Source organism: Quercus lobata, chromosome 3 (genome assembly GCF_001633185.2).
Source record: "Quercus lobata isolate SW786 chromosome 3, ValleyOak3.0 Primary Assembly, whole genome shotgun sequence".
Classification (NCBI taxonomy): Eukaryota; Viridiplantae; Streptophyta; class Magnoliopsida; order Fagales; family Fagaceae; genus Quercus; species Quercus lobata.
The window spans coordinates 63,430,235-63,502,323 of NC_044906.1; the positions used below are offsets into that span (position 1 = coordinate 63,430,235).

Consider the following 72,089-nt stretch of genomic DNA (forward strand, 5'->3'; position numbering starts at 1 on the left):
ATTTGGTCCGTCTCTCTCTCCCCCTCTCCCTCTCCAAACCCTAATTCCTTTCAATCTAAAAAAGCTTTGTTTTTTTCTTATTCGGACTATAGCTACGGTTTCAGTTTCTCTATTATTTTTATTTTTTATTTTTTTGAATTAAACTAAAATTGAAAAATAAAAATTATTTTTATTTTTTTAATTTAGAAAATGCTGACATGACATTTAGAAAATGCCAAATAAAATATTTTATTAGCCACATCAATATTTACTGTGCACACAGTGTATTCTGTCTGCCACCTCAGATTTTTCTGTTACTGGGTGGACGGTAAGAACCAAAATAAAAACGATTTTATGAAATTAGGGACTGATCTAGGAGTGAAATCAATTTAGAGACCAAAGTGTAAAACGACCAAAAATGTAAGGACTGCATTTTCTTTCGCCTTAAATAAAAGAACCAAACAGGTTAGGTAAGATATTTTCCCAACTCAAGCTCACTCTGTCTGCCTCTGTTACCTTGTTCGGCAGCCTTCAATCCTCAGGTTTCCGGTGAATAACACTAGAGTCCTCTCTCTTTCTTCGGTTTGTCCCATTGGAGAAGTCAACAACAGTTCGTCAGTTCCATAAAGATTGGATCTTTGGAGTCACTTTGCTCAGGTACAAAAAGCCAAACCCAGTTCTTGGTTTCTTGAAGTCTTGATCTTTTCTTGGTGAAACTTAGTTTCGATGGATTTTTTTTTTTTTTTTTGGGTATAACTAGGATAATGTTGGAATCTTTATAATGGGGTTTTGATACTCTGTTCCTTTTCTCTTTGCTTTATCATTTTTTTTCCGGGATAGAAAATCAATGATTAGTTAATGGACTAATCCAATTATACTTCTCTCTTTTATTGAAACAGGGTCACCAGCATTGCCCTCCAGAGCACAACAACTGGCTTCAGATTCAATTTGGTTTTCGGGTGACATCCTAGAGGTTTTTTTTTTTTTTTCCTTCTCGGTCTCGCCCTCGCCCTCTGATCTCTGATCTCTGCTCTCTGCTTCATCAGGTAATAATCTTTTCTTTTGATTTTGATTACTTGATTTTGATTTCTGATTTTGATCATTTTTTTTTTTCTCTCTCGGCTTCATCTCAGATTCTCCGTTCATGTTCTTGTCTTCATCTCAGGTTCTCCATTCCGTGACTTCACTGGTAAGTGGTAACTTCTATCGTTAATTCTCCTTTCAATTATTAGTTTACAGAGTATGTTCGTATGTTGTGGATTTTGGGTATGTTGTGGATTTGATATGCAGCATTATTGTTTGTGAAATATAGTTTACAGAGTGTTATACTATTGTTTATTGTTTGTGTATGCTGTGTTGATGAATTTGGATGTAAGTGTAATGACTAATGAACTTATTTATTTAGTTTTGTTGAAAGTTTATTATGTTAAGGATGATTGTTTTGTAATGTTATTATGTTAAATTCTTTTAAAAGATGTTATATACTTATTTATTACTATTGGTTTGTTAGTTTTGGTATTGGAATTAGGGGACTAGGAAAAAAAGGTAAAATAGAATATGTATGATTTTGTTATTCTGTATTTCATCTTGGATTATTTTGTTAAACTGGTTTGCTTTATCTATATCTTGATTCTTAGGTCTATTATCTATTTAGATGTTATTGTTTCCAAGATTTGATTTGATTTTTTTTTTAAATTTTTATATTTTATATTCCAAATGAAAAGCTTTCCAACTTGTCTATAAATGACAGAAGGTCTTACTCTTGTACTTGTATATATGGGATAATACTTTGTGCCTCTGTTTGACTTTAGCTTATAAGTCCAGCTTTTAGCTTTGTTATCAAAGAGAGAAAAATTGATAGGTTCAGAGAAATCTTTAGCTTATATATCATATGGAATTACTTATGTTTTAAAAAAAAATGATTTTCTTTTCTTAAATTGCTGATTCATCAAGTAGGTACACTAAATTAAGACCTACCACTAAAACATGAACTAACAAAGTTGTGTGTGAGAGAGTCCAAATTGAAGCTTTTCCTTTATAACAGTGCATACTACGAAGACACCTGATAAAAATGAAATGGTACACAATTTTGAAATTGTCCAAAGGAGTAGAATTGTAGAAACACAAAATGAGCTTTTAGAATTTGTAATCAAACTTCTGTTTTGATCTTATTATCTTGGTTGGGTTTGGAACACACTTATGTACGGCTTTTGTCATTTAGTTTATAATATTTCTTTCTATTTTTAACTTGTGGATCGTTGCTTGCATCATTGTCATGTTTACATTGATTGTTTTCATGCATCATTCTCTACATATCTTCATGTCATCATTGCATGCTTATGTTTTGATCTCTCATACTTGTGATCATGCATATTTCCTTTTGGTCCAGTTATATTTAAAGATTTCTCTAATCCTATCACCCCTTTGGTCAGGGAGTTCTACGCAAACTTCCATAACCAATAAGAGCTCTCTGTCGAGACCATTGTTAAAGGTGTCTCGATTCCTCTTGCTCCTGCATTTCTTGGTAAGATCATTTGTCTTCCACTTCTCAACGATGTCTCTAGTAGAAAGTTGTATTAGACTAGAGATGAAAAGGAATAGGAAAAGACTAAAAAGGACTCCTGAGATGGTGAAGTCCATCTGTCCATGACATGCGTGAAGTAGTACTTCTTCTTTTTTGCTGAATGTGTGAAGTAGTACTTTACTAGAACTAATGGCTTTTTATAGCATCATTCTGTAAGTCTTTTATTTATGTTGTAGTATTTTAGTAAAAATATTACAACTTATTTAGCATTTAGCATGCTTAATTTTCTTATATATATCTTGTTGCGGGCCAAACAATATTTCTTTTAGATTTGTTCATGGTTCATTGAATCTAGTGGCTTACCACTTGTCACAAATTGGATGTTTCTATCAATTTCTTGACAAGAGAGGTGATTAGAATATAAAAGTTTGGGTGTTTAGAAAAGGTTTGAAGAGTGTAGCTATCTGCAAAATCAAAGTTCTGAAGGACCTCACAAGTTATGTGGAAGTCTCTTAGAATTTTGATCTTGCAGGGAGCTATACTCTTCAAATCTTTCCTAAACACCCAGACTTTTACATTTTGATCACCTCTCTTGTCAAGAAATTGGTAGAAACATCCAATTTGTGACAAGTGATGAGCCACCAGATTCAATGAACCATGGACAGATTGAGAAGAAATCTTGTTTGGTCTTACAACTGTTGCTTTAACGTCACTCAAAAAGCTCCAACTTAGATTTGCAGATACATCTTTTTATGAGATTGTGTCTCGAATCTGTGAGTTTGTGTTTATGTGATTCTGTGTTTGAAAGGGAAAGTCTTTTTTTTTTTTTTTAAAGATTGTATGGCCATGGATTAGGGCCCTGAAGTGGCTGGCGGAGCCCGCGGGGCGGGTTTGGATTTTAAAAAAAAACTCGTTTATTAAACTGGGTGGGTTCGGGTTTTGGGGTTGGACCTGCGGGTCGGGTCCGGATATAAAGAAACCCGACCCGAACCCGACCTGTTGCCATTCCTAGTTAGGGGAGGACATATCCTACAGTTAAGGATGGTTAAAGTAGCCCAAACGCAGTTGTTGAGAAAGGGAAAACGAGTCTTTAATTTTTAGCTCCAAGCTAATATAGAGCCAACTCCTTTTAGAAATGGAGTCACTAGGCTCCAAATTATAATAAAACCAGGGTCCTCCTCCAAGACCCTTCTAATGATATGGGCCCCCATAACGAGTCAAGTGGCCCACATTATTTTGTTTGGGAAATGGTGGCTGTGGGTGTTTTATGATTATCAATAGGGGTGTTCAAACTGTATAAACCGCAAAATCAACACCAAAATCATCTGTAAAATAGCATAACTGCACGGTAAATAATAGTGCACCGTATTGTATGACATCGCATGGTGCAATGCGGTTTGCGGTTTTATAATAAGAAAACCGTACTGCATCGCACCTTCTCTATATATTTAATTATTTTTAATATTAAATATACTATTAATAGTTTAATAACCTTAGTTTTCCCCAAAAAAAAAAAAAAAGTTTGATAATCTTAGCAAGTGTTTATTAAGAAAGCCAGTCCAAAATAAAGAAAAATTAACTCAATAATTTAAAACTCGGATCAAAATAAAGAGAAAAATTAGATTTGAGCTAGGTAGAAAAAGCCTAAAATTTGAAATATATACCAATTTCAAATCATTCAAACCGTATTTTATATATCGTACTGTATATGTGACCGTAAAAATGAAGTACGATGCGGTTATGGTTTTGACTAAATTTTAAACAACACAACATATGTGACCGCAAAAATAAAGTGTGGTGCAGTTATGGCTTTAGTTAAATCGCACTTCAAAGTACGATGCTAAAAATGATCCAAAATCATCTCGCATCGCACCGCACCGCGAACAACTCTAATTATCACAATTCACAAGTGAAAAGTGCATCAACAATTGTGGGTGGATCAACATCAAAACCAAAAGCATTTACGCTCTCTTGCATGCAAATATGTAATATTTTAGAGAACAATAAGATAAGAATCATTGAATAGAATATAACAAAATCTTATTTTTATGATTTTGGTTTGTTATGTCTTTTCCTTTATTTATTTGTTTGTTTATTTATTTTATATGTTAAACTTATGGATTCAAACCTTTGTTTTTCCTTGGGAATTGCTTGTGACTTAAACATAAGTCTTTTATTTGATGAGTAGAAACTTCATCATTTTAGTAAATTAAAACTTACAATTCCTCTTATTTATTTGATCATAATAAAGTGTTTTATCAAGAGCTATTAACTCAACTTCCATTTTTTGGTGTTTCTTACAAAAATGTCTAGAGTTCAAATTTCCTACCCATTGTAACTATTGAATTATAAAAATAATTAAAAAAAAAAAATAATGACAACAACAACGAATTGTCTTAAATCTTATTGCTGAGGCACATAATTCAGGACTTGTTCTTTAGAGAAGGAAATATATACCTTAAAGTCGTTATCCAAATCATGTCACTAATAGACCTGGACAAAAATCAAATTTTACCATTTAATTTTTTTTTTTTTATGAGAAGAAATTTTACTGTTTAATGTGGGGAGCAAATTTAGAGATGAAATTAGAAGAAAGATAGGCATTCAGGCAAAATCTTATTATTCCCATAGCTATAGCTCAAATTGCCACGTAGGCAACAGGATTTGAAAATTTTGATTGATCTGTCTTGTTGTATGGCATATATAGAAGAGCAATGCTACGGTTACAAACTATATTACAATATTTTTACAAACTATTGTTATAGTCAATTTTTTATTGGTTTTTATCTAGGCACACTACTAACATTACTTTTCATTAACCGATAATCACTCATCATATTAGTAGATTGTAAATTCTTTTATAAAAAAATTTGTATCTCTAACATTATTCTATCCAAAATGCACAAATAGGATTGCTAGACAAAAGGCACAAACATTGAATCTCCATCTTAATTTATTAAATAAAAATTTTAAATCACATGTTCAAAAATTTCTCACAGAAATAGAAGGGTATATTAAAGCAATTTGGTAGGCCTTGAAGCATTTCACTATCAACTTCCTTATTGAATGCTACAAAATACCCTCTTGACCCATTCCAATAGACCTTTCTCCAAAGCCTTATAAATACAATTTCTAGTACTAGCTTTGGCATTAATGAGCACCTTCTAACAGGTTTCAGAGCTTATGCCCACTTACCATTGTTTAACTCAGCTGTTTTGTAATCACCAGCTGCATGATGCATCTAAAAATGAACCAAATATTTGCTTTGTAGCAACTGAAAGCAGTTGAGAATCACAAAAATTAGTATCTAATGAACATTTAAGACTATATAAAAGGAAATGGCAGGATACTGATGGGTCACCAACTTTCTGTCAAGGTCAGGATCCAGTTTATCGTGACTTGCTAGTGGCTTTAGAACTCGCCACGTGGTCTTGATGATAAATCCATAAGTTCTTCAGCAAATTTACATCATAATTTTCATAACTTTTTCCGTACGTTATTGATTTGGATGTGCAGGACCATGAAGGAAATGACGAAGAAGCAGCTATAGCCTATGTTCTTTAAATAAAAGAACCGACTAGGTTAAGTAGATATAAATGAATGTCATCTCATCCAGTTATTCACCACCAAAAAAAAAGTCATCTCATCTAGCCAATGGGGTTCATGCGCTATCCTACACCACCAATGAATGAGTACCATCTCACCTTCTCACCTTATTTACATGCATATCTCTTTTTGGAGTTATTTCTGATCGGTAATTAATTTTTTTTTAATGATTTTAGAATTTTTCTAATATCTAATTATTATCTCAAGTGTATGCCGTCTTTCTTTTCAAGAGGTTATCTTAGAATTCATTTGGAAACAACTTAATTAGCTGAAACCATTGTTTTAAAAACCAAATCAGATTGGCCGATTCAATCGATTCAATTGGGAACCGAACCTAGAATCGGTCTAGTTAAAACCAAAAAAACCGATCAAAATTGAGAAAAACTAGTCAAGAACCGAGTTAAATCGGGAACCGGTCCCTTTTTTAGTTATTTGATCCATTTGGTTTTTAAAACCATAGTTGAAACTAAAAACATTTTACTGATAGCGTTAAAAAAAAAAATGTTAAAAGCTAGCTGAATAATACAATAGGACGCATGAATAATACCAAAAAGAGCTAATAACTCAAATAAGCTAAAACTTGCATCACATCCCAAACGGGCTCTTAGTTGTTCCTACGACATCATGATATTCATAAGATATTGGGTTCAAAACATGGTTTTAAAAACCGGATAGGAGGCAGGTTCTTGATTTTTGGCCAGTTTTTATCGGTTATTCTCGGTTTTTACCAGCCTGACTAGCATCTGGTTCCCAGTTGAATTGGTTGAAACGGTTGGTTCGGTCCGATTTTTAAAACCTTGGTTTGAAACCTCTTGCCAATAATAATTCTAGTAACACATAAAATATCTTATAAAAAAAAGTAATGCATAAAATGTTACAATTTTTATTATAACTAGTATTCTACGTGACAGATAATTAGTATTTTACATAACATATTATAATTGAATTTCTGTCAATTTTACATAAGTTTGCCCATTTTTCTCACCTTTCACATTTTATCAGGTAAGTGTTGAGGCAAAAGTTGTATTATTAAAATTTTTGATTTCTTCTTCTTCTATATAACAAGATGTCATTCTCTCCCATTGTCCAAAGAGACCTTTCAAGCTCTCTCAACTCTCAATTATTTCACCCTCTCCTTTCTCTCTTGTTCTCATTAGCCGAAACAAAGCCCCCACCTCCTACTCACTCCCCATCAGCCAGCAGCCTTCTTCCTCTCCTCTCCTCTTAGCGTCAGCTAAATCTACACCACCCTCTTTCTTGCTCTGAGTCATCCATTCATTTTTTTTTCTTTGTTATTTTTGGTTCACATATCACGTTGATGGTAGATATTTGTGTAGCTAATAAATTTGAGAGATATATATTTATTTTCTCTATTATTTGGTTAGATCAGTGAGCCATCTCATTCTAAGAAAATGAGGCCTAAAAGTACTATCAATCCGAGGCGGAGAAAGAAAATGGGTCCTAACAAGTTCTTAGCTGCCAATCTACGCACAACCGAATTAGATAATGGAATTGGGGGACTATGAAAAAAAAGGTAAAATAGAATATGGATGATTTCGTTATTCTGTATTTCATCTTGGATTATTTGTTAAACTGGTTTTTTTTATTTATTTATATCTTGATTATTATGTCTATTCAAAATGTAAAGAATCTGAACGCACGGTAACTATCTGTTTTTTTTTTTTCCCTTAATACTGCATGTGTATATTATAGTAAAAAAATGTCTCTTTAATTTTTATTTTTTCAGTATTTTGATGTTAACTATTTTGTATTTTTGGTTTGGGTGTGTGTGTGTGTTTATTTTGCATTTTTTGTTTTTTTTGTGGGATGTTATCACCATTCACTAGTGAATCGTTTTCCTTTATTTAAGGTTACCTTGACTATTTGTTGGAATAATATTTCTACCTCTACGCATGATTAAGAATGATAAAAGTTGAAGTTAAATAAAGTTGGTATGAGTAAAATACATGAAGCTAAAGTTAAATAATGGTTGCAATTGTATAGAGTTTGAAGGTGTTTGATGAAATGCTTTATAGAGTCTTAGTTTATTTTTTTTGTGTTGAGGGTTCTTTTTACGTTTTTTGTACCTAGACATGCGTCTTGATGTTATTAGGCAACGCTTAGTTTAGACTTTTTCTAAGAAGGAAGTTGGGTCTGGCACTTTGTAGAATGAGCTCCAAAGTACCATTTTGCCGTTGTCAGTTTGTGCACAAACGTTGAGTCCAAGTCCAAGGGAAGACGCTGCAAAGTGGACTTATCCTTTATTTCTGCCGCAGAAGAAACTTTTCTCCAGTTTTTACCACAAGACTGACTTTTCTACTGTGTGGTAAAACTTTCTGCTGTGCAATAAAATCTTCTATTGCGTAGTAAAACTTTTTGCTATGCAGTAAAACCTTTTGCTGTGCAATAACACCTTTTGTTGTGCAGTAAAGTTTTTTGCTGTGCAGTAACACCTTTGGTTGTACAGTAAAGCTTTCTGCACTTTTCTGCAATGTGAATGACTACTATTTTTTTTTTTTTTAATTACTGTAGAAATACTTTTCTACTTCCTGCACATAAACAAATCTAAAACCTAAAGAAAATAGTCAAAATACCCATCAAATAAATGTTAGTTTAAATGGGTTAGCATATTCTCAAATATATATACATACATATATGCGTATATATACTTATACATATTCATATATATTATATACATATATAAAATATATGGCAAAACATAAGCTACAATGTATATGTATATATACTTATGGCAGGATAATGATTAGTTCGCGTCAAAAGTAAAACACGTAATAACAAAGAAATAGGAAAGCTTCAGTAGAAAAGGTTTAGCTAGTATAATAGATAACACGGTAAATATAATAAAAAATGTGCTATAGCAGAATAACTAGTACAGCAAATAAAGATACCACAGCATGACAACTGATGCAGCAAACGTGATAAAAACGTGCTACAATAGAATGACTAAATACAGCAGATATAAGTTCTAACAAGTGAAATCAAATATATATGCAATCAAAATCAAGTATTGAATCTTCCCATAAGATAAGTAAACAAAGAAATAACCCAAACCCCAACTTAAACAACCTTGTCATAGGCTTTTGCCATCAAAGTTGTGCATTTTGGAGAATAGGCATAAATGGCTACTAGCTATTACTTTTGGGGACTTTAAAGAGTGAGTTTGCTAAGAGGGAGGGAAAAGATGATCTATTGATGCATGTCCCTATTCGTGCCGTGTTTTCTCTCTTCTTTTTACCACTCTCTTTCTTTCTTTCTCTCTGTTCTTTTTACTCTTAGTTGCTTACTACTCTCTTGCCGTGGATTGTTTTTCTCCCTTGGGTATTTTCCCTTTTGAATCCCCCTCTCCCTAGATGCCTCTCTCTCTAAGTGCCTCCCTTAGGTTCTTACTACTCTTTTACCATGGGTTCCTCCACTTAAGTGCCCCCCCCTTTTTTTCATCTGTGGCTACCTCTTCCTTTTATAGCAAACTAATTCAATAGGATTTCTCCCTTTTACCCCTAGGGTTTCACCAACTAATTTTGGCTTGTTGTGGGCATTCCTTTAGTACTGCCTACCAACCCATTGGTTGCCCAATCACTACCTTTGCTTAGAATACATTTGCTGCACCATTACTCATTTCGTGACAAAATTCTCTTTTGTTTGTTCTTGCTGTATACCTCTATGTCTAGGTTCAAATGGATGAGGATTGGGCTACCTCACTATCTAGCTTTATGGCATGCATCAGATGGTCCCAACCATCTATTACTTCTTTTGGGTAAGATACCATCCCAGTAAGGTATATTCCTAAAAGAAGTCACGACTGGAAACCAAATATAGACCCCTTTTCCTCTCACCACCAAACCACACCCTTTGAATCCCCTTGACTGTGGGCCTACCTCCCTTGTATTGACTGGGTACAGGTTAATGGTGCTCTGGCCCTTGTGTGCTTGCTCCACTTATTTTGTGGCAGATCTGTATTCTGCTGCAAATTTGTAATTTGCTGCAGATTTGCGTTTTGCTATAGATCGCTTTCCCTTGCACTTCTTTCTTTGGACCTTTCTTGCTTTTCGGTCTTCTTGGTGGGCCTTTGAGCTTTGCTTTTCATTGGGATTTCCTCCGTATGGGCTTTTGGGTACAGATTCAAAAAATGGGCATCAACACTTTGTATTTTGTCTTTTTTTTTTCCTTTTTCTTTTTTGTGGATTTTCATGTTAGTTTGGTGCTAAGATTGTGATTATAAATTGAATTTATGTTAGTGTCATATTTTTGAAAACTTGAACTTCTTTTCTGATTATTCTCTATGGATTTTTTTTCTTTCTTTCTTTGATTTCTTTGCCAAAGCTTATCCCTTCGTTTCATTTATAGCACTAACAATAATCCCTTTCTTAGTTTCTTTCATTGAAAAATACTATGCTTTCTTAGCTTAATAATAATTTCTTAGTTTGAAGTTTGTCACAATGTATTAGTTCTCTCTTATTCCATTTGTTTGTCATTATTGTGGTTTGAGTTTGGTAGTAGTTGATTATTCTATTTTCTTTTAATGTTGATTTTGGAAATGCATAGAAGTGTTTGTGAAAATATCTATTAGAGAAACTCTAAAGTTTTCTCCCTCTTTTCTTGATTTCTTTGTCAAAGATTTCCCCATTCTTTTTGGGTCCTTGCTAAAAAATAATTTCTTGTGTAATGGTTTGATTTTTTTTTTCTTTCCTTGATTTCTTGTTTTTGTCCAGTTGGTGCTCCCTGTTGTTTTTGTCCATCACAGAAGCTTTAAACAGTTTGAGCATGTTGTGAATTTAATTAGCTTGTCTTGAAATAAAATTTTTTGCCAAAATATTTTCACCTGCATTTGCCACTAAATACCTTAGATCTCCTTTTAGATTCTTTCAATGACAACCTTTATTGGAGCCTAATTTTGCTTCAATGCCTTTTTTCAGTTGGTGAATATCCCATCTTTGCTTCTCCTTAATGCAAAATGCATCTGTTATTGTCTGATCGCCACATTAAAATTGGGCTATGCACCTATTATATTACGACATTGATTACAACAAAATTAAATGCATCTCATGAACATTCGAACTATATGATCTGCTTTGTATTTCACTTTTAATTTTGGTCCCTTAGTTGAGTTCTTAAGATGGAAGCTCCTAAGCTAAACCCTCAACAAACTTACATAATTAGTAATGATAATGATCTTATGGCTTTACTTGTGCTTGCTGTTAATTGGAAATTTTGATATATGTTTATCTTTGAAATCACTCTTTGTTCTTTTGTCAGGTTGAATGGCATGATTATAGGTATGCTATTTTTCTTTTGATTACTGAGATCGAGAAAAGGCAAGTGCTGAAGTTTAGATTGTTTTATGTTAGTGAAGATCACATGTTCTCACACTTGCATAAGTTCTACTATTACGAAGAAGTATTGTAGAAATATATTTTTCTTGGATACATGTAGAAACTTCAACATTTACCTTTAGCAGCCCCTTTGATGATTCAAAAAATTATTTTGAATGGAAGTATTTTGCATGGGTATTATCTTATTCATTACACTTTGGCTTCAACTTGCATCCTAACAGAATTTGTGAATGCAAATTTTAGGTTCTTTTTTGAGTGAAATAAATCATTGCCCATGAATATATATATATATATATATATATATATATATATATATATATAGATACATACATACATATAGGGCTCTTGCTCTAATAGCCATGTAATCAAAGTGCACATTTCAATAAAGTTTTGTTTATTCTTGAATCAAACTATTGCATCAATTCATGACCGTATAGGCAACATCAAAATTGTTTAATTTGAAACATTACAAGAAATTAGAAATAAAAGGTACACAATCAATTACATTTATTAAACTCTCAAACCAAGATAAAGAAAAGAATAACTATATTTTATTACATTCTTCTTCATTTGTACTCTAATTCCTTGTAAAAGTATTCGTAAATGAACGATGAAACTACTTTAACTTAAGTGTCAAAATTAAAGAATACATTCAATGTTTCATTGATACTGAAAATTAGCTTTTTGATAGCAAAATATGGCTTCAATAAATAAGGGAATGCTCGTAACAAGTTCTACTTTGAAAACATTCAATTACAACCAAAGGCCATACACCATTAACACACTATAGCTTTCGAAATTTGATTCAGCCAGAAACTCTCGCAACAACATTCCATCTGTCATATATTTCAGAATAGTCTTTTCTGAAGTGCAATCTTCAAAACGAATAAAATAACCTATACCATGGCCAAGTTTGAAACCCATTTCTTGAGAAACTTCGCAACAACACTCATTGTAGAAACTCGTCTTGGCTGCGTGCATCCAAAGCTGATTTTTCCTTAGACTTCTCGAGCAACTTAGACACCTCCTCATTATCAATATTGCAACCATCCTATTAGGGCATATGTGAATCACGTTAGAAACATATGCCAATATAGAATTGGCTAATCCTTTGACAAAACGCACTTTACTTGTAATTGGGTAGATCTAGGATGTGTTTAATACTTCAAGGAACAAGGTTTCAAGATCAAGTATTAAAACTATGCAAGTTTGTCCAAGAAACAAGTGAAGAAGTGCTGGATTTCAAAACTCGACAGCTAGTATCTATTACGGTTTAAAAGGCTGTTTAAGCCCGATGCTCGATAGTTGCTCGATAGATAGGTGATCTGTCGAGGTTTATGAAAATCAGTTTTTCAGAGCTGATTTCACTTCAATCCGTGAATACATGTTTGAGTTTTCTTTTCTCACAACCCTAAACATATATAAAGATTGTTTAAGAGTTGTCACAGTTGATGCAACTTAATGCAAAAAATTTCACGAGCATATTGTGGACTGAAGACATATGCCCTAGTTCATCTTTCTATTCAAAAAGTTGTTGTGCTTATACACTGTAGGGTTTTGTAACCAAGGAGTTTCGTGATCTTTATCGTGTTGATGAACTGAAGAACTTTGCAGTCAACATCTTTCTCAAGTTGGTGAGTAAGCTGCGTACTGGGATCCACGCATCGAATTGGTTAGTCACGTACTGGGAGTCATGCATTAAAAGGAGAAATTGTCACTACAGAACAAGTCCAATTGGGTATTGGGGTAAGGGTTCAACTGTAGGTTGGTATAAGGTACTGGGATTCTTTTACTTGTAATCGCTTGTTGTGATTAGGAATGGCAACGGGTCGGGTTCGGGCCAGGTTTTTCTATATCCGGACCCGACCCGCGGGTCTGTTTCAGAAATCCGAACCAGGCCCGTTTATTAAACGGGCTTTTTTCTTTACCCCAAACCCGCTCCGTCGGGCCTCCACGGGCCTCGCGGGCCCCGTCCCTCATGCCCAGCCAAGCCCAAAATCAGAAACACAAACTTCGATCTATGATTTTCCGGCCCAAAATCACAAACACAAACACAAATCCAAACACGATCACAAACATAAACACAGAAATCCTAAACACAAATTTTGGATCTATAATTTGCCCTTTCAAAATCACAATCACAAACACAAACTCACATTGAGAATTTGACACAAATTGAACCCAGAAAAAAAAAAGAAAAAGATGGAGATCGAGGTGGAGCAAGGCCGTGAGGCCATGGGCGAGGAAGATGAGAGGGGAAGAGGGCTGTGCGAAAGTGAGATCGGCGATAGTGAGGCCGAACGGAGTTGAGACTTGAGAGAGTAGAGAGCTGTAGGCTTGTGACAGTGTGGCGACAGTGTGAGATCGGCGACTGACTGCCTGTGCTTGACTGCTTGTGGGCTTGTGGCCGTGTGAGACAGTGAGTGAGAGAGCTGAGACAGAGTGATTGAGCGAATGAGATTGTGAGCTGGAGATGTGAGGCTGAGGGCGTGAAATGAAAATTAGATCAGATTATGAGAGGCGACTGGGTTAGGGAAAATGGGAGATAGGGTTTTCATTACAGCTATATATATATATATATATATATAAGGGGGGTGTTTTTTGTAATTTTAAGGTAACCGGGTCATAAACGGGTCAGGTTTCGGATTTTTTTTATAAAAATCCGAACCCGACCCGGACCCGCTCCTGGTTTTTTTTAAAAAAAACCCATACCCGACCCTATTCTTTATCGGACCGGGTAAAATCCGGCCCATTAGGGTCGGACCGGGTCGGGTATCCGCGGATCGGATTTAAATTGCCATCCCTAGTTGTGATAACAGTGAATTCTCGAGAATGGTAACCTTAAAATCACCCGATGGGGTTTTTGTCGTGTAGGTTTTTCCTATTCGTAAACAAATCACCATGTCAATTTATTTTCCTTCTTCCTAGCAAGACTCATGTTAACAAAGATCTCTCTATCATCATGATCTTGCTTGAACTTCTCAACAGCCTTCATAAATATTTCATCATTGACTTCTTTCATAGCCTCATTTACCTAAGGAGAAGTCATTTGTAGGTGTAGTAGCCTTAGTAGCCTTAGCCATTAACTGTAAAGCATCATTCATTTGGGAGCTTATTAACTCTCGCTTACTCTTACACTCGTTAAAACTATCACTTGGACGCTTGCTCAATCGGGTTGTAATGCCAGTATCAAGGATTGCCATGATAGGGTCTTGGGTAGGATTGTCTAAATTAACATGAACTCCCCCATGAATGAGTCGTTCTTCCAATGCATTCTCTTCATCTGAAGTAGAAGGATCTTGGGTGGATGCACGATGTAGGATTCCAGTAGTTGTAGACTTATTAAATATAAGTCCTAGTAGATTATAATTTGAAAATCCTTTACTTTGAAATATCTTTGCCTTGGGATGTGCCTAAAAATATAAAGACATCTCGTAAGAAAAAAAATGTTGGGGGATAATGTGTCAAAATAAAATACTAAATTGTATTCAAGGATATTAATCCGACAATAATTTTGCCATTACTCCTCAAGGGCATGAACAGTGTTGGTTTCAACATCCCAACCAAAACCAGTTTGATTTATGAGTGTAGAAACTCACGGTGTAGTAAACGCATCCTATTAAACTTCCCCTTGAATTGAGTCATTATAAAACTTAGCTTACCCAATTCATTCAATAGGCCATCTACCATATTTCCCTTATTGATCTCTTTCAGCATGATGTCAATAAAAAGTTTCTCAAGCTGTGATGTCCAAAGATTATCATCATCAATTGAACCATTTCCTTTCATCTATTATAATACAATAAAACATGGAAACAACCTTAGAACAAATGCCATATCACCAGATCAACAAATACAAAAATAAAAGGAGATATTGACATTAAATTTTAGATACAATTTGTATAAACTGTTGAAAGAGAGAACAAACTTAAACCATTGCATAGTTGTTGCACAAAGATAGCTTATTATATGAAATCACTTTGTTAAGAACTTCATTACAATGTAGAAAGATATCACAGAATTCAACAAAAAAGAAGAAGAAGAAGCAAATACTTCACAATAACAACTATCACACAAAAACAAAGAGATCAAAACAATACAAAATTCAATAAAAATAAATAGCAAATAATTCATAATAACAACTTGTTTCTTTTAGTTGAAGTGACGATTAAAGCAACAATATTTTGTGTTTCACGACTCCTATTGAATCTCACATATTTTGTGTTTCATACGACTTGTTAAATCCTGCACTGCAATTACGCTATTATGTACCTACAAAACTAAAATCCTATAAATTAGGAAAGTATTATTTAAATATAAAATAAATCAAACATGCTAACACTATTACATACCTATGAAATAAACCAAATGTGCTATTCTATCACATCAATCCCTAAGTTGGATTCTGTAAAACTATTTGTCCTTGTAACATTAGTTTATTCAAAGTTAAAGCAGATCTTGTTTATATAGATGGTAAAATATTATCTTAGATGTGTACCTTCGACTAATAGATCACTAAAAGCTATAAAAGATTGTGTAAATCTGCCAATAGAAAAATAGAAAAATGAAATTAGGACGAGAGAGAGAGAGAGAGAGAGAGAGAGAGAGAGAGAGGCGCAGAGAATAAACTATAGGGGAGAAAGAGAAAGGGAGTGTGTTTTACTATATGTGATACCCCTGTCTTTGGTTTCATTCTCTAGCCTCTTTTTGATGAATTGAAGATGCAACAAAGAATAAGAAATATATGGTAGGATTTGTGCTGAAAATTTTAGCAAAAAGTAGTGGCAAAAAGAGAAAAAAATATGTGGAGTAGTGGCAAAGAGTAAAAAAAAAAAAATTAGAGTAAGTTTAGTTGCACAATTCGAACTAAAGAGCTGGTTCATTAAAGTTGCAAAATGACATGTTTTTCTTGTGTTTTCATAAGCCTAAAAAAACACAAAACTGAAGAGAGCCCTTTGGCTTTTTCATTTTTCTTTGTAAATTAGAAACAAAAATTGTTTTATCTTTTCTATTGTTTTGAGTTTACCAAACAAGTTTTTTGTGATTGGAAACAAAAAATGGTCCTTGTCTCTGGTTTCGTTCTCTAGCCTCTTTGTGATGAATTGAAGATGCAACAAAGAATAAGAAATATATAGTAAGATTTGTGCTGAAAATTTTAGCAAAAGGTAGTGGCAAAAAGAGAAAAAATTATGTGAAGTAGTGGCAAAGAGAAAAAAAAAGAGAGTAAGTTTTGTTGCACAATTCAAACCAGAGAGCTGGTTCATTAAAGTTGCAAAATGACATGTTTTTCCTGTGTTTTCACAAGCCTAAAAAACACAAAACTAAAAAGAGCCCTTTGGCTTTTTCATTTTTCTTTGTAAATTAGAAACAAAAATTGTTTTCTCTTTTCTATTGTTTTGAGTTTACCAAACAAGTTTTTTGTGATTGGAAACAAAAAATGGTCTTTGTCTCTGGTTTTGTTCTCTAGCCTCTTTGTGATGAACTAAAGATGCAACAAAGAATAAGAAATATATAGTAGGATTTGTGCAGAAAATTTTAGCAAAAAGTAGCAGAAAAAAGAGAAAAAATTACGTGGAGTAGTGGCAAAGAGAAAAAATAAAATCAGAGTATGTTTAGTTGCACAATTCGAACCAGACAGTTGGTCCATTAAAGTTGCAAAATGATATGTTTTCCCATGTTTTCACAAGCCTAAAAAAACACAAAACTAAAAAGAGCCTTTTGGCTTTTTCATTTTTCTTTGTAAATTAGAAACAAAAATTGTTTTCTCTTTTCTGTTGTTTTGAGCTTACCAAACAAGTTTTTTGTGATTGGAAACAAAAAATGGTCCCTGAAAACAGAAAAGTGATAAAAAAAAAATAGTAACCAAACATAGCCTACAACTGATTTTAAATAGAAATCTGATTTCAGAAACTGTTTTTTTCAAAGAAATATAAAACTGTTTTTACAAAACTGTTTTCAAATAAAAATCTGATTTCAGAAACTGTTTTCAAAATAATATAAAAACTTTTTTATAAATCTGTTTTCTTCATAAAAAACTGTTTTCAAATAAAAAAAATCTGTTTTTCAAAAATTGTTTTTTTTAAGAAATATAAAACTGTTTTAAAAATAAAAATTTATTTTCAGAAACTGTTTTCGTAAAACTGTTTTTCAAAGAAATATAAAACTTTTTGTTATAAAACTGTTTTAAAATAAAAAAACGGATTTCAGAAACTGTTTTCCAGAACTGTTTTATAAAGCTGTTTTCAATGCAAAACCGTTTTCATAAACTTATTATTATTATTTTTTAATATAAAACTGTTTTCAAAAACTGTTTTTCAAAATAAAAATCTGTTATTTCAAAGAGGGGAAATACAAAAAATAAAAAATAAAAAAAAATAAATGTTTCAATGCTTTCAATAATAAAACGTTTTCCAAAATGCTTTTCTGCATACAAAAGATGTTTTCAAAAAATGCCTTCTTCAAAAATACATGTGTTTTATCACCTTTTTTTTTTTTTCTCTTCCTTTAAAAAATAAAGATTTCAAAGTGTTTTTACCACGTAAAAAAATGTTTTTTTTTCCTCAAAATCTCACAATAAAATCTTTTCTAAGGAAAAATATGTTTTTCCAAAATAATAAAAGTTAATGTTGTAACCTTTTATTTCCAAGCCTTTTCTTAGAATAGTTGTACTTTGTAGATTTGTGTTTAAGGCTCTTTCTCTTGAGTCTTTGAACACCCTATAAACTTACATTGTCCCTAACATTTATTGGTATTAATGAGTTTCTTTTTGTCATCTTTTTGCATGAATAAAAATGAGAAAATGGTGGATGACACAAGGTGTTACTCTTCCAACCCTCTTTTTTCTTTGTGTTGTGTTTGTTTTTGTATAGCATTTAGTACTCATATGCTAGTTATATAGGAATTAAATATTCACATGTTGTAGTAAAGTATACTTGTATGCTCTCTCACATGCTACTTATCTATATATTTCACATGTTTTGATTGTATATATTTTGTCAGAGTTAATATCTACATGCTAGCTGTATGTAAATATTTACTCACATGTGTATATGTATGTATGTATGTATATTGTTTGCAAAAACTTTTTTAAAAAAAAATCAAAATGCCAAGTATTCTATTTTTTCATACAAAGTTAACATTTGGAATAAATTAAAATGAGGTATTATTTTCAGATGAGCATTGTGGGGTGCCTAACACTATCCCCACACGTAACCAAATTTCCGAGTCCAAGATCTTTGGTTCAAAGACTTCTAATTTACTAAGATTAATGAACCTTTAAAATTTGGTTTAGTTAATTAGGTAACTTAAAATAAAATTAGATTAGATATCTAGGTGACCAATCACACCTAATACAAAACCAATGGTGGGTTGCGACTTCTAAAATAAAAATAAGAAAAAGGGATTCACATGTGCACCCCACCCTAGAAACACAATTACACAAGAGTCACGTTGTTAAGAACTCAACGTGTGACAAACCCAAAAAATTTCAATATTTTGGGAGCATCCACGCGGATAACCAAAAATCCGAATTCAATTCAATTCAATTTCAATATTAGATATCTAGGTGACCAATCACACCTAATACAAAACCAATGGTGGGTTGCGACTTCTAAAATAAAAATAAGAAAAAGGGATTCACATGTGCACCCCACCCTAGAAACACAATTACACAAGAGTCACGTTGTTAAGAACTCAACGTGTGACAAACCCAAAAAATTTCAATATTTTGGGAGCATCCACGCGGATAACCAGAAATCCGAATTCAATTCAATGTAAGCAATCGGTATTTCTTTGCTCTGCCTGACTGCCTTGAGACTCCAATTAATGATTCATCTCTAATATTAGAACCTTATGGATTTCGAGCCCATGCAAGTGTGCTTGATTTGGATTTTGGCACATAACAATAATCAATCATTGGGTTTTTGATCAATGGGAGAATGATAACTTGTAAAGTAGCACTTCAATTTTCACTCAAAATTAAAATTTAGTTTTATAAGGGACATCTCAATTCTCAACCATAAAACTCCAATTACACAACATAACACCAATAATATCATATTATATATGTAAGGGCAAGGGCCCAAGATCGTATATTGGGCCTTGGGTTTTATTTGAGGATATAAATGGGTCCAAGGAGAAGCAAATAATTATTAAATATTCCCAGACCAGGTTCCGTAAGTAGAGAGCAAATGAAAGGTTGTCCGAGGAGTTCAATCTCCGCCTTTACTAAAAATGAATTGGTATCTTGGTTTGATAATAAATAGTTATTATAAGGAGCGGATACCATAAGTTGAAACTCTCTATATAAAAATATATATATATATATATATATTGTTTTTTATTTCTTATCTATACTATTAATAACAGGATTCCTTATTTGGGTTTCAACATTTTGCGCACTAAAATACCCCACAAAAATTTTTAAACTCTCTAAAATATCCATATCTTTTAGTTAAATTATTTAAATTAAAAAAATTAATTGGTTAAAAGAGTAATTTATTGTTCATAAGTTTTAGGTTTTTCCCTTTATTTTTTCCATTCGGTTTAAAACTTAGGACACTATCTTTATCTCATTTTTAAATATTATTTCACATTATCTTACTTCTTTCTTAAAAAAAATAATAATAAAAAATTAAAAAAAAAAAATTAATTGGGTAGGGGTTGGGGGGGATTTTCAAAAGTCAGGGAGCCATGCCCCCTTCTGCCCCCGTCATTAGATTTGTGACAAGATATCTTACTTTGAAACATAAGATATATCCTCTTTAAATGAAGAGGATCCTTATCCTCATAAAAAAAAAATGAAAAGAGGATCCTTATCTGTTTGTGTGGTCCATGTGTGAGCATTTGTGTATATCGTATATACTACATAAGGCTTTGTATATGTGTTATAGGTTATATTATCATATTTGATTGGAATTACAACCTGTTGCTAATCAAGCAGTAAATATTCCACTTGATTGGCCTTTAGGACTTGGACTTTTGTGTTTTTTGTTTTTTGAGATTGAACTGATCTACTTAGAGTTGCAGTAAACCATCATAACAAAAATGAATCACCTATGCTGCATTCTATCATGCCATCTTTGTAATTGCGATGTTTCTGGCATGGTTTGTATCAAACTGAAGCCCCAGTTAAAGAAGATGACTTATGATATTTGTAAGTTATTATAGAACGTCAACTAAATTTAACATTCACAATTTAAAAAATGAAAATGCTAAGAGGAAAGATACTAAAAATAATAAATCCTTTAAATTTGTGTGACAATAAACATGGTAAGTGAATTTTAATAACGTAATAAATTAATAAAGTCTTAATTAGTTTTTTATTATTATATATAATTGGTGATACATAAATTTGTAGAGTTTTGTAATAAAATGATTAAAATCTACAATATTCGTAGCAACAATTATTTAAAAATTAGACTAAATTATTCTTTTAACCCTTTAAAATTTATGATTACTTTCATTTTGGTTTTCTTAACTTTGAGATTTTCATTTTTATTTATCAAATTTGATTTTGTTTTTTTGAACGCTTATCAAATTTGATTTTGTTTTCAAAACGGTCATTCAATCCATCTCCATGACCGATTTGACAGTTAAGCGCTAACCCTTTAAAATTTATGATTACTTTCATTTTGGTTTTCTTAACTTTGAGATTTTCATTTTTATTTATCAAATTTGATTTTGTTTTTTTGAACGCTTATCAAATTTGATTTTGTTTTCAAAATGGTCATTCAATCCATCTCCATAACCGATTTGACAGTTAAGTGCTAATAAAATATGTTTTTTTTTTTTTTTTCCTAACGGTCATATACTCATATTAATCACCAACATGGACGGAGGGACTATTTTACAACTGGAATCAAATTTGGTGGACCATAATGAACAATCACAAACTTAAAAGATTAAAAGGGTAATTTAGTCATTTAGATGTGTGTATATATATATATATATATATATATATATATATATATATATATATAAAGATGAAAAAATAATTACATTACTAGGGTCTGTTTGGATAGAACTTATTTTGCTGAAACTTAAAACTGAAAACTGAAAACACTGTAGCAAAATAATTTTTAAATGTGTGAATAGTACTGTGGGACCCATTTTTAATGAAAAAGTTGATAAAAAGTGTAATTTGTGGGTCTGTAAACAGTGCATATGTGCACTGTTCACTGCAGAAAGTAACCGCAAGTCAACAATTGCGGTTACTGTTCATTGAACAGTAACCGCAATACTCCAAATGAAAACGCGTGAAAAAAAAAAAAAAAAAAAAAAAACAGAAACGCAATACAAACGCAAAAAGCTGGATCCAAACCCAGCCTAAATATGTAGTCCTCCTAACGTGAACTCACATATTCTCACAGTTCCACTAAACCCTTAAGGTGCGTTTGGTTGGAGTGATTATGAAAAGAATGAAAAATGAGGAGAGAAACATGAATATATATATATATATATATATATATATATATATATATATATTTGAATGTTTGGTTGAGAGGGAAAAATACCTCCGGTTATGTTTGGTAATAGTTTTCGTTTTCTATTTTCAAAAACTTGTTTTGGGGAATATAAAAAAAAAAAAATTTCTTATATTTTTGAAATAAAAAACATGTTTAATTAGTTGAAATTAAAAAAAATAATTAAAAAAAAAATATATATATATATATATGATATAAAAATATGTTATTATTAAAATTTGAACTCTAATGCTAACTCAGTTTTGAGAACAGTTTTTGTTTTTTTTTTTTTTTTTCCATTTTAGATTGCTAAATAAGTTTTTTAGTCTCAAAAATAAAAAATTATTAAAAATAGAAAATAAGGGAAAAAGGCAATTACCAAACATACATTTTGGTAGGACACATGTTCTTTCAATTCCACCCACCAAAACTCAATCTCCATGATTTGGGGAGAAAAGTGAAGACCTAGACCGGAGAGATTTTGTATGCCATTTGCTTTAGCCATGCACTTGCATTATTATCCTCTATTTTTTATTTTTCTATTTTTCTCTCCGTGTGTGAGTGTGTTCACACCTCTGAAATTATTATTATTATTTTTCTTTTTTCCTTCTTTCCGTCGTTTTCTTCTTTCATTTGTTTTTTTTTTTTTTGTCCTTGTCGTCTACTTTTTTTGCTTGTTTTTTCTCAATTACATTAATTTCCAACGCTAGTTATTTCTTGTTGAGTGCTTCATTTTTATTTTTATTTTAATTTTTTTTCAACATGGAAGCAGTATTTGGATGCTTCCACCTATTTGTTGTATTAAAAATATAATAACAAAGAAAAATAATATAATATAATATGTGTGATGTGTAAATTTTTGTAATACGTTATTTTATTAATTTTAATTAATTGTACATAATATTTTTCTTATATATATATTTTGTAGGGACAAGGGCCCAAGATCGTATATTAGGCCTTGGACTTTATCCAATGGGATAAATAGGTCTAAGGAAAAGTAAATAATTATGAGATATTCTCAGACCAAGTTTCATAAGTGGAGAGTAAATGAATGACTATCCAAGGAGTATGTACTCCTTGGACTTAATGAATATGGTTCAAAATATATAACCCAGCAATTAAAGTGACCTATCGAGAAGGTTCAATGATAGGGATGTGCTTCATAGACATGTGAGAAGAAAGAGAACCTAAAAATTTCTAAGAGAAGGCTGACACCACCGCATTAAATGCACAATAGCTACTTTACTGGTCGCATTTATGTGGAGAAGACCTCTGAACAGTGCTACCTTGGCTACCGCAACTCACAGAGAGCTGGGGAAGGTGGTTGATGGGACTAGTGCTCAAGTAGGGGTTCAGATAATCAAAAAGTGGAGGGTGAAGATAACTCAAAAGAAGATATATAAAGTGGAAGACTCTTCAGGGAAAAGGGATAGAAAAAATAGAGAGAGAATATTGTAGCAATCTAAACTGTCTTAGTATCCAACTGTGATTAATATACAATAATTGTGGCTTCCTTGAATTGAAAGTCCATTGATATCAATATCTCTTATTTGTGCTTAATTGTCATTTAGTCCAATACTAGCCGTTGTCCAATTCACTAGGACCTAGTTCTTTGACCCATTTTCTACAAATTTATTGTATTGGGCTCATTGGACCAAGACTCTATACATTTTGAGCTTGGGCCCCAAATTGTGACCCTACAATTGACCTTGTCTGTGGGAAAAACTTGTGCCTCAGCGAGTGCAACAGTTAAACATGATGGGATCAGGTCCACACCAGGCAGGTCCACACCGATCAGAGCCTGCAGGTTCTCAACGGCAGGACAACTTTCTTAACCTTGAACGGGAAAGAGATTAGGACAAACATCGAGAGGGTAGTGTACGTACTACCCATACAAGCAAAAGCCATTCTAAGGTGAGAAGTCACGTATCCCAAAAGTAGGTCGATAACAGAGCCCTACAGCAAGAGATCGACGACTTGAAAAGGGAACTGCGTCGTGCGCAACGGAAGCGTCCCCCTTCCAGCTCAGACACTAGTGATGAAGAGGACGACAATTATAAGCAAAGGTCAAGAACTCCACCAAGTGAGACATTCTCCTATGAGAAAGAACACCATCATAAATGCAGTCACAGAAGTTCGTCCCATAAAGGCCTAGTGAACGATGTCATGAGCAAGACATTGGATCGAATCTCCAAATCACCCTTCACATGCAAAATAGAAGGGGCTAAGCTTCCTCGGCAATTCCATCAACCTACTTTCACTATGTACAACGGTCGAACGAACCCCGTAGAGCATGTAAGCCAATTTAACCAAAGGATGGCCGTCCACTCCAAAGATGAGGCTTTAATGTGAAAAGTGTTTCCATCCAGCCTGGGACCGATGGCGATGAGATGGTTTGATGGCCTCAGACCAAACTTCATAGATTCCTTTAAGTAGCTAACCCAGGCCTTTGGCTTTCACTTCATCACGAGTAGCAGGGTTCCTTGGCCCTTAGATTCCCTTCTATCTTTGTCCATCCTTCTATCTTTGTCCATGTGAGAAGGGGAAACCCTAAAAGCCTACTCGGATAGGTATTGGGAGATGTACAACAAGATAGATGATAACTATGATGATGTCGCCATCAGTACTTTCAAGAGCGGGCTCCTAACTGAGCACGGTTTAAGAAAATCCCTAACAGGGAAGCCTGTGACCAGCCTACACCAACTCATGGACCGAATCAACAAGTATAAAAGGGTTGAAGAGGACCAGCAGTTGGGTAAGGGTAAAGCAAAGATTGTCCCTCAAGAGAGGAGGAACTTCAGGTCAGACCGATTTAACAATAACAACCGACCGAGGAGAGACTATGTAGAGCAATCCGGATCTGCCAACGCGCAGGCAGTTCACGCTGTGTTTCGAGATTTGATACATCAGGTTATGGAGAAAATCAAGAATGAGTCGTTCTTCAAATGACCAAATAAGATGGCAAAAGACCCCATGAAGCGCAACCAAAACCTGTATTGCCAATACCAACAAGAACCAGGGCATACAACCGAGGACTACAGAAACTTGAAGAACCATTTAGACCAACTGGTCTGAGAGGGAAAATTAAGTCACCTCCTACATCATTTCAGTGGTCGACAAGGACAGGCGAATATTGAGACATGAAGGGACACCTCCTTGAGACCGCCTATAGGCACGATAAATATCATTCTTGCCGCCTTGGGAAAGACCGGCTCTTGTCCTTCCAGAGTAATGTCTGTAGCTCGGCTTCCCACCAAACATGACGATCGGGAGTCCAAAAAGGTCAAGAAGATAGCCTCACCTGTGCTGGGATTCTCGAACGAAGATAAGATTGGAACCATCCAACCCCACGATGATGCTCTAGTTTTTCACGCTTAGGATTTGAGGATATGATGTAAGGAGAGTGCTAGTAGATTAGGGCAGTGCTGTGGAAGTAATGTATCCCAACCTATACAAGGGGCTGAATTTTAAACCCAAGGACTTAACGGCATGCGATTCCCCTCTAGTAAGCTTCGAAGGGAAGACCGTTACTCCAAGGGGCCAAATTAGACTACACATACAAACAAGTTCAGACGTGGTGGAGGTGGATTTTATCATAGTTAACGCTTATTCACCCTACATGGCCATTGTAGCTAGGCCTTGGCTTCATGTCCTTGGAGCTGTCTCTTCTACCCTACACCTAAAGGTGAAGTACCCGTCAGAGGGCCAGGTCAAAGAGATTATGGGGGACCAGACCATGGCTAGACAGTGCATGGTGGCCGCCATCTCACGCCAACATAATACTGAGCCCTCGACCTCTACTGAAATTGGCTTATAGCAGTCAACCACCTCGGCATTGCTCGGTGCTGAATCAGTCGAAGAGGCAAAATGCAAGGATCTAGAAAAGGTTCCTGTGGGCATTGATTTGGAAAAATTCTTTTAGATCGACTCGGAACTACCTTCTCAAGAGAAAGAAGATCTAATTGATTTTCTCAGAGAAAACGTGAACGTGTTTGCGTGGGATGCCTATGAGGCTCTAGGGGTTGATCTAGGTTTCATCTGCCACCACCTAAACGTTAATCCATCCGTTATCCCCAAGAAGCACCCCCCCGGCGTCCGTCGAAGGAGCATGCTAACGCTATTAGGGATGAGGTGATGAAGTTTAAGAAAGTAGGGGCTATCAAAGAAGTTTTTTACCCTGAATGGTTGACCAATACTATAGTGGTGAAAAAGAAGAGCGGAAAATGGCGAGTCTGTGTAGACTTCACAGATCTAAATAAAGCTTGCCCAAAAGATCCATTCCCTATGCTCCGGATAGATCAGTTGGTAGATGTGACCACTGGGCACCCTCGAATGAGCTTCTTAGATGCCTTTCAAGGATACCATCAGATATCCCAGGCCATAGATGACCAAGAAAAGACAGCTTTTGTCACTCCCATTGGAAACTACCATTACAAGGTGATGCCTTTTGGCTTGAAAAACGCAGGGTCCACCTACCAGAGAATGATGACCAAAATGTTTGAGCCGCAGCTGGGTAAGAACATTGAAGTCTATATAGATGACATGGTGGTAAAAAGTAAAGTAGTGTTCGAACATGTAAGAGACCTCGACGACATCTTTGAAATTCTGAGGAGACACAAGCTGCGTCTCAACGCGTCCAAATGTTCATTTAGGGTAGGATCAGGAAAATTCTTGGGCTATATGGTGAACGACAGGGGGATCGAGGTTAGTCCCGATTAAATTAGGGTTGTCCATAGCATGCAGCCACCTCAGAATCCCAAGGAGGTCCAAAAGATTACCGGCATGATTGCTGCTTTAAATCGTTTTATTTCTCAGTTGGCGAATAAGTGTGGACCTTTCTTCCTCTTCTTGAATAAATGGAAGGGATTTGAATGGACCGAAGAATGCGCTTTGGCCTTCCAACAACTTAAAGAGTATCTGTCTTGACCAATCATGTCTAGTCCCGAGGCCGATGAGGTCTTGTTCGCCTACATTGTTGTGGCCCCTCATGTAATAAGCCTAGTGCTGATACAAACGGACAACGGCGTACAACGACTAGTCTATTACGTGAGCAAATTATTGCATAAGGCTGAGACTTGCTACCTACCACTAGAAAAGGCCATCCTGGCGGTGGTTCAAACTACACAAAAGCTTCCCCATTATTTCCAAGCACGCACAGATATTGTTCTAGCCCAACTTCCACTCGGGTCCATACTTTGGAATGCTGATTATACAGGGAGATGCTAAGTGGGGCACGATTCTAGGGGCTTTTGACATTAAGTATATGCCTCGTACCTCTGTGAAGGGCTAAGTCCTTGCGGATCTGGTGGCTGAATTTGCTAAACCTTCGCTAGAAGAAGTAAGGGCGCAAGGCATGGATGAAAAATCAGTTGGCGCAATCTCTCTATAAAGGCCCACTTGCTGGAAGGTATATGTTGATGGCGCAGCAAACCAAAGGGGCTTTGGTGTGGGGTTAGTCCTGGTTTCTCCTGAAAGGATTACTATTGAAAAATTATTAAGACTGGCCATCTCGGCCTCAAATTATGAGGCTAAATATGAAGCCCTACTGGAAGGAATGCCTGTGGTTCAAAAACTGAGCAGAAAAGCTGTAAACATGTTTTCAAACTCAAGACTTGTTGTGGGCCAAGTAAATAGGGAGTTAGAAACAAGAGATGAAAGAATGCAAGAATACTTAGACCAAGCTAAATGCCTACGATCACGTTTCGATTCTTTTAGCTTACTGCACATCCCTAGAAGTGGGAACACACATGTCGACTCTTTGGCCATACTTGCCACCTCCTCGGCTCAATGTTTACCTTGGGTCATCCTTGTGGAAGATTTATACAAACCCTCGGTGACGAAAACAGAAGTGATCCATATCCACCATGTTAGAGTGTGACCTAGCTGGATGGACCTTTTAGTACTGTTTCTGAAAGAAGACATCTTACCCGAAGAGAAGAACGAAACTGACAAGATACGAAGAAAAGCTTCTCGGTTCTGCCTATCCCAGGACCAGAAGCTGTATAAACGCTCCTTTTCTGGATCATACTTGCTCTGCGTACACCCTGAGGCCTCAGAACTAATCCTGGAGGAATTACACGAAGAAATTTGTGGAAGCCATATAGGAGGCAGGTCCTTATCCCATAAGGCCATCACCTAAGGCTACTGGTGGCCAAACATGCAGAAAAAAGCACACGAATACGTGAAGAAGTGCAACCAGTGTTAGAGGTTTACGCCAAACATACATCAACCAGGAGGGATCCTCAATCCACTGTCCAGCCCTTGGCCGTTCTCTCAGGGGGCTTGGATATCGTCGGGCCATTTCCCAAGGCAGTAGGGAATAAAAGATATCTACTTGTAGGCACTGACTACTTTACTAAATGGGTCGAAACTGAACCTCTAACTAATATCAGAGATGTGGACATCAAAAAGTTTGTCTGGAAAAACATTGTCACCCGGTTCGGGGTCCATCACTCCCTCATCTCAGACAATGGTCTCTAGTTTGATAGTAACCTTTAGGAGGTACTATTACGAATTGGGGATTATGAATAGATATTCTACCCCAGCCTACCCCTAGGGGAATGGGTAAGCCGAGGCTGTTAACAAGGTCATAGTGAATGGATTTAAGAAGAGGTTAGATGACACGAAGGGAAGGTGGGTGGAAGAACTACCACATGTCTTGTGGGCGTATCGAACCACACCCCACAGGTTAACTAGAGAGACCCCCTTCTCGATGACCTACGGAGCTGAGGTTGTTATTCCTCTAGAAATGGTTTTTCCAACACTAAAAAGCAGCTTATTCTGTCCGACAACAATGATGGGCTGCTAGAAAAAAGCAATGGTCCAACTCGCGTACTACCAACACAAACTCAAGCAAGGTTATGATGCCAAAGTAAAGCTAAGACCATTAGTGCCTGGGGACTTAATGTTGAGAAAAGTTCTGGGCAATACTATAAACCCAGCATGGGGGAAGCTGGGACTAAATTGGAAAGGGCCATATCGCATCACCTCAGTGGTTGGTATTGGGGCATATTTTCTAGAAGATTTAGATGAGCATGTTATGCCACGCCCTTGGAATGTAAATAACCTGAAAATGTACTATTATTAATGAAAATTTCCTTTCTTAATAAATTCTTTTGTTGTATGAATTCCTCGTGCTTCTTGTCTCTCAATCTAGCCCAGTATTTAAACAGAACTTATGTCCTAGATGGCTCATCGGACCACAGGGTTAGGGGAAATTAATTACTTTAGACATCCTTACAAGTATTTAAACAGAACCTAAGTCTTGGATGGCTCCTCGGACCACAGGCTTAGGAGAAATTAATTACTTTAGACATCCTTTCATGTATTTAAACGGAACCTAACTCCTGGATGGCTCCTCGAACCACAGATTTAGGGAAAATTAATTACTTTGTCATCTTTTCAAGTATTTAAACAAAACCTAAGTCTTGGATGGCTCCTTGGACCACGGGCTTAGGGGAAATTAATTCCTTTGTTATCCTTACAAGTATTTAAACAAAACCTAAGTCCTGGATGGCTCCTCGGACCACAGGTTTAGGGGAAATTAATTACTTTAGATATCTAGCCATGTATTTAAACAGAACCTAAGTCCTGGATGGTTCCTCGAACCACAGGCTTAAGGGAAATTAACTACTTCGAACATCTTCTCAAGTATTAAATAGAACCTAAGTCCTGTATGGATTCTCGAACCACAAGTTTAGGGGAAATTAACTACTTTTGATACATAAGAGCACTCTTATAAATGTTAAACATAACTTAAGATACAAGGTATATTACTTATCTCCCCTAAATTAAGTACTCATTGTATAAGGATTAATCCATGGTATAAGTGGATAGCAACTCTTTATTGCTAAATACATTATTAAACTCGTTTGTGATAATAATAACAAATTCTATGAGTGCAAAACATAAAGATTCGGAGAATAAAAGGAAAGGTTCATTCATTAACTTCAAAATTATATTACAAGCTACAAAAATCTTGAGAAGAGAAAAAGAAAAGTAAAACCTTACAACTACTTTTTCTTTGAATAGGGATCCTCCTTGGTAGTGGCAGTCTTGGACCAGGCATCCCCATCTTTAGGCTTCTCAGCTACCTTAACCTAAGAGATCACGTCCCTAATGGTGAAGGTATCCTTGGACGGAGCGTCACTGGTTGGAGGAAGGCCCTCTTTACCCATTCCTACTCCAGTAGAGGTCCCAACGTCAACGGTAAGATCTTGAGCGTTGGGAACCTGCTCAAGAGAAGGTAAGGCAAAGCAGTTGAGGAAGGGTCAGTTGGAATCTCTCTGATGGGCTCTAGAAAATACACTCTCTCTGCCCTCCTTAGCTCAGAGTCTGCCGGGACCCCTGCATTGTTAAGAGCTTCATTCCAGGTCACAGTGCAGTAGTCCCTGCACACTTCAGCTACCTCTTTAGCCAACCTCTGCTCTGTCTCGAGCATCCCCCGCTCATAGGCTACTATCTCTGCGGACTGAGCAGCGTCCTTGACCGCCTGGGCCTATACCTTAGCCTTTTCCAACTCAGCCTTCAGGCTCAGAACCGTAGCCTTCTCCGTGGCTGGATTCAGCTCTATGGTGAAGAGAAGCTTACGCTGGTCCTCAACCTAAGACTCGGTAGTCTTAAGCCCAGCCAAGGCACTTTGACGTTCATGCTCTGAAGTTTTGAGCTTCTTGGCCAGCTGAGTCTTCTCCTCCTTAACAGACCCAAGCACTTTTTCCACCTCGCGTCGGAAGTTAGACTTGGCCTAAAATTTATTGTGTGCACTTCTGACGCATTCTTCAACCACAAAGACTTGTTGAGTGACCTACATAAAACAACAAGAGGATTACACATAAAGAGTATATATGAATGGAAAAGGGAAATGAGTTGAGATGCAGATGAAACTGTATTCACCATCGTGAGGTCTCTTTTTAGAGACATAAACAGGTCAGGCTGCCTCATCCGCCTAAGGGCATCCATATCTTTTGGGAGGAGGAGGGGTTGCTCTAAGGCTTGGGCCAGGTTCCTGCTGGATTCCCTTATCATGGACTCATAGGGAATAGGGGCCCTGTCCATCTCTATCACAGGAGCCCACGTGCGCTGCTGATGACGTGTCTCAACGTTGTCTCGGCTTTCCACAAACTTTGACCTCTTGTCTTAAGGGTCTTTTTTTTTTTTTTTTTTTTTTTTTTTTTTTTTTGTTTCGCGCCCTTCTGTGGAGGCCAGGTACATGAGTGCCTCCTGCTGGATTCCCTTATCGTGGACTCATAGGGAATAGGGGCCCCGTCCATCTCTATCACAGGAGCCCACGTGCGCTGCTGATGACGTGTCTCAACGTTGTCTCAGCTTTCCACAAACTTTGACCTCTTGTCTTAAGGGTCTTTTGTTTATTGTTGTTTCGCGCCCTTCTGTGGAGGTATCTCCCTCTCTTCCAACTCCTGAACAGGTCTTTTCTTCTTCGGGTTGAGATTGACATGCGAACCTTGGTCAACAGGAGGAAAAGGAGGGGAAGGAGGAAGGTTGGCAGAGGTTTGGGTCTTAGGAGCTTTAGGTGGAGTTGCTCCCTTACCCTTGTTAGCCATCAGACCCCTTAAGCTCAGCCTCTTCTTAAGGTCCATATCCTCTGCTTCCTTGGAGCTTGTTTCAACGAAAGTAGTAGTCTGGCCTAGCTGATGAGCTGTACAAAACTTGTCGGACTTTGTCTCAGAGTCCAAAATCTCCACAGGCCTCTCAGGAGTTCTCTCCTCTTCAGCAAATTGAAATTTGTCTATCTCCTCCTCAAGTGACAAGTGTGAGGAGGAGGCTATCCCTTCCGCTGCTGGTATGGCTGCAAGTGGAACTTGTTGAAGCGGCATTGTAAATTGCAGAGGGTTCAGTTGAACAGGCAATACCACGGGAGGTAGATCCCACCTTACGAGGAACTCTGGCTTGGAAACATCTATCCAAGCAAGACGGGGGTTACCTGCTCTCAATGCTTGGCCTGCGTCCTGGTAGATGCGTGACAAAGGCTCGTAACCTAAGATAAGGTGAGCGGCCCGCAACTGATTGTCCTCACTCACCAATATCTCCGGTCTCAACAAAAGTTGAGCTCGGGGACGTTGACAAAGCTGAGCTTTGGAGAGACATGCTCTTTATCTGCAAAACATCCGAGAAGGCAAACATTGTTAAACCAACAATGAACATTACTTGAGGAGGCAGACTATCAAAAATGAACAAAAAGAGCTCAAAAAACTAAGGTCTTGGCCGAAAGACCTGGTCCAAGGGTACCCCACCTGGTATTCTTGCCCTAACTGGGCAGTGAAGATCGTCGTGCCATCCTCCGAAGACAATTAGGTAATCATCCTTCATGCTTTTTTTGGACTTTAGGAGGCAAGATATAAGTCTCACCTTATCGAACCAAGATTTAAGGTAATATCCTCCTAAAAGGGAGTGACACTCGTACAGATGGGCAACATCGTGCCATGTGAGACTAAGGTTCATTTGGTCATTTAGTGCATCTACACAGTCTAAGACCCTAAACATATTGGGAGCACATTGACGTGGACATAATCTATGATTGAATAGATAGTTCCTAGTTATTCTACCCATAGGAAGTGTCATTCCTCCCTTTATAAAGGCAATCATCAGAATGACAACTTCACCCATTTTCCTATCCAAAAGTACACCTTCTAGGGGACAGTACTGTAGACCTACTCTTGGGGGGATGTGGTACCTGGCCCTAAAGCTCTCTACACTAGCCGGAGAATCTACCAAATACATGAATCTACCCATTTGAATGAACGAAAATACCTTAGAAAAAAGTTTCTAAAATGAAAGAAAAGAAGGCCGAGGAGGATGGCCAAGATTAAAAGGGAGAATATAAAAGAACAAGAACTTACGGGAATAAATATGTTTATCTCTGTTATTTTTAAAAGACTTACGAAGAGATCTTGAAGAAAAGGTTTCAAGAGCTTCACAGTTTAGAGAGTTCTATGAGTTAAAGCGCTGGAGATCACTAGGAAGCTTGAAGATTGGTAAAGTAAAAAGGGAATGCATACCCTCAAGGCTTTATATAGGAGATGGAAATGAGAGGGAGTTATCTTGCTCAAATTTTCAGGAGAGTCCCAGCCGTTGGATCTAAGCTTCGCTATTGGATCTGGGGGAAAACATGCCGCTTGGAGCAATTAATGATGCTTCGTGGGCAGCGAAACGTCAGAGATAACCATAACGCACAGAAAACTGAATTTTCACACGTGTGAAAAATCAAAACCTCACTCTTCTTCTTAGATAAAAAGAAACACGAGGTTTTGAGGGGCTATTTTAGGAGAAAGGGCCTAAGATCGTATATTGGGCCTTGGGCTTTATTCGAGGGGATAAATAGGTCTGAGAAGAAGCAAATAATTATGAGATATTCTCAAACCAAGTTCCATAAGTGGAGAGCAAATGAATGGCTATCCGAGGAGTACATACTCCTCAGACTTAATGAATATAGTTCAAAATATATAACCCAGCAATTAAAGTGACCTACCGAGAAGGTTCAATGATAGGGATGTGCTTCATGGACATGTGAGAAGGAAGAGAACCTAAAAATATTTAAGAGAAGGCTGACACCACCGCATTAAATGCACAACAGCTACTTTACTGGCTGCATTTATGTGGAGAAGACCTCTGAACAATGCTACTTTGGCTACCGCAACTCACAGAGAGCTTGGGAAGGTGGCTGATAGGACAAATATTTAAGAAGGGGTTCAAATAATCAACAAGTGGAGGGTGAAGATGACTCAAAAGAAGATATATAAGGTGGAAGATTCTTCATGGAAAAGGGATAGAAAAAATAGAGAGAGAACACTATAGCAATCTAAACTGTCTTAGTATCCAACTGTGATCAATATACAATAATTGTGGCCTCTTCAGACTGAAAGTCCATTGATATCAATATCTCTTATTTGTGCTTGATTGTCATTTAATCCAATACTAGCCGTTGTTCAATTCACTAGGACTTAGTTCTTTGGCCCATTCTCTACAAATTCATTGTATTGGGCTCATTGGACCAAGATTCTATACATTTTGGGTTTGGGTCCCAAATTGTGACCCCACATATATATATATATATATATATATATATATATATATATATATATTATTGTAATAAGGGTATAAAAGAATAAACATATATAAAATATGAACTACATTTTTTATTCCCTCACTTTTCTCTTAAACCTAACTCAGCCAAACAAATGAGTTTTCTGTTTCTCTATTTTCCCTACCAAACACATAAAAAATTTCTCCCATGTCCATCCCTCAACTTTGTCATCCTTGAAACAAACTAAGCATTAAGGCTTGGACTTGGAGAGGTACTTTTTAAATACATATTCAATCTTATATACAATGCATGCACGTACATGATGATCAAACAACAGAAAACCATTTTTGACTAGTAGGCTTGGCCCAGCATAGCAATCAATTGTCCTTGTATAGAATATTTTAGATACAAATTTCTTCCACTCTAAAACGTGCTCAATGATATAGCTTTTCCCTCTAATTAACATTATGAAATTCCAAAAGACTCTAATTATATACTCTAATGTTATGTAATGAAATGAAATTACAAACGCCTAAAGGAGCGGGAGAGTGCTTTTGGGTATACTTACTTTGATCTGTGTAATCGATGTCGGTGTGCAATATATAGTGTTTGGGTTTTTTAGTATCAGACTAATGGATAAATATATAATAATATAACTTTTCATATGATTTTTTTTAATGAATTAAATTGTCTCTTTATAAGTTTGCAAAGCATAAAAAATTACTATTAGATATTTATTAACTATTTTAAGTTTTTGTATTTTAGAATTATTAATGACAATTTTATTTAACTTTATGATATCTCAGGTAGGAGTATAGTGCTAAGGGTAAGGCTAATTTTATTGATTTATTTAACTTAAATAATAAATTGGATAAAAATACATTTATATTTTAAAAAAATAATTGTTTTAAAAGTTGTACTTGACCAATGAATTATCCCAAACAGAGGTTAGGAGTAATGAGAATTACACTTTATTTTATTTGAGTAAATTTATTGGTAAGCAATAAATTTTATTTCCTACTGTAAATAATAGATGTTACTATTGTGTTGATACTTAAATTAAGATCTCTCTCTCTCTCTCTCTCTCTCTCTCTCTCAATTATTAACCTATAATTCGCCCTACTCCTAGCCTCTCTTTCTCAATATATTATTATATTAAAAAGAAGATTAAGTATCTCTTTGGATACACATTACATATACTGTGTCTAGCGTTTCCTACCTTTTTTTTTTTTTTTTTTTTTCTTCTTCTTCTTCTTCTTCTTCTTTTGATTATATTTCTGACTTTTCAACCACTTTTCATCAGTTTGTGGGTCTCATGCACTATTCACGGGACCCACTAACTTCACTTTTCAACAACTTTTTCATTAAAAATTGGTCGCACGGTACTATTCACACATTAAAAATTATTTTGCTATAGTATTTTCAGTTTTCAATTTTCAGTTTCAGTAAAATAAGTTCTATCTAAACAGACCCTAAGTAGGCAAGTTGATCGGGCAAGCAATAAATTAATGTTTCAATGATGACATGACACTAATGTTTTAGATCTCTTGGAAATTTATAGTTTAAAAAAGGTGTTACTTTTGCAAAGTTACATGTAAAACTTAGGTATAATTATAGGATCTAATGTACCCACCTAAATTTTACGAGGATATTTGCAAACTAACATTGTGAAGGGATAGAATATAGTAAGTTAATACGGGTTTGAAAGATTATTGCAAACTAGCATCTCGAGTTTTAAAAACTCGAGTTCCATATAAAACTCAACATTTAAAGACTCGCTTCCTACTTGCTGAGTTTGCTGAGTTGGACACGTTTATGCCACATAAATCTTGAGTTTTTAAGAATTGAGTCTAAAAAAACATGAATCTCGAGTTTTTTACACTCGATTTCAAACACAAAAAAAGTACAAACCCAGAAAAAGAAGAAAGAACCCGAAGAAAGAAAGAAGTACAAACCCTAGAAAAAGAAAACCCAGAAAAAAAAAATCCACAACAAAGAAGAAGACCCACGGCACACACAAATCCAGTCTCCATCAAGCAAATCCCGATCGTCTATCTACAATACAGTTCATGGTCTCCATCATCGAGCAAACGATCTGACCAAATTACACAATACACACAACTCTTAAAGATGTGAATGATTTGAAAGAAAAAGCTATGGAAGAGAGACGAACAAGATTGAGTCTTTTTATTGATTTTTCAACCAAAACTACCTTAGCTCGTCTAATGCCTATGTGGGCCTTGCTTGCTTTTTGTTGTCTTGGTTTGTATTGAAAAGGGTCTTGTTGCTTTTTGGGTTTTGAAGGGTTGAACATTTGCTAGAGATTGGTGGGTTGGTTCTTGATTGGAGTTTCTTCTTTCTAAAGTCAGGTACGTTTGTGGTGTTGTATTCCATAGCTACGCACTGGAACTCGAGTCTTAGAGACTCGAGTTTCGCGTGGATTCCATGTGGATTTTTATTCACACCAGGTGTCTCAAAACTCTGGAACTCGAGTTTTTAAAACTCGATTTGCTATTGAACTCGAGTTTTAAAAACTCGAGACGCTAGTTTTCCACTTTCTTTCGCAACTTGTCAATTAAAAAAATTCTTCTAATAATAAGGTTAAATGGAAAAAAATTCTAAATTTTACCCATAGTGTAACTTTACAAAAGTTCCATCTCTTTTAGGTTATAGATTATTAAAAGATTTCATGGTTGATACACTGCTAACCTATCGATATCAAAATATTTTTAAAACTCGATTTGCTATTGAACTTGAGTTTTAAAAACTCGAGATGCTAGTTTTCCACTTTCTTTCGCAACTTGTCAATTAACAAAATTCTTCTAATAATAAGGTTAAATGGAAAAAAAAAAAAATTCTAAATTTTACCCATAGTGTAACTTTACAAAAGTTCCATCTCTTTTAGGTCATAGATTATTAAAAGATTTCATGGTTGATACACTGCTAACCTATCGATATCAAAATATTTATTGTTTGGCATATCATCTTGCTTCCTTTTATATATATATATATATATATAGAGGATTTTTTTTTTTTTCTGAGAAGAAATAATATTGAGGAAAGTAGTCATCGTATTACTAAAATGCAAAATTCAGTCAGTCAGATACATCAACTTGCCTCTTTAATGGTATCTTCTTAATAGCATCATTTTATTAAGAGAGGTAGAGGTTAGGAATAATGAGAATTATATTGACAATTTTTTTATTTTTTATTTTTTTTATAAAGTATCAACACAATTGTAACAAACACTTATGTATCACTGTTCTATATATATATATATATATATATATATATATGTGTGTGTGTGTGTATTTCAAAAACCTATGTACCACTGGTAAGTTGAACCGGCATGATACCTCCCTAGCATAAAGAAATGAAGTGGTCTCAGTTCGAATCGTAGGGGGAGGGATGGGGTATTTAATATTTATGTATTAATATTTATGACCAATTTTTTTTTACAAAAAACATCTACGTAGGAATGTGATGTCTATAAACTATAAAGTTTTTTTTTATTTAGTAAATAACCTTTATTTATTTTCCATGTGAAGTTACTAGCTATTAGGAGAAAAAAAATTCTCTATACAAAGTTTTGAACCTTTTTTTACATTTACATCCTAATAAATTCATATGCTATCACAAAATAAACCAATAAAATTGCTATTGCATTCTAACTTTGCTTCCCAGAATTATCACAAAAAAGAAGAAAAAAATTACATTTCTACTATCATAATAAATAAAATTAAAAAAAGTCCAAAGTTAACTTAATTTATTTAAAAAAAGCAAGAAAGAGATATAACAAAGTTCAAGCATGTTTTACCCTATTTTTATTATATTTCCCATCACCTTTCACTCTCCTCTTATCTCTTTCTATTTTAACATACATGCCCCCCTGGCTTTTGAATTTTCTCTTTAAACAATATATAAAAATCATTAGTTACGTCCAAGTCTATAGGCCCCTCTTGAAAAAATTTCCTGGCTTCGCCATAACAATGTACCTATCAAACTTTAAAAAAAAAAAAAAAAAAAAAAAAAAAAAAAAAAACTAAGCTCTCCCCATCCTAAAAGAGTGCACAATTTCTTCGACTCTAATAAAAGCAACGTATGCTTTTTAAGTAAAGCTTCTACTTAATTGCATGTAAATATCTATATAAAAAATGTGTTTCAATAGTTCAACAAGTAAAATATTTTTGTCGTTAAATAAAAAAGTATAGGTATTGATTTCTGTCTACACTATATCATAAAGAAATCCATTAATATTTTGATGATAAAGAGTAATTATCACATTCTCATTCAAATCTCATCATATTTGCATCTATAAGAATAAAAGTACAGAAAAAGTATGAGTAGTATTACAAAGAAGCACGTCTCCTCTCCTTGGAAGAGGACCTAAAGTTGAAGGAATCGCCATAGAAGGAAGGGTTTGAATTATTGTGACATGTTGAGTGCGTTTCCTTTTTTTAGAGATTTCTTTCTGTCGCCTCTCCTCTCCTTGGAAGAGGACCTAAAGTTGAAGGAATCGCCATAGAAGGAAGGGTTTGAATTATTGTGACATGTTGAGTGCGTTTCCTTTTTTTAGAGATTTCTTTCTGTCGCCAATTACGGGTTGCACCATAGTATTGCTTGCTATTGTTGAAATTGAATGCCTATCTACTCATTTTCACTCACTTTTTTTTTTTTTTTGGGTTAAGCATTTTCACTATCACCTTTCAGGAACCAATTGTGTAGTCAATTATTAAATAAAAAGGGCAAATTATCCCAAAAGCTTTATCAGTTTCTCTCTATAAATGAACCAACACTTTGTATAGTGGGCAAAAAAGGATGGAACACCTAGAAGTAGAGGGAGTGGAGAGCCAAAACCAGCTCCCACAGTTGGAGCAACCAGGCAAAGGCACCACCTTTCTCAAAACTTGCTTCAATGGGGTCAATACCTTATCAGGTCTCTCTCTCTCTCTTAGAGAGTATGCTTTTTATATCGTGTGATGCTAGGAAATCAACATTTTTCACAAATTTTTTTTAATAATTGTTGACGGAGTTTATTGTGATTAGAGTAACATCACATTTCACTTAGTTTACCACTTAAGAGTACTTTTATCATGCACCAATCACAATAAGGAATGTCAATAGTTGTGAAAAATGTTGTTTTTAAACATACCGTTTTGTGTCATAGGGCTACTTAGAAACAAACTAAACATGATTCTTCCTGTGAATAAGCTTATGATTCTTCCTGTGAATCACTGCTTGACTGCTTATGGCTGCATGGTTTATTCTAGATCATGAATTTATGTATTCAGATGTCATGTCTGACCATTGATGCACGTATTGAATCTATTTAGCATGAAATTGTGCATGCAAATGTCTGTGACCGCAAACATAGTGATATTTAGCATGAATATCTATCTATTCCAGGTGTGGGGATACTATCAATTCCATATGCACTTTCACAAGGAGGATGGCTGAGCTTGCTATTTCTATTCCTAGTACCAATTCTCTGCTGGTACACAGGATTACTCCTACGACGGTGTATGTCTGCAAACCCTACCATCAAAAATTATCCTGATATAGGTGAGGCAGCCTTTGGATACAAAGGAAGAGCCATGGTATCCATGTTCCTGTATCTTGAGCTGTACTTAGTTGCAGTGACGTTTCTGATATTAGAAGGTGACAATTTAGACAAGTTGTTTCCAGACATGGGGTTCAAAATTGCAGGCCTAAAGGTTCGAGGGAAACAAGGCTTAGTTCTGCTTACTGCCCTTATAATTCTGCCAACTACATGGTTGAGGAGTTTTAGTATCTTGTCCTATTTTTCTGCTGGAGGGGTCATGGCTTCTGTTATTGTGGTTGGTTGTGTTTTCTGGGCTGGTGCAGTTGATGGTGTGGGGTTCCATGAAGGGGGCAAGCTTTTGAATGTGGGTGGCTTGCCTACTACTATAAGCTTGTTCACCTTCTGTTATTGTGGTCATGCAGTTTTCCCAACACTCTGCAATTCCATGAAAGATAGAAGCCAGTTCTCTAAGGTAAGAAATAGTACTCCACTACCTATTTAGCAAATAGCAAGTAAGAAAGATTGAGAAATAGAACCATCTACCAACGAAGGTTGGCCTGAGTGGAAGGGGCTCTGGTCGCTTAAGCAAGTGGTCTCTAGTTCGAGCCCTTGTGGATGCAGCAAACTTTCTTGGGAGAGGTCCCTGCCTTTGGCACCCGACAGTACCTCGGAGGATTAGTCCCAGGCGAAGCCTGGGGATACCTTGGGAAACCAAAAAAAAAAAATAGAACCATCTGATTTAATTTGTTTTCTCAAAGTTACATATCAAAATTAAAAATAATTAAAATAATTGGTAGATTTATTTTATATATATATATATATAATTCGATAGTTACAACATTGGGATCGAGAGATTTAAACATAAGACGTTTCTATTGGAAATACTAAGAGGTTTCCGTTTAATAATCTTACACTACTCAATAATTTTTTTTATTAAATTTGTATTTTGAAAAATCAAAATGTTGGAGTACATTTGCCTTTTATAAACTTCATGAGCAATTGTTATCTCATATAAAATGTTTAAATTTCAAGTTTTTTCTTTTCTTTAAAAAAAAAATTATACATAAAATATGAATTCATGGATTGTATAATAAATACTAAATAGCATGATAGAATCCAATTAATATGAAATTTGGTGTGCATGTTAAGGATAATGCAAACTTAAGATCTAGTGAAATATTTGAAATTATTAATTCAATAAAAAGACATTAAGTGGCGCAAATAGAAACACACATTAATATCAAGTGTTACAATAGTTTTTAACTTTTTAAAAAATAAATAGTTTACAAATCCAAACTTTGGATTACATATTTTCATTTTTGTTGATATCCATACCAAGTTTAATGTTAATTGAATATTATTTACTATCTAATCCATAAACTCATGTTTTGTGGATAATTTTAAAATTAAAAAAGCTAACATTTTAAGATGAGATAGTTATTGATCTTCATGCAAGCATGGGAGATAAAAAGAGATAATGGATCCATCAAAATACTCTTTTAATAATGTCCTTGTATATATAAACCAAAACAACATCAAAAGAAGAGAGAGAAGGGGGGGGGGGGGGTGGGGGTGGAGAAAACAAACAAAAGTCATTGTACCTCAGCTACTGAAAGGAAATTTCATTGAATATTCAGCAAAAAAAAAGTACAATCATTGATTCCACTACAGGCTCTTTTAACGTTAAAATAAAAAGGTTGAAGATTGTACAGCATTAACAGGTTCTTTTTCACTACTTTTGTCTCTTATTGCAGGTTTTGCAGGTCTGTTTTGTCACTAGCACCATCAACTATGGCTCAATGGGCATCCTAGGCTACCTGATGTACGGAGAAAATTTGAACTCTCAAGTGACATTAAATCTTCCAATTAGAAAAATTAATACAAAAATAGCAATTTACACTACACTAGTGAATCCCCTTGCTAAGTATGCAGTTATTATATCTCCTATTGCTGATGCTATTGAATACAAATTTCCTTCTGCTGGAAGCAGTCGATTAATTAGTGTCCTCATCAGAACAGCAATTGTGATCAGCACAGTAGCGGTGGCATTGACAGTACCATTTTTTGGCTACATTATGGCATTTGTTGGTGCTTTTTTGAGTGTCACAGCCTCAATGTTGTTACCATGCCTATGTTACCTAAAGATTAACAAAACTGCCCGAAGTTTTGGGTTAGAGTTAATAATAATAGTGGCGATCTTAGTTATAGGTTCTTTTGCTGGTGTAGTGGGTACCTATACTTCTCTGAAACAAATTGTAAACCATCTCTGACGTTCAAGATGGCAACTTGAACTTGTGATTAATAAGATTAACTAATAAGTTTGATTCTTACCAGATGAAAATACAAGTTCTACCCAGTAAGCACATAAGTCGGCTCACAGAAGAATAAAAAGACATGCAACACTAATTCAATTTTCTGTTGATGAAATAAGCAGCAAAAGTAATTGACAATTTCATATTTGCATATTTAGGCCAAAAGAAATAATCAAAGCTATAATATTCTCCCCCACTAAGATACAAATTTCTTACTAACCACTGATGATGTTATCCCAAATGACTTGCACAGATGATGGTGATTCGGAGTATTTTTCACTTTGCATCATGAAAATTTAGCAATTAAATCTCTCTTCAAAGCTTAAAATGGGATAAAATTCTATAACAGGTAAAAAGAACCCTCTAAAGGTGCATGTTAAACTAATTGTCAGTACCAAATGAGCGCTCCACTGGACTCAAGAAATCACCATTAAAACTACGAAACTTGGCCTAAAGAATTGGCCAAATTCAAGCTCTTCTGGCAGTCCATACCATACAAGTCTACGTTCATGTCATATCTGCATTCAAGTTGCTGTGTAGTATAATACACAGTCATGTGTAGCTGTGGCTAGGCTTAGACAGATAAAAGTTTCTGCTGGGATCAGTACCAGGTTAAGCATAAAGTAGAAGAAATTCTGTCAAAGACTACACTAGCCATTATCAGACCTGCTACATGGTTTTGATTTAATTTTAACTGGCTGCATTCAATACCCCAGAATCAAAGCTCGAACCCAGCCAATCACCAACTCAAAATGAAATAGTAGGAAAACAATTGAAATCAGTTCTTTTTTGAGCAAACAATGTGCAAACATCCCATCAGTACAAGGGAAAAAAAGGCACAAAATATTTTATCTTTTAAAAGTATCAAAGAATATCCCTACCATATCTTTGTTAAAAACTGGTAATTAGTAAACAGCCGATGGAAGCCGTACATAGCCACTTGGCTTCCCCTATCTCAGCTTGAGTCTGGAACACAAAATAAGTAAACTGCTATTTAGTAAACTGCTATTATCAGTTACACAGCTATGCATCACAAATTGCACTGTGTTCTTCTGCATGTGAATCAGAATTTCAAACAAATTGCAAAACAAGTTCTATACATACAGATATTATAAAAAATGATCTCTGGTAGGTCAAATTATGTGGATGTCAAATGCCATTCAGGATAAAATTTGTTGTTAAGGGAAATAATAAATCAGAAAGCTTAAATTGAAATTTATGGTATTTTTCATTCACATTGTTCAGGGCAGAGATGTTTTCCTGCAAAATGGACGCTAGATAGAATAGCAAACATGTCTTTTACATATTTATGTTGGACTGTAATTTTCTCTTTGGATACAATATAGAATGAAAACTAGTGAGCATTGACTTATATAAGTGGCAAAAGGTGGACTGTTAATAGATTTGATGTACATGCCTAAAGTACACAGTTCTTTATAGCCAACAGATCCATGGCACACAGCTTATTTAACAATAATGAACATTGTATAAGTTAAATATTAGTGACAAATGACAACACATATCCTGGTTTATTGTTAAATTGTGTAAGCTGAAATTCTAAATTTCTCATTTTACTTATGGAGTATTCACCATTCATTTTGAACTGATAGATGCTCGAAAATCATTGCAAATTTCTGTTGTAGTAGCAGTATTAGTGAAGTGCAGATTGAGTGGATTACCAATATTGTGGTGGAAATGAAAATTTTGAGGGTGGTTGTGTAGTCACATATTGCATGGGGCCACCACTCCAAGGTAAAGCACTAGTTCAATGGTGACAACTGTGGATAATTTGAAATTTCTCACCTTTTGCAAAGAAGGGGGGAAAATTCTTCAAAGTTGATACCCTATACGAAAAAAATTGATGTATACCTTTATTTCTATCTGGTACTTCTTATTGCTGAGTTACTTCATGTTGGTTCCCCATATGTACTTCACGTTTTAGTTGACTTAATTGGATTCTTCTTTGCCGACACATAACTTTTCTTCTCAGTTTCCACATTCACTGCCAAAGGAACATGATGATGTCAATACACATATGGATCTAATCAAGGATGTGCATACAGGTATACAATGTAAAAGCAACCTAGAGATGAAACATGATAACTTTTATTTGTCCCTGTAAGAGCCACAATGGACAAAAGTTATTAATCATGTACTATTTATACCAATAACCAAATTTCAAAACTCCACCAATAAGAAAAGGAAATTAAATTATGGTTTTTAAGTTATTTAAAAATGAATGGACACCTGTGCTTCTTACGCTAAAAAAATGAATGGACAAGTATGAGAGACAGAGAGTATGAAGATGTTATAGATCTGTTCTTTCCTTTCATCATCACATTACCAGAACATGTGAATTTCCTTAAGTCAGATATGCAAACTTTTTAATTAATAGTTAATTCATTATTCAATGACTTCAATGTGATACATATAGGCTGACATTAAATGCATTCAAGCACTAGATGTGAGCTTGATTATGTCTCATAACACTAGAAAGATCCAATTAGTTGCAACAAACCATATATGTCCCATGACTTTGCAACATAATTTTCTTTGGTTAATTTATTAATTAATTGAGGAGTGGATGAAAAGCAATAGAAATTAATTGGATCTCCAAAATAAATGACAAACATATCTTTTACTAATACTATAGAGAAAAGTGTCCATTCGTCAACAAGTATAACCTTCGTGGCTCAAAGAATTAGCAGCTAGCTGAGATTTATGAACCATTTTCATTGGTCCACCATCCAGCTCTGCAGGACAGGCTTTATCATTTAGTACACAATTATTGAAGTCTTTATGCATATTCTTTAATGCCAATTTTTCATCAATTTGTTGTGATCTTTGTTGATATTCAGGCATACAGCAATATTCCCTCAATGGCATTGCTAAAATGGGAAAGAGTAAACTTGTTCCCCCATTGTGCATCTGGCCCCATGGTTGGTTGACCATATGTTGTCCCTGCATTTTTGTTGCACTGTGGTAGGTTTCTGTCTTTTCATTATTCCATGCAAATGTTCCTAGCAGCTCTTGCTGGCATGCAACTAGATTTTGCTCCCTTGGCATCATTGACATGTATGACAGGCAATGTGGATCTACTAGACCAGTCAGTCCAACCTGGGTTTTCTTCAAGGCATGCATTTTTTCCCGCACTAAAGAATCTATATGTTCTGTCCTCAATTGCCCCCTTCGTTTGCTAATTTTTAATGCTCTAAGATGCCGTGCAAGACGTTGTTGTTCCTTAAGGCTCTGTTTGGGAGTTTATAGGGGAAGGGAATAGAATGAATTAGAATGATCAAAAGGGAATGAAAAGAAATGGAATGAAATAGAATGTATTTAAATAAGGGAAAAGAATGGAATGAAATGAAATTAAATAACATTGATTGGATGTTTTAAAATAAAAAAATAAAAATGAATGGAATATAAGTAATCTTATTTGGGAGCAACATGGAAGGAATGGAATAGAATTATTTTATGACAATATTAATATTAGACCCCTATTCTAAAACAAAGAGTTGAATATACAGGGGTATTTTGGGAGTTTTAGTAAAAAAATCATTAAATCTAATTATATTCCCTCCCATTCCTCCCAATTTCAGGGGGAATGAAAATTTGAGATTTTAAGGGAATAGAGAGGAATGAGTGTTTCCTCCTACCCATTTCATTCCCTTCTACTTAGGCTCCATTTGGGAGTTCATAAGAGAATTGAATGAAATAGAATTAAAAGTAACCTTGATTGGATGTTTTAAAATAAATGAATGAAAATGAATGAAATGTAAGTAATCTTGTTTGGAAGCAACATGGAGAGAATAAAATGGAATCATTTTATGATAATATTACTATTAGACCTCTATTTTAAAATAAAGAGTTGAATATATAGAGATATTTTGGGAGTTTTAATAAAAAAAATCATTAAATCTAATTTCATTATCTCTCATTCCTCCCAATTTCGAGGGAAATGAAAATTTGAGGTTTTAAGGGAATAGATAATGTTAGTGTATAGCTTGTACTAGTTTAGCCCATTGGGCTTAGCCCAGTATACTGTACTTGTACTTTACTTCTTTTACTTGTACTGCACACATATCTAGCCTGTATAAGGCTCTCTATTGTACATTGTTACACACACATCAATATACAGACTATTCAGTCTTTCTCATACTTTATATTCTTAACATGGTATCAGAGCCATTGCTCTGAATTTCTGGTTCCTGTGGACATCTCCGGCGTCCTTCCGCTGCCCTCGCCTTCATCCAGTCACCACTGCCAGAAGCGAGTCACCGCCGTCACGCCCACAGTCCCAGCAACTCTCGGATCTCACCGTTCTGCTCACCTAACTGTAAAAGCAAAGGCATTGAGTGACAGAAAAGACAATTCCGAGCAAAACCCAACCAAGAACAGCCAGAAAACACATCACACGCGCCCCCACGCGCCGCCTGAATTTTCTGCCTCACGAGCACGCGCTCCACGCGCCGTCCCTCGTCCCTCTCACTCACGCGCCACACGCGCCAGTCCAGCAGGCCCCCACGTGCTCACACGCACTTTCACGCGCCCAACGCGCCAGACTTGTTTCACGGACTGCCACGTCAGCCCTAGTCTGACGTCAGCACACGTCATCCGTTGACCATACCGTTGACCGTTGACCGTTGACTTTGACCGTTGACCAAGTCAAAATTTTTCAACAGGACCTGTCTTGCTCAGTTTTTCGCGTAGATTCTGATTTTGGGCTCCATTTCTGCATTTGAGGTCTCTAAATCTCACTTTTTTGTCATTTTCTTCATTATGGCTCAACAAAGTGAACGAGATATCATACGTACTATCACCATCATGTTGGATGGTCCTACTAGCTATCATGCATGGTCTCAGAATATGACTGTCTTTCTTAAGGGTCGTAAACTGTGACGATATGTGACTGGTTCAATTCCTAAGCCAGTACCAAACCCTAAGTCCAAAGCCACAGATGCTGAAGAGTCTTCCAAGACTGCTGCTACAACCGATGATTATGAAGAACGTCTAGAGGAATGGGAGAGTATTCAGAGTAAGATCTTGTCTTGGTTTATCAATGCCTCTATTCCCTCCATTCATAATCTTCTTCCTCGTCTTGAAACTACTGAGGCTGCTTGGAAATTTTTGGCCAATCGCTATAACTGCACTAATGATTCAAGCTTGGAGTTTCACATTGAATCAAAACTTTATCAAATGCGCCAAGAGACAGGTCAGTCTATTTCTAATTTTTATTCTCAGACTTCTACTATGTGGGAACAACTCTCTGCTGCAGATCCTCCACTAGTGTGTTCTAAGGATATTGAGCTTTTTGTCAAATATCGAGATCGCCGTAGATTTATGCACTTCATGATGGGTTTACGTGAGGACTTTGAGCCTACTAGAGCTTCTCTGCTTAGCCGGTCTCCTACTCCTTCTCTTGATGCTGCAGTCAAGGAGCTCATTTCTGAGGATAATCGTCGGCCTACTTATCACATGACATCATCCGATCATGTATTGGCTACACCCTCACCACAGCCTCCCATTGCTGCATTCACTGCTCCTCCGTGAATAAACTCTAGGTGACCCACCTCTCAGTCTTCCAAAGGTGCTCACTGCAAGTTTTGCCGTGCCAAAGGCCATGACATTTCTGTTTGTCGTAAGCTACAGAAATTTGTGCAAGAACAGAATAAAGCTTCTCTTCCTCAGGCAGCTGCTGTGTGTCCTTCAGATCCATCGGTTCCTACAGGTCCATCTTTGACTTCCTTACTTACTACGGCTGATATTGAGGCAGTTGTTCAACAGGTTTTATCCCGCACTTCCACTGCCCTTTCTGTCACCTCAGGTAAACAATCTTGGCTTTTTGATACTGCATGTTGTAACCATATGACTCCAGATGAATCCCAATTTTCTGATAAGGCACCCTTAGAACATCCAATCACCATTTACACTGCTAATAGAACTCCTATGCCTGTTAGTCATAAAGGAACAATCTCTTCTTCTTGTTTATCCCTTAGTGACACTTTTCATATTCCAAAGTTATCCCTAAATTTGCTTTCTGTTGGTCAACTTTGCGAATTAGGCGTAGATCTTCTATTTACTAATCATGGTGTGGATGTCCAGGATCCCCGGACGGGTCAAGTGCTTGGGACAGGCCGTAAGGTTGGTCGCATGTTTGAGGTTCATGACTTGAAGATTCCTTCACAAGTTGTTTCTGTAGCTGCTACCACTGCCACCTCCTCACCTGATCTATGGCATGCTTGTCTTGGTCATCCATCCTTATCTTGTCTTCAGTTGTTAGCTTCTCAAGGCCATTTAGGTTCAGTTCAGTTTCAAAATTTTGATTGTACTTCCTATCATTTTGGCAAACAAACAAAATTGCCCTTTAATAAAAGTGACTCCTTTTCTTCTGCCCCTTTTGATCTTATACATTCTGATATTTGGGGTCCTGCGCCTGTTCCCACTGAGGGGGGATCCAAATATTTTGTCATATTTGTGGATGATTTTTCTCGGTATACTTGGATTTATCTGCTTCACCATAGGTCTGAACTTGTGTCTATTTATCAAACATTTCATAAAATGATTGAAACACAGTTCAATCGCACCGTTAAAGTCTTTCGATCAGATAATGCTCAAGAATATAATGATAAATCTTTCCTATCCTTTTTAGACAGACATTGTACTCTTCCTCAGCGGTCTTGTCCTTACACCTCTCAGCAAAATGGTCGTGCAGAACGAAAACATCGTCACATTCTTGATGTTGTCCGCACCCTTCTTATTTCAGCCTCTCTTCCTGAACGCTTTTGGGGTGAGGCAGCACTTACTGCTATGCACACCATTAATCGTATTCCTTCACCAACTACACACAACAAATCACCATTTGAGCTTCTCTATGGTCAAACTCCTGACTACTCCTCTCTTCGGGTTTTTGGTTGTGCTTGCTTTGTCTCTCTTCCTCCTCATGAACGAACAAAACTCCAACCTCGTACTCGTCTCTGTTGTTTCCTTGGTTATGCTGTGTCCCAAAAAGGTTTTCGCTGCTATGATCCCATTTCTCATCGCCTTCGTGTCTCCCGTCATGTTGAGTTTTGGGAACATCGTCCTTTCACGAGTCTTCAGCAGTTTCCTGTATCTTCTTCCTCAGAGTCTTCCATTTTTACTGATCTTTTCCTCCCTCTCTATCCTGAACTTGTGGAGGATTCTTCAACATCGACTGCCTTTCCAAACGACTCATCTCCAGTTCTGTCTCCGTCATATGACCCGCCTGTCTTGGATCCTGTGGCACCACCCTCTCCTGAGTCTCCTATTGGTCCTGAACTTCATCGTTCCACTCGGGTAAGCATTCCTCCCCCTTATCTCACTGATTATCATTGCTCTTTTGCTCTTACCACTCTCTATGAACCTCACACCTATTGTGAGGCTCATACTGACCCTCTTTGGCAGCAAGCTATGAATGAAGAACTAGATGCCCTTCATAAGAATCACACTTGGGATATGGTTGATTTGACTCCTGGTCAGTTTGTAGTAGGTTGTAGGTGGGTTTACAAGATCAAGACCAAGGCTGATGGATCTGTTGAAAGATACAAGGCTCGCCTAGTTGCCAAGGGCTTTACTCAAGAGTATGGTATTGACTATGAGGAAACATTTGCTCCTGTTGCTCGTCTTGCATCTATTAGATGTCTCATTGCTGTGGCTGCTGTTCGCCGTTGGCCTCTTTATCAAATGGATGTGAAGAATGCTTTCCTCAATGGAGACCTTCATGAAGAAGTGTACATGCAACCACCCCCTGGCTATCCACACTCAGGCAATCAAGTTTGCTGCCTTCGCCGTGCTCTTTATGGCCTCAAGCAGGCTCCTCGAGCTTGGTTTGAAAAGTTTAGCTCAGTTGTTGCTCAGCAGGGTTTCACTTCGAGTCCTCATGACACTGCTCTCTTTGTTCGAAGATCTTCTGCTGGTATCACTCTTATTCTTCTTTATGTTGATGATATGATTATTACTGGAGATGATTCTGCAGGTATCCGCTCTCTTCAGCACTTCCTTAGTCAGCATTTTGAGATGAAAGATCTGGGCACTCTCAGCTATTTTCTTGGGCTAGAGGTTACCTCATCCTCTGATGGATACTATTTTTCCCAGGCTAAATATGTTTCTGATCTTCTCTCCAAAGTCGGTGTCACCGATAATAAGACTGTTTCCACTCCTTTGGAATACAATGCAAAGCTCACACCCTTGGATGGTGAACCTATATCCGATGTTACTCGTTATCGTCAGTTGGTTGGCAGTTTGATCTATCTCACTGTTACTCGTCCGGATATTTCACATGCCGTGGGTATGGTTAGTAAGTTCATGGATGCACCTCGTTCTGTCCACTATGTTGCTGTTCTTCGGATTCTCTGCTATGTCAAAGGCACACTTTATCATGGTCTGCATTACTCCTCTCGATGGTCTCTCGAGCTTCATGCTTATTCAGATGCTGACTGGGCAGGTGATCCGACTGATTGATGCTCTATCACAGGTTTCTGTTTCCTATTAGGTACTTCTCTGGTCTCGTGGTGCAGCAAGAAGCAGGATGTGGTTTCCCGTTCCAGTACTGAGGCTGAGTATCGTGCCCTTGCCGACACCACTTGTGAGCTTGTTTGGCTTCGCTGGCTCTTGGCTGACATGGATGCTCCACAGCCCACTGCCACTCTTTTTTATTGTGACAATCGTAGTGCTATCTACATTGCTCATAATGATGTCTTCCATGAATGCACTAAGCATATTGAGATCGACTGCCACATCACTCGCCAGCATCTCAAGAAAGGAAATCTCAAGTTATTCTCCATCTCCTCTGCTGACCAGCCTGCTGATATCTTTACCAAGACTCACCCGCCTGGTCGTCTTCGAGATCTTATATCCAAACTCCAGTTGGCTTCCTCCTTGCCACCTCGAGTTTGAGGGGGGATGTTAGTGTATAGCTTGTACTAGTTTAGCCCATTGGGCTTAGCCCAGTATACTGTACTTGTACTTTACTTCTTTTACTTGTACTGCACACATATCTAGCCTATATAAGTGTTCCCTCTTACCCATTACATTCCATTCCCTCCTACTTAAACTCCCAAACAAGGGAAGGGAAGAATATTTTAAGATGATTTTTTTTCATTCCTTTCCATTCTATTCTATTTCCTCCTCCCAAACGAAGCCTTAAACTCCCAAACAAGGGAATGAGCTTTCCATTCCCTCTATTAAAACTCCTAAACAAAAGAATGGAAGAAAATTCTAAAATGATTCTTTTCATTCTATTCCATTCCATTCCATTCCCTCCTCCCAAACGAAGCTTTAATGATTCATCTCTAATATTAGAACCTTATGGATTTCAAGCCCATGCAAGTGTGCTTGATTTGGATTTTGGCACATTACAATAATCAATCATTGGGTTTTTGATCAATGGGAGAATGATATACTTGTAAAGTAGCACTTCAATTTTCACTCAAAATTAAAAGTTTTTTTTATAAGGGACATCTCAATTCTCAACCATAAAACTCCAATTACACGACATAACACCAATAATATCATATATATATATATATATATATATATATACACATATATATACACACAAACACACACACACACACACACACACACACACACATATATATATATATATATACACATATACACACACACACACACACACACACACACATATATATATATATATATGATCTAGAATAGTTAAGATATGTGTTCAAAGGTATGTGAAAAAATAATTTTATTCTCTGATTTATTGAGATTATGTAACTTAATTAAATGTGTGAAAAAAATTTATTATATGTCTAAAACATGTATTATAAAATTTTCTTTATTAAAAAAAAAAAAAGATATTATAGATTTTTTTTTTTTTTGAAACAGAGAAAAAAAAAGAAAAAAAGAAAAAGAAAGAGAATGAGATATTTTATTTTATTTTCATATCTTGCTTTCAAACTGAACAATATTCGTGGTCCCCACGGTAACTACTTTCACGTACAAGCCAGAACCCACACTCAGCCATGGCCAAAATGGGAAATTAACTCTGATTTTCAAACATTATAATTAGTAGGCCACGTTTTCAAACTATATTTTTTACTAGTATCTTGAGTCTAAGAGTCTTTGAGGGTCGGTTTTCATGTTCTGATTGGGTCTGAGTTGGCACTTTTTCCACATGGCGTCCGAGTCTCTAAGACTCAATTTACATCTGCAACATTTATAGTACAAATATTTTCAAGTGTCTGGAGACCCAGACCCAATTCTTCTCCCACTCTCCTTTTTCAAACTTCCAAAATCCCAAATACAACCCACAAATCCAAGCATTAATCCAACCAAATCCACCCCAACAACCACTTAAAATCCAAATTCCACCCCCCCAACAACCACCTAAAATCCAGATTAAAAAATAAAAAAAAAAAATAAAAAAACCCTAAAACCCATCAGATCAGAGAGAGAAAGAATCTGAGGAGGGAGAACTCACCTCAACTCACCGGCACCTCAACTCACTGGGTCTCGCGACCTGAGTCGCGCTGCTTAGGTCGCGCGACTTGGGTCGCGCACGGTGGTGGCATGGTCTGCCTGGGTTCTTTGGTTTTTGGTTTGATGAGAAGGTGAATGGTTTGTAGTATAAGGAGGGTGAATATGTGAGGAGGTTATAAATCGAGTCTCTAAGACTCGATTTCCAGATGGTTGTCACGTGGAAAAAAATGCCACATCAGACCTTATCAAACCATGGAAATCGAGTTTTTGAGACTTAATTTATAGGCCCTAAATCGAGTCTCTTAGATCGAAATGCTAGTAAAAAATATAGTTTGAAAATGTGGCCTATTAATTATAATGTTTGAAAATCAAGGTTAATTTCCCATTTTGGCCCTCAGTCAGTTCACCAACTTCTTAACATTTACTTTCTCGTGACCAAGTAGTGCACATCCGAAGTTAGGCATAGATGCAACTCCTCAAAGATGCTATTGATGAGTATGGTTTTATGGACCTTGGATTTACTGGTTCTCAATTTACTTGGAAGAAGCACTTTAATGATGGCCATTCGGTATGGGAGAGACTGGATAGGGATTTGGCTACTAGAGAGTGGATGCTTAAATTTGCTGGAACTATTGTCCACTATTTACCTTCCTTTACTTCGTATCACTATCCAATATGGATAGTGCCACGGGATCTGATTTTTTTGACTGCAACCAAACCTTTTAGGTTCGAAGAAATGTGGCTAGCAGTGTAACGACCCCACCCCAACTGTGTAGATATTGTCCGCTTTGGAGCCCATACCCCTCACGGTTTTGTTCTTCCCCAGTTTGCGCTGGAGAAAAGGCCTCAACACATTGAAGGGAGATCATTCCTTATAAACACATTCCCATGTGCTTTCCTAGGCGATGTGGGATTCCATAGAATGCAAGACCTCCCTTTTTGGGTCACTACAATCCACCCCCCTTACGGGCACACGCGTCCTCACGTGTGGGGTCCACACTTCCGGCTAGGGCATGGCTCTGATACCATCTGTAACAACCCCACCCCAACTGTGTAGATATTTTCCACTTTGGAGCCCATATCCCTCATGGTTTTGTTCTTCCCTAGGTTGCGCTAAGGAAAAGGCCTCTACACATTGAAGGGAAGTCTTCCTTATAAACATATTCTCATGTGCTTCCCTAAGCGATGTGGGATTCCATGGAATGCAAGACCCCACTTTTGGGTCACTACAATCCACCCCCCTTATGGGCACATGCGTCCTCGCGTGTGGGGCCCACACTTCCAGCTAGGATATGACTCTGATACCATCTATAACAACCCCACCGCAACTGTGTAGATATTGTCCACTTTGGGGCCCATACCCCTCATGGTTTTGTTCTTCCCTAGGTTGCGCTAAGGAAAAGGCCTCTACACATTGAAGGGAAGTCATTCCTTATAAACATATTCTCATGTGCTTCCCTAGGCGATGTGGGATTCCATGGAATGCAAGACCCCACTTTTGGGTCACTACAAGCAGAGAAAGGGTGCATGGATACTATTCAAGCTGTATGGGCTGAGCAGGATTCTACAGACCTGGGTATTAAAGTTATAAAGAAGATTAAGAGGTGTGGTATTGAACTAAAGAAGTGGAGTATGAAGAATTTTGGTAGCATATGGAGAGAACTGGAATTAAAGAAAATATTGTGAAAGCCGAGAAAGAGGCCATAAGGACTAGGCAAAATTTTCAAGTTAAAGAACTAATGCTTGAACTCAATAATCTCATGGATAAGGAGGCTAGGATGTGGCTGCAAAGATCCAAAGTTCAGTGGCCAAAATATGGTGATAGGAATTCAAAGTACTTTCATGCACGAGCCACTCAAAGATTTCGACGTAACTCCATCCATGCTCTGAAGAAAGGTGATGGCACTTGGTGCCAAAGCCAGGAAGAAGTGGTCAAATCTATTATGGCTTATTATCAGAAGTTATTAAATTTGGCCAACCCCACTAACTTGGAGAATACCACCCAGTATATAAACACCATTATTAATGAGGAGATGAATGCAAAATTGGTGGCTGATTTTGAAGCTTCGGAGGTGCATGATGCAATTGAACAAATGGCTCCCCTAAAAGCTCCCGACCCAGATGGTATGCCCCCTATTTTCTATCAGTCTTATTGGGATTTATTAGGTGAGGATGTCACCTCTTTTGTGCTTCACTTTTTAAATTCTGCATCCTTGCCTGCTAACCTTAATCATACTTTTATTACTCTCATTCCAAAGGTTAAAAATCCAAAATTTGTGTCTGAATTTCGACCAATCAGCCTCTGTAATGTACTGTATAAAATTTTTTCAAAGGTTTTAGCAAATAGACTCAAAAAAGTCCTACCAAATATTATTACTGAAAATCAGAGTGCTTTCACAAAGAGTCGTCTTATTTTAGATAATATTTTGATGGCTTTTGAGTCCTTACATAGCATGCAGAGGCATACTGGAAAAGATGATTATATGGCCATAAAGCTGGATATGAGCAAAACTTATGATAAAGTGGAGTGGGTGTATTTGGAAGCAGTGATGAGGAAAATGGGTTTGATGAAAAATGGATTTGATTGATGATGATTTGCATTACTACTGTTTCCTATTCCATCCTAATTAATGAGGAACCTAAAGGCTTTATCTCTCCAACCCGAGGTATCAGACAGGGGGACCCATTATCTTCTTTTCTATTCTTGCTGTGTACAGAAGGGTTGAATGATCTGATTGTCCAAGCAGCCAACCGTGGAGATATCAAGGGCTTTGCTTTATGCAGAAATGGCCCTAGACTAACATATCTTCTTTTTGCAAATGATAGTCTACTTTTTTACAGAGCCACAAATCAGGAATGCAGTAATATTTTGGAGATTTTGGAGGTGTACGGGAGCTGTTCTGGCCAACAAATAAACAGAAATAAAACCACCATCTTCTTCAATAAGCTCACTTCTGAAGAAAAAAGGGAACATATCAAACAAGTTTTGGGGGTTCCGGAGATCAAACAATTTGAGAAGTATCTTGGGTTACCATCTTTTGTAGGGAGGAGGAAAAAAGCCAGCTTTGAATTAATTAAGGAAAAGGTTTGGAGGAAGTTGCAAGGGTAGGAGGAAAAATTATTATCTTAGGCTGGGAGAGAGATCTTGATCAAAGCAGTCGTAAAAGCAATTCCCACCTATACTCTAAGTTGCTTCAAATTACCTGTAGGGCTATGTATTGAATTGGAGAGTCTTATTAGGAAATTTTGGTGGGGACAACGAGGAGACCGACGTAAAATTCATTGGGTCAAATGGGAGACACTTGTACAATCCAAATTTGATGGTGGTATGGGCTTTAAAGATCTAGCTCTCTTCAATGATGCCTTGTTAGCCAAACAAGCTTGGCGTCTCCTACACAATAAAGACTTGCTTCTCCACAGAGTCTTTAAAAGTAAAATTTTCCCGAACTGTTCCTTCATGGAGGCCCCAGAGTATGCTAGTGGTTCATACGCTTGGAGTAGTTTACTTAAGGGCAAGGAGGTGTTGTGGAGAGGGGCATGTTGGAGAGTGGATAATGGAGAATCTATCAAGATATAGGACTACCCCTAGCTGCCTAGTTTAGAGCACCCGAGGGTCTTATCTCCAGTCATTGATGGTCTACATAAAGCTACAGTAAACTACCTAATCAACCTAATGAGTAGAAGCTAGGATAGGGTGTTGTGGCTGGTTTCTTTGCTCCTTTGGAAGTTGACTTGATACTAAAAATCCCACTTAGCCCCATCAACGTTGAAGACAAACTCATATGGCCCCATGTATCCAATGGAGTGTATACGGTGAAGTCGGGTTATAGGTTCCTTCTTCAAGAAAAAGCCAATCCACAGCCTTTTCATCAAGTTTAGATTGATACTTCAAGCATTTGGTGTCGAATATGAGGCCTCCCGGTGCCGAATAAAATAAAAAACTTCCTCTGGAGGGCGTGTAAGGAAGCTTTACTAGTGAAGACCAATCTAGTTCACTGGAAAGTCTTAGTCGAAGATATTTGTTGCCACTATAATTTGAAAGTAGAAGACGGATACCATGCGCTGTGGGACTGTGCTGAACTTTTGGCCATTTGGGAAGCTAACAAGTTATGGCTGTTTTGCAGGTCAAAAAATTTTACAAACTTCTATGAGCTGGCATGCTTCGTGTTGGAGAATGGTAGGAATCCTAAACTATTTGCAGCTTTGGCATGGACAATCTGGTCTCGGCGCAACCAACTTAGAACAAGGAACAAGCCTTACCCGCTTACTTAAGTCTTTCCTTCAGCCAAACAGATGCTCCAAGATTTCACTCAAGTGCAACCAGCTGTTTATACTCTTCTGCCTCAGCCGCAAAGGCAACCACCTAAGTGGGAGCCTCCTCCTTCACCATTCTTTAAGATCAATTTTGATGGAGCGATGTTTAAGGATAAGGGAGAGGCTGGAATGGGAGTGGCTGTTCGTGACTCTCATGGGAAGGTAATTGCCTCCTTGGCAAAGAAAATTCAACTCCCATCCTTATCAGATAAAGTGGAAGCACTAGCAGCAGTCTGAGCCATCACCCTAGCAATGGACCTCAACCTACCCTCTTTTATTGTCGAGGGAGATTCAGAGGTGGTCATCTCTGCCTTAAGAAAGGAAGAGGAATCTTTCTCTTCTTTTGGCCATTTAATTTCCTCTATTAAGCATTATTTACATTCCTGCAATTGTATTTCCTTTTCACACACCTGCAAATCGGGGTAACTCAATAACTCAATTTTTAGCAAAACATACGAGACATATTGATGGGTTCTTTGTGTGGATGGAGGATGTTCCACCACAAGTCAGTGCTATACTTTTAGCCAATTTTGGCTGATTTCAATTAATCAATTCAAATGCTAGTTTCTCCCAAAAAAAAAAAAGAAAAAGTAGTGTACATGGTCGTACGAGAATGAGACCAATGTCTCAGCGTGTGGGTCCATGAGATATTATGTATGATACATGAGATATTTTCTTCCCTTATACAATTTTTTTAAGAAATATAACAATTTTAAGACCACAATTTTTATTATGATTATTTCTAGCAAATTGATCATGATAGAAAAAAAATGATAAATTTATGCGAAAATGACAAGTAATTGTCACAGTCTGCTAGCAAAAATTGTGCCCATGGTACCAATGAAGGAGTGACACATCACCCTTGATTTTGTCCATTCCATGGTGTTTGTGTTATTTCTCACTTTCTTACCCTATTTTAAGAGCCAAGTTCCCAATTCATCAAAAAATATAAATAAATATATATATATTTATATAAATAAATATATATATATATTTATATAAATAAATAAAAAAGGAGCCAAGTTCCCTCTAAGAAGTAAAAATCCTTTGTTCTCAACAGCCACAGCCACTTCGCTCTTTTGCTCCCTTGCTCAGGTGAGTCCTTAGCTCATTGTCTTTCTTTTTTCTTTTTTTCCTGTCTTTTTTATGTTTGGTTGAAAATTTGGCATATCAATGGTATATATGTGTAGTTGATGGTTTTGAGGTTATTTATTCTTTGTTATTATATCAATTTGATCTTAGATCCCTAAGCTATTTGAGTAAAAGAATGTGGCCAAGAAATAAGATGAACCCAAGTCGAAGAAAGAAAATGAGTCCAAGAGAGTTCTTAAGTGCCAATCTAAGCACAAGCAGATCAAAAGTTGGAATGGGTGAATTTGGCAAAAAGGTAAAGAATATGGATGTTTTTGTTATTCTTTGATTCATGATCGATTTTTTTTTAGGAAGTTTTCCGTTTATTTTGGTAACTTTGTTAGTTTGGTTTATATATTGCTGAAATTATTATGCGAAACTAGAATGTTGGTCCCTCAAATTTACCATGTGCATGAAATTGGTCTCTCAAGTTTCAAGCGATCACAATTAGTCCCTCAAGTTTTAAAACTGAGTTGTATTAGTCCTCTTATTAACTGCCGCTAGTGGTATTGTTTAAGTAGCTAGCAGAACACTGACTTGATATTTTTTTAATGATATGTTATTTTTTTATTAATAAAAATTACAAAATAGAATTACACATAAGAAATTCACAAACCGGTACCAAATTAAGACCAGTATTTGCAACTGATTCACAAACCCACCCATGAAAGAGAAGGGGAGAGAGTGAAGAAATCCAAGTCCTGACCCGCCGCCAACAATAGCCCAAGCCCAAAACCAAAGTTTAGATGAATACCAGCCACTTTCTAATAACCAGAAGCCATGTGAGCTCCCATGCTTGCCAGTGCCTCTGATAGCAGTGCTAGTGCACCTCCATGCAAGGCCAGCCCTAAACATTTTGGGGCCTTAGGCGAGAACTAAAAATGGGTCCTTTTTTATACTTATATATTAATTAAATTAATGTTTATTTATTTATTTATTTTGCTAGGTAAGTGTGGGGGATAGAACCCCTGAGCAAGAGGTTACAAAGGAACCCGGGTGCCACTTAGCTACAAGGCCACTGGCTAATATTTTTATATTATAATATATTTCATTTAAAATATATTTTTCTTACTTTTTGAGATACAAATTAACTAATTAAATTTTTGTATTCAAGTTCTTCTAACGTTCTCTCTAGTTGTTTCATGGTTTTTAATTTTAGGACTAATATTTTTCCAATCTCGAGTTCCTTCATTACATAGTTGGCCAGTACGTTTAGACTCAAACAACTTGCAACAAAAACAAAATACTTGGTCTGTATCTTTTGGATACACTAGCCATTTTCTATCATGCTTCTTCCCATTTGATAATATTCGAGTGTAATGACTAGTAGAAAAATGTCTAGTGTCATCACCTCTAGGAAAATTATATCATTGTCTCTAATTGGACCTCTTTCTACTAATAAATCTCTTAATTCTGTGTCAATATTTTTCCAATTACCTGGATCATAAATATTTAAAGGAATATAATTCAACATGTCAATATTATTTTCATTTTCTTCTAGTTGAACATCATTATGGTGAACTTGTTCATTTGTGACATTTTCATCATTATTTTCATTTTCTTCTAAATTATTTTGAAATTCATTATCAAGATTTATTGTATTGCAAAATGAACATCATTGTTATCTTGCAATTGTATCATTTCATTATCTTCTAACTCTTTTTATAAGGACTAAAATAAAAAATAGCTTTCAAGTGTAAAGCAAATGAGAAATAGAACCTAATTTATATAAAAAGTATTGTTATAGTTTTACCAAACAATAATAAGTTTTTAGCAATTTTAACATGCATAAATAAAGACTTATTCAATATATTACTACTAACTAAAATATATATATATATATATATATATATATATATAAACACAAGATTAAAATTTAAGCACAAGCATAACAAAAATTTAAGCATAGCCATAACACAAGGCTTATTAATAAGACCTACCTCCAAAAAAACACAAAGCAAATCATATCTAATATCTACAAACCAAAAAGTGGATTCCAGTTAGCTCAACTGATAAAGTCTCTGATGGTTGTATAAGAGATCTGGAGTTCAATCCCCGCTTATACTAAAAACTAATTAGTGTCTTGGTTTGATGATAAAGAGCTATCATCAGGAGCGGACGCCATAGGTTGAAATTCTCTCAAAAAAAAATAACCCAAAAAAAATAAAAAATAAAACTTGAAGGCCCAAACAACGTGAAGAGAAAGGTTGAAACTGAAGCCCAACACCCATTCATTAAAAAAAAAAAAAAAAATGCCAAGTGCCCAAATAATGAAATAATACCTGATAGCAAAGAACTCAAAACCTAGAGCAGAGGCGGTAGAGAACTAAGCAATTGAGAGAGGCAGAGAGCAAAGAAGGAATTAGAGAGGCGGAGAAAGGCAAGCTTGCTTGAGATAAGAGAGGCAGAAAGCAGAGAGAGAAGCAGAGCTACAGAGGGAATGGTAAAACTAAAAACTTTAGGGATTTGAGTTGTTTTATTTGTTTTGATTTGTGATTGTTTTGTGGTTAATCTCTTAGACCGGATTTGTAATTTATCTAGTTGATTTTTGGTTTGTCTAGATGATAATAATGTTATTTTTGGGCAATGATTTTGTTTAGAACTAATGTTTAACTGGATTTACCAAAATTTTTATTTTTTGGTTAAAAGAATGTGCCAGATTTTTGTAATTTGTCTGAAACTTTTTTTTTTTTTTTTTTTTTTTTTGCCCCTACTACCCCTTCTTTTCTAAAATTTTAGGGCCTCCTTCCACTTGGGGGCCTTAGGCAATTGCCTAACTCTCCTAAGGGAAGGGCTGGCCCTCCATGTAGCACCTTGAATGGCTGTACTTTTTTTCCCTAAATGTTATTAAACAACTCAGGCTCAGCTCAATAAAAAACTTGTTTATGTTCGTTTGTTTACAAATAAGTCAAGCTTGAGCCTTAGTTTTAGGCTTGTTTGATAAACAAGCCGAGCTCAAGAAAAAAAATTGTTTTTGAACAAACTCGTGAACAATAGGGCTCAATACAAAACATGTCAAGTTTAGGCTCATTTATAACTTGATATATGTTTACTAAATAAACTCATTATTATGACATTAAACATATATTAATAATGACATAGTTCACATGAGACCACTTACCACTACCCATTAATTTCTTTCCTCTAATTTTTTTTAGAACTCCCTCTAAACTGACCATGGAACACTTTTAGACTTAAGTTAAATATTTTTTTTAATCCAAGTGGCCCATGTATGCCTTTTCCCCCACCCACAATCTTTGTACATTTGTGAAATATGTTACTATGTAAGTCTTTCCCATTCAGTTACAAATGTAATTCTTTCTAGACTTCTAGTCTTTGCCTAACTTCACAATCCAGTTCTATCAAAACTATAACTTCACAATCCAGTTCTATCGGAACTAAGGGGGTGTTTGGATTTTATGTTTTCAATCACTCATCACTTTATTTTCATTACTTATCACTCAAAATCTATGGGTCCCACACATGCATGGCTTGTTAAAATGAATTTCCATTTTCTGTTTCCATCACTCATATCTCACCAAATTGAGTTATGAGTTAGTGAAAATGAAAGCAAAATTTTGGTGTTTTTGAGTTATGGAAACAGAGTTACAATGGCATTTTTGTAAATATATTCACATTGTGAGGCCCATGTCTATGTCTTGTGTTTTCCTTGACAAACCATCTCTTTTCTTTTCTTTTCTTTTCTTTTTCCACTCCTCTTCCTCTTCTCTTCCCACGCCACTCTTTTCTCTCTATACCCATCTGCCATTAACATAACCAATTACTCTCTCTGTCTCAGTCTGCTACTCCAACTGAAGCTCAAGTCTTCCTTCTTCTCCATTTTCGTCTCCGTCTCGACAGTGGGTCTCGTGGTTTTAGGGTGGGAGTCGTCATCTCGATGACACAGATGGTAGAATCTGCCAAGCTCTCTCTCCATCTCTCCCTAAAAAGATCAAGGTTTTTTTTTTTTTTTTCCTTTCTATGTTGTAAGTGTGGAGTTTGGATTGAGATGTGGGTGTGGGGTTTGGATTTTTGAGGTGTGGGTGTGGATGTGAGGTTCGGATCTGTGGTGTGGCTGTGGAAAATGAAATTTTGATTTGGTCCGGGTAGAGAGAGAGAGTTTGAGAGATTAGAGAAAGAGCAGAGAAATGAAAAGAACCAGTCCAGCTAGAGAGAGAGTCTGAGAGATTAAAGAAAAAAGAAGTGAAAGGAGAAGAAGAGAGTCTGAACTTAGTCAATTCGTGGGTCCCACATAAGTGAAAATATTTTAGTTTTGGGAATGAAAACTCAATCGGGTTGTAGTGCCAAACATGCCAGGGATGTAACTTGGGGAATTTTAAGTGATAAGTAATGAGTGATGAATAATGGTTTTTAAGTGATGAGTGATAGTGTTTCCACCATCCAAACAAGGCCTAAGATTCTTACTTGTCACTCTCAATGTCTCTATCAAATGTCTATCTTTTGCATTTAATAATGCTTTTTTTTTGGATCCCAAGCTAAAAAGCTTGACTTGAGTTGAAGTTTGAACTTGATATTATGCTCGAGCTTGGCTTGACTAATTAATCAAGCCAAGCTGAGCTCAAGCTTTTTAGAATTCTCACAAGTTCGAGCTCAAATATTGTTTCATCCAGACGGATAACCAAAAATCCGAATTCAATTCAATGTAAGTGATCGGTATTTCTTTGCTTTGCCCGACTGCCTTGAGACTCCAATTAATGATTCATCTCTAATATTAGAACCTTATGGATTTCGAGCTCATGCAAGTGTGCTTGATTTAGATTTTGGCACATAACAATAGTCAATCGTTGGGTTTTTGATTAATGGGAGAATGATATACTTTGTAAAGTAGCACTTTAATTTTCACTCAAAATTAAAAGATTTCATAAGGGACATCTCAACCGCAAAACTCCAATTATACGACATAATACCAATATTATCATATATATATATATATATATATATATATAGAAAATGTGTTAATCAGAAAAAAAAAAATAATAATAAATAAATAAATCTAGAATAGTTAAGATATGTGTTCAAAGGTCTGTAACTTATTGAGATTATGGAACTTAATTGAATGTGTGAAAAAACTTTATTATATGTCTAAATCACGTATCATAAAACTTTCTTCATTAAAAAAATATATTATAAAATTTTATTTTTGAAACAGGAAAAAAAAATTGAGATATTTTATTTTATTTTCATATCTTGCTTTCAAACTGAAAAAGATTCCTGGTCCCCATGGTAACTACCTTCACGTACAAGTCAGAACCCACACTCAACCAGTTCACCAACTCTTCAACATTACTTTCTCATGACCTAGAAGTGCACATGGTCCTATGAGACCAATGTCTGAACGTGTGGGTCCATGAGATATTGGGCTGGTACGTATGACGCATGATAAAAATTAAAAAAAAAAAAAAATGATAAATTTATGCGAAAATAACAAGTAATCGTCACAGTCTGCTATGTAAAAAAAAAGTTATATTGTACCCCCATAGTATTAGTGAGTGTTTGGATAGAAATTATGTTGTGTTTGGCGTTTATGTTTTTTATTTTTTTCTCCCACGTTTCCAACTTTTAGAGACAATTATCACTGTTTATGCACTGTAGCAGCACTCTTCATGCACTGTTCATGGAACCTACAGCCACTTTATTCAAAAATATATTAAAAATACGTCTCACGGTACTATTCATATATTTAAAAATTATTTTGTTATAGTGTTTTCAGTTTTCAATTTTAACAAAAATAAGTTGTATCCAAACGGATCCTTAGAATTACTATTAAAAATAAATAAAAAATAAAATAAAAAACTGCAGAACAGAGATAATGAAGAAAATGACCCAAAAAAAAAAAAAACTAGGTAGGGGCTATTTGGTAGCAGATTTTAAGTATTATTGTTCAAAATTATGTGAAAACTATGGTTTAAAAAGTGTTATGAAAATACATGTTTAAAGTACTCATAATTATTCTAAAAAAAAATACTCATAATACAAAAAATGTGTTTGGTATCATATTTCTAAGAACATTTTTTTCAAAAGTAAAAAATATATAATTGTGTGTTTAGTATATATAGGTGTTTTTAAGAAAAAAATGTAACTTTTCTGACATAAATAGTAAGATTTTTTTTTTTTTTTGAGAAATAATTACAACATGCTGTTAACCCCGCAGCTTGAACCCTTTCTCTCTTAGATCCCCAAACACTTTGTGTATGGGGAGATGCCAATTCAGTTACAAGGCCTATGGCACATAAATTGGTTGGATATTATCAAATCTATGGATCCCATATTTTTCTAAATATTTACAAAAGTGCCATTAAGCAATATTATTTAAAAACTGAAAACTGGATAAAATCACCTACCAAAAGCTTCTTCTTTTTTTTGGTTTAAAGTTTTCAGTGTTTAAACACTAAAAACTATTAATTAAAATCTCTTACCAAACAAGCCTTAGCTCATTAAAAAGATGCAATCCTCCAACACCAATAAAGGAGTGACACATGTCACACATGACCGCCGAATTATTTGTCCATTCCATGGTCTTTGCGTTATTTCTCACTTTCTTACCCTATTTTAAGAGCGAAGTTCCCGATTCATCAACAATAAAAATAAAAATAGAGCCAAGTTCCCTCTGGGAAGTAAAAATCCTTTGTTCTCAACAGCCACTTCGCTCTCTTGCTCCCTTGCTCCCTTGCTCAGGTGAGTCCTTAGCTCATTGTTTTTTTTTTTTTTTTTTTTCCTGTCTTTTTTATGTTTGGTTGAAAATTTGACATATCATTGGTAGATACGTGTTGTTGATGATTTTGAGATAATTTAATTATTCTTCTTTATTTTCTCAATTTGATCTTAGATCCCTAACTATTTGAGTAAAAGAATGCGGCCAAGAAATAAGATGAACCACAGAAGAAGAAAGAAAATGAGTCCAAGAGAGTTCTTAAGTGCCAATCTAAGCACATGCAGATCAAAAGTTGGAATGGGTGAATTTGGCAAAAAGGTAAAGAATATGGATGTTTGTGTTATTCTCTGTTTCATAATTGATTTTTTTTTTTAAGGAAGTTTTCCGTTTATTTTGGTTACTTACTTGGTTAGTTTGCTTTATATATTGCTAAAATTATTATGTCTAATGTCCATTATATCCATTTAAGAGAAAAGCATGTAACCGAGAAAAGGAAAATGCGAACTAAAATTTTTTTTAGCCAATTATAAGTTCTTATTATAGAGGACGGTTATGTCTTGGACATGTGAATTCATTCCTTGGTGTGTGTGTGTATATATATATATACATGATCACAGTCACAACTCTGTTACAAACATGTGCTAACAGTCACAATCTTTGTTCAACCTTAGAGCACTCACATAAGTTAATGGATAATAGCATAATGGTTAAATTTTGCACATTCAACTCTAAAAAATTTGCACATCAATCTGTTTTTTTAGAAACACATATCTATTTAAAGTTTGTGTAAAATATGATAAGCTATAGTAACCATGTATATTTACATGAATAGTATATACATGCAAATTTATTTTTTTAGTACTTCTTTACTTACATACACAAAAAGAGATATATGATTTGAGAAAGTAATAAAAAAATTGATAAAAAAAATAATATTTAATAAATGAAGTAGAAATTAATGATATGATGTAGGTGTTGTTCAAAAGTGATTATTTTATGTAAAATAGAAGTAGATTATTATGCTAAGATTAACATAAATTTTTACACCTACTGATGCAATGCTCTATGTTTATTGTTTAGTGTTTACTAGGATATTGATTTCAATCTTAAATTGTGTACATAAATATAAATAGTTAAAAGAAAAAAATTATTTGTTTTCTAATAGAAGAAGTGAAGAGACTGGATGGTTCCATGGTCTTATTTGTTGCTCACTTTTTTTTTTTTTTTTTAAATTTGGGTGAACTAATGTTTCATGGTGTTATTTCATATTTGTTGCTCACTTTTTCTCCTCAAGAATGCAAGGATGGATTATTTTGCTTGGCACTCATATGGAGATGTTCCTACTAGTTGACCCGGAAATTTTAGCCATGTATAGCTATCTGGTTTCTCAGTGGAATGGATTTTGCTTTATAATTCATCCTTCACCATGTTTACTAGGTTAGTTATATTACAGACTCTCCTCTTTGTTAGAGATGTCTTTCAGTTTCTTTTAATTCATTTGTACAATATAATTCTAATAGATATTTTCATAACTCATATTCTATATCTTATGAAAGTATTCTTTATTTTGTAGATTTAATACCATATGTTCAGTATGGCACTTCTGTTGCTTTTCATCATAATTTGGGTGTAGCTATCCAAAAACTGAAGGACACTGGATAGTCTGGATTAGATTTGGACTGTGGACTAGTCAAGGAGCCCTTTTATGAAGATCTAGAATTCAGAACAAAATTCCTTTATTGTTTGTTATCAAGCACTTAATTTGACCTTCGAAATGGATGACCAAGCATAGGAGATAAGAGATAACTAGCAATAAAGATAGACTCAATTGGGTAGAATTATGAGGCTTTACTAAGTTTTGTTTATTTTTTAAAAGTTCTGAGTGGACAAATTTGTAGTTTTTGTAGAGAAAGTGCTCTTAATAGTTGAAAATAATCTCAATAGATTATCAACAAATTGTTTTCCTAATCTGTCTAATTAATCATTGTTAAGCGACGATTGATATGACATTTTATTTGTTTGCAAACCATTCTCATATATAAGTATATTTTGATTCGATATATATTTATAAATGTATTGAGATAAGCAATGCATTCAAGAAGAGAGATCATAATCATTTTTTATATACTTCAAAAGAAATTGATTGGTTTGAGATTAAAGATAACATTAAAATATGCTGTTACAAGTTGAAATTTTTTGAATGGTGTGAAACTCTATTTTCTCATTCCCTTCTAACTATCATGATTGGAAAAACCTAATCCCCAATATAATCTATCACTAGTAAATTGACTCATAATATGAGTAAATGAAAATTTTAATTTAAAAATATATAAATTTTTTATTTATATAGAACACAAAATTCATTACTTAAAAAAGAAAGCAGCATGACATTATTTATTTTAGAGGGGAAAAAAATTATTGCCCTTTTGTTGGTTTGGTAAAGGGTTATATAAAAAACATTTCTTAATTAAGAGTTTGATACATTTAAATGAAATTCTCTTATGAGAAAAACTTTTTTTTTAACGTATGACTAATCATAACACTACAAGAAATTTGGTCTTTAGCGACGGCATATAGTCGTCGCTAATGCTTTAAATATCGTCGCTAATTATATTGGCGACGAAAAATGTCGTCGCTAACTTTCGTTAAACGAATTTGGTTACTAAAAAGTTTTTTAGCAACGATATTAATGTCGTCGCAAATACAATACTATTAACGACAACTTTAGTTGTCGTTAATAGTGACAGTTGTCGTCATAAATAACTCGAGACCCCAAGACAAAATGTCGTCGCTACTATCTCATTAGTAGTGACAAATTTTTTTGTCGTCGCTAATAGATTATTATTAATGACGACATGTTTGTGATCATTGATATATCTTTACTAGCGACAACGCTTGTTTTCGTCACAGATAACGATATATAAGTGACCACAAACATGTCATCACTAAAAATTTCATATTAGCAATGATATTGTTTGTCATCACTAATGATATATATTAGTGACGACAATGTCGTCGCTAATAATATTTTACATTTTTTTTTCTTTAAAATTTACATTCTGAAATTTACATAGGTACCTAATGAGAAATAATAAAAAATCATAAACCACAATCCCACACATCACAAATCTTCAATCACAAATACTCATGTAAGCTTAACAATGGCTCAATCAATAACTACTAATAAGGAAAAACAATACCCAAGTTCAATATCATATACATAATTTATATTCAAATCTACCATCTCAAATACAAATCAAATAATAACAAATTCTTCAAGAAAATATACAACCAAGCTTGCAATGAAATGTATCTCCCCTCAAAATCACCAGTAGCCCAAGGCATGCGACATTTTAACCTGAAATAAAAAGAATAAACAAATGTAAAGGTCAACTAAAGTAAATGACAAAAATGCATACAAAATAGTTTTAATATCCAAATAAAACTTTAACATTTTTATTTTTCAAAAATACCATAGCTGAGAAGATATGAAATCTTTATGTATTTAACAAAACTTAACTTGCATCAAAACTCAACTTAATCTTCATCCCAAAGATCTCCAATAGATTCATCATTGCTAGATAAATCTTTTTCCTGATTTGAGCTTAAAACATCATCATCACTATATATTTCTTCTTCATGGTGGGAGTTTGTATGTCATTCCTCATTAGACAAATCATCATTGATGAACATACTTTCATCAAGTTGTACATATATATCATCAACAACTATTAAGGCCCCCAAATTTATTGTTGTCACATCATCTCTATGTAACAGAGTTGAGTCTTCATCATTTTCTTGTTGAATTATTACATTAACCCTAATAAATTCACTTTCTTGATATTCCTCATCACTATTATCTTCTTTATTTTGTTCATGCATCCAACTTTATTTTATCCATTTTTATGTTCCTATCATAATTTCAACAAACACTTTTTTACTTGAGAAGAAGTGGGTCAATGAGTTAAACAAGTTCTCTAACAATTGAATTTAGTAAGTTATTCTAGAGAATTTTCCATCATTCAAGTATTATCAACAAGAGAGTTTACATGCATTAATATTTCATGTTGTAACAATTAAAACAACTATAATAAGATTATTAAAAAGCTAAATGATAATTCATAGATGTAATAGAAGTGAACTACTTACCAAGTATAACCCAACTTTCTTCACAAGGTTGCTACTTCTTGTAAACTAGCCCGCTTTATAGGAATACCAGCAATAGCTTTGAGTTGAATACAAATCCAAGCATCAAATGAAAAAGTGGGACAAAATAAAGGATAGAGAACTCTATGGTAGCTCCAAGAACCCAACAGTGAGTTAAAAATATAATATTTTTTAAAAGAAAAATTAAAATAATAAATGATCAAATGACTAAGCAATGAGAAGTGAAAATGAATGATGAAGTTTGGAATTTTTGGACCACAAGATTTTCAATTCAGACATACCCATTATCAAAAAAAAATGTCAAGGTAAATAAGCCAATGCCAAGCATCATAAGGTCTTATAATAACTACTGAGTATCCCAACCCCAGCGCATACGTGGATTTCAAACAAATTAAAATAAAATTATATACTAGTTACTATACAATGCTCTAGTTAATTAATTTATTTGAGACTTTCGATTATATTTTACACATCTAGGAACAAAGTTGTAACACCATAAAAATGACTTCTTTTATAGAATTAATACACATGTAGTAACAAAGTTTTAACACCATGAAAATGATTTCTTTAATAAAATTAATTTTGAGAGAAACATGATCATACCAAATTGAGATAGTCAAGATGAAGGTAACGGCAAGAATGAGATTTAGCTATAGCTGAAAAATGTTGCAGATGTCAATGCCAAGCTCTTATAATGTATAAATTTCATAAGAAAAAAAAAAATGTATAAATTTTGAGCTTATGATCCCCTGCAATATTAGTATGTCACTATTTTAGATCCTCATGTAAGTGTGAATTAATTAGGGGAATCAATATAAAAAGAGGATGTATCCAATTACTACCTTAATAGTGCACACAAAGACAATTGGAAGAGTACTGCCCAGGTCAGCTATGGAATGCTTTTCCTGCCAATAGTCAAACTATATATTTATTGTTAGGTGCATCATAGCACCATGGGTCCAGCCCACACCTTATCAAAGCTCTAAATGAGCTTGTCTTGCAAGCTTGTAGAAAAGTCAGCCTTCATTAAATGAGACATGACTTGAGGTGGGACACGTTGGTTTTTGGCTGAAGCAAACAAAGGCCACTTGGCCAGAGTGTGAGAAGAAACACACTGAGAGAGAGAGAGCTGAAGTATTGTGAGTTCCACAGAGCAAGCAAGAAACACATAGAGATATTCAGCCATTTGAGGTGCAGTCTGAATGAAGAAATATAGAGATACACAGTGAGAATATGAGAGAGTGAAAAAGAAAAATGTGACATTTTTCTTTGCTCAAACTACACACATAAGGAAGAAAAATTGGTAGAGTTCTCTTAGAGTTTTTGAGTGCTACAATTAGGGAGAGTGAGAGTATTCAGAGGAAGATTTGGCTATTGATTTTGTGGTGAGATTGTATTTATCCTTGAGATTATTTGTCATATATCCAATTTATTATGGACTCAGGCTTAGCACAAACTTGAGAGTTGTAATTTCTATTTCACAATGAATATTTTTCAGAGTTGCCCCGTGATTTTTCCCTCCACACTAGTGTATTTCACGTAAAATTTGGTATTCTTTGGTGGATGTGTTTATGTGGTACTTGCTAGAATTTTTTGTGTTTCCATAATATTGCTATTACTTAATAGTCACTCATTTTAATTCACACATAGACATTAAGGGGATTTAAAAAATTTTCCCCAACATTTACATTAAGGGTTTTAGATAGTACAAAGGCAGAAACTTTAGTCAAAAAATTGTGCCTTTTTTTATAAATAGTTATCAAATTCTGGAGTTTCTTGAAATTTCCACATAGTGATGAATACAAACACATTTTAAAGGACCCAAACACGTTTTAAATGACTCTGTCAAACAACTTTTTTTTCTTTTTTTTAGGGTGCAATTGTCAAATATATAAGCAATTGTTTTTGCAGAGTCAATGAAATATATAAGCAGAAGGATTCAGTGACTTGTCTAGGCTTAAGTTGGAATGAAACACATATTCGTAGTACCATAAGCATTAATTACCAAAAAAAAACAGAAAACCATTAGCAATTAAGGCATGTAGTACGGTAGCTAAATCCCAACTCTATCTTTGATTTATTATATTATATATTTATTAATTTAATGACAAAAACAAAACAAAAAAAGAAAAGTCATACCTAAGGTCCCACTGATTGGAGCAAACTTTAATATGAAATCTGTAAAAAAATTGAAAAGCGAGCCAACATTACTAACACTAATACGAACAAGAAGTAAAGGAAAAAAAAAATGAAAACACAAATGAGAGAAGAGAGAAAGAGACAATACCTGGAAAGTGGCTAAGAGGTGGTCAGCGGCAGTGGATCTACAGGTTCTGCAGGTGTTAAAGAGATGGTTCGCAGTAGGCCTACAGGTTCAGTGGGTGTGTGAGAGGGATGGAGAGAGATGATGAGTGATAAGTGGGTAATTGGGTATTGACCGAGAAAGAGTTGGAGATCATGGCTCATGGGACTTTAATTCAGTTACTTTATTATTATTATTTTTATTTACATTTCATGAGTTATTGTGACAAAAAACTATATCTTGTGACATTAACTTGTCACAATAGGCCATCTTTTTTTTCTTTTTTCTTTTTTTTTGAGGAACTATCACAATAGGCCATCTATTGTGAGAGACTTAGGTTGCCTTCGTTAAAACAAAATATTGTGACAAACTATTTTTTTTAGTCACAATATAGTTTTATATTTTACTAATAAAATTTTTGGTGGAGATACAATAATTTATAAATTGACAAAATTGTCCAAACTAATAAATTTTATTTTACTCTTGAAAATAACTTAAAATTTAAAAAACCAAGAAACCTCTAAAATACCCCGAAACTACTCAAATGAAAAAAAAAAAAAAATTTGGAACAACCAAAATGACTAAAATGTACTGCGAATGTCTAAAATACCCCTAAAACCTTCAAAATGACCACAATACCCCCAAATTTTTTTAAATGACCAAAAAAACCCAAAATCACTAAAATGACCAAAATACTACCAAAATTTCTAAAATGACCCAAAATACTCTCGAAACTTCTAAAATGACCAAAATAACCGCAAAAATCTAAAATGACCAAAATACCCCTAAACCTCTAAAAGGACCAAAATACTCCTGAAACATAAAAAATAATCAAAATACCTCCGAAACCTCTAAAATAAGCAAAAATACATTGAAACTTCTAAATATTTCAAAACCACTAAAATGACCAAAATACCCTTGGAACCACAAAAATGACTAAAATGTATTGTGAATGTAAAAAAAAACTCCTAAAACCTCCAAAATGACCAAAATACTCTGGAAACAACTAGAATGACCAAAATGCACACAAAACTACTAGAATACCCCTAAACCTAAAAATTTACTAAAATAACCTCAAAACCTCTAAAATATCCAAAATACCCTAAAACCTCTAAAGTGACAAAAATGCCACTGAAACCTCTAAAATGAAAATTTTGGCCTTTTAAGAGTTTAAGGAGTATTTTGTTCATTTTAGTAAATTTTGGTCATTTTAGATATTTC

At 35.3% G+C, this 72,089-nt stretch overlaps 1 protein-coding gene and 3 long non-coding RNA genes across 7 annotated transcripts; 3 read left to right on the plus strand and 1 right to left on the minus strand.

Moving 5' to 3' along the window:
• Nucleotides 1-469: 469 nt before the first annotated feature.
• LOC115979153 lies at nt 470-11,633 on the plus strand. 4 transcript variants are annotated; one of them, XR_004088957.1, is made up of 7 exons: nt 470-636; nt 879-952; nt 1,113-1,168; nt 2,412-2,503; nt 6,020-6,195; nt 7,495-7,643; nt 11,384-11,633. It is a non-coding gene; the product is annotated as an uncharacterized LOC115979153 (long non-coding RNA). The 4 variants fall into 4 exon arrangements; XR_004088958.1 differs by lacking the exons at nt 6,020-6,195; nt 7,495-7,643; nt 11,384-11,633 and adding an exon at nt 3,244-3,255; XR_004088956.1 differs by lacking the exons at nt 6,020-6,195; nt 7,495-7,643; nt 11,384-11,633 and having other exon boundaries at nt 879-1,025; nt 2,412-3,249.
• A 20,712-nt stretch (nt 11,634-32,345) lies between these two features.
• On the plus strand, nt 32,346-41,835 carry LOC115981252 (amino acid transporter AVT1I-like). The gene is made up of 5 exons (XM_031103410.1): nt 32,346-32,375; nt 32,816-32,867; nt 38,798-38,899; nt 39,370-39,977; nt 41,260-41,835. Exons 1-5 carry the CDS (start codon nt 32,346-32,348, stop codon nt 41,773-41,775), a joined length of 1,308 nt encoding a protein of 435 aa, XP_030959270.1. The 3' UTR covers nt 41,776-41,835.
• Nucleotides 41,836-64,345: 22,510 nt separating this feature from the next.
• Nucleotides 64,346-66,411, plus strand: LOC115981759. The gene is made up of 3 exons (XR_004089447.1): nt 64,346-64,422; nt 64,574-64,717; nt 65,973-66,411. It is a non-coding gene; the product is annotated as an uncharacterized LOC115981759 (long non-coding RNA).
• A 1,284-nt stretch (nt 66,412-67,695) lies between these two features.
• On the minus strand, nt 67,696-70,972 carry LOC115979740. The gene is made up of 4 exons (XR_004089177.1): nt 70,854-70,972; nt 70,706-70,744; nt 68,549-68,624; nt 67,696-67,757 (listed from the first exon to the last, which is right to left on the minus strand). It is a non-coding gene; the product is annotated as an uncharacterized LOC115979740 (long non-coding RNA).
• Nucleotides 70,973-72,089: the final 1,117 nt, after the last annotated feature.

Coding starts and splice junctions, on each gene's coding strand:
- LOC115981252 (XM_031103410.1), top strand. CDS start 32,346: ATGGGCAACATCGTGCCATGTGAGACTAAG. Junction 38,900..39,369: donor TGGGGTCAATACCTTATCAG/GTCTCTCTCTCT, acceptor TATCTATTCCAG/GTGTGGGGATACTATCAATT. Junction 39,978..41,259: donor ATAGAAGCCAGTTCTCTAAG/GTAAGAAATAGT, acceptor CTCTTATTGCAG/GTTTTGCAGGTCTGTTTTGT.